At 44.8% G+C, this 72089-nt stretch overlaps 1 protein-coding gene across 1 annotated transcript; it reads left to right on the top strand.

Moving 5' to 3' along the window:
* The first annotated feature begins 13453 nt into the window (after positions 1-13453).
* On the top strand, positions 13454-69701 carry ATF7IP2 (activating transcription factor 7 interacting protein 2). The gene is made up of 10 exons (XM_029058429.2): positions 13454-13628; positions 38665-39533; positions 48428-48552; positions 52274-52408; positions 54104-54202; positions 58243-58348; positions 62556-62617; positions 63096-63156; positions 65518-65624; positions 69160-69701. Exons 2-10 carry the CDS (start codon positions 38675-38677, stop codon positions 69595-69597), a joined length of 1992 nt encoding a protein of 663 aa, XP_028914262.1. The 5' UTR covers positions 13454-13628; positions 38665-38674; the 3' UTR covers positions 69598-69701.
* Positions 69702-72089: the final 2388 nt, after the last annotated feature.

Below are 72089 nucleotides of genomic sequence, written 5' to 3'. Positions count from 1 at the left end.
CAAGATCTTGATCTGCAGAACACTGGCAGACGGCACATGCGATATTTGCCAATCCAGATAAAAATTTCATTTACTAAAATACAAAAAGTTGATATATTCTCCCAGCCCTGAAAATAAGCACTAGCTTAAGTATTCAGGATCTTGAAAGAAATAAAGATGGGTCTAAAGTGAGATGGAAAATCCAAAAGAAATTGAGTATGCCAAATCCTTTACCCATTTAGAGTTATTTTTTTCCCCTCCATGGGATAATATTGATTTGCTTATATCCACCCCAATGCTTAGTACAGTGCCTAGCATGTAGTAAGTGCTAAACAAGTACTATGATTATTATTATCATGGCAGCTGGAAAATGTAAGAAGAATCAGGGTCAAAGCCACCATTTGTTTTAACTGCTACAGGATTCTCTATCTACCTTTCATTTATTCAGTCATATTTATTGAGCAATTACTGGGTATAAAACACTGTCCTCAGCACTTCGGAGAATACATCAGACACATTCCTGGCCCCAACAAGCTCATAGTCCAGAGGGGGAGACAGACAATATAAATAAGCAATAGATATATGGAAATATATACCTATATGCTGTGGAAATGGAAGGGAGGATGAATGAAGGGGCAAGTAAGAGTGGCACAGAAGGAAGAGGGAGAAGGGGAGAAGAGAGGAGGGCTTAGTCAGGGAAGGCATCTTGGAGGAGAGGTGCTTTCATAAGGTTTTGAAATGGGGAAAGAGCGATTATCTGTCTGATATGAGGAGGGAGGGTGTTCCTGTCCAGAGGCAGGATGTATCTGTCTTATTTCCCCACCCTATTTGTCCTCTCTTCTGCATCACCTATGTACTTGGGAGTATAATAATAATGATATTTGTTAAATGCTTACTATGTGCCAAACACTGTTTTAAGTGCTGGGGTAATAATAATAATGTTGGTATTTGTTAAGCGCTTACTATGTGCAGAGCGCTGTTCTAAGCGCTGGGGTAGATACAGGGTAATCAGGTTATCCCACATGAGGCTCACAGTTAATCCCCCTTTTACAGATGAGGTAACTGAGACACAGGGAAGTGAAGTGACTTGCCCACAGTCACACAGCTGACAAGTGGCAGAGCCGGGAGTCGAACCCATGACATCTGACTCCGAAGCCCAGGCTCTTTCCACTGAGCCACGCTGCTTCCCCAACTAGCAGAGCTGGGATTAGAACCCATGTTCCTCTGGCTCCCCAGGCCATGCTCTTGCCAGAAGGCCATGCAGCCTCTCTAGTATACCCACTAAGCACCTATTCTCCCTCCCTTTTGTATCACTTACCCTTAAGCACTTTTGAGTCTCACCCCTACCCCCCACCGCACTTATATGTCCTTGTAATAATAATAGTAGTATTTGTTAAATGCTTACTATGTGGTAAAGACTCCTGAGTGCTGGGGTAGATAGAAGGCAATCAGGTTGGACACAGTGCCTGTCCCACATGGGACTCTCAATCTCCTTTTCGCGATGAGGGAAATGAGGCCCAGTGAAGTGACTTGCCCAAGGTCACACAGACACGTGGCAGAGCCGGGATTAGGACCCAGGCGCTTTTGACTCCCAGGCCCGTGCTCAATCCACTAGGGTATGTTAAAGACTGTGCATGTATTTCCCATCCACCTGTGCATCAAACAAAAACTCCTTTTTTAAAAAAAAAAAAAAAATGTAAACACACTCAGCTTGCCCCCTCCTACCTCACCTTGCTGATCTCTTCTTACAGCCCAGCCTGCACACTCTGCTCCTTTAGCACTAGTTTCCTTACTGTGCCCTGATCTGGTCTATCTTGCCACTGTTGGGTTCCAAAAAAAAAAAAAAAAAGTGTTAAGTCACAGTAACACAGCGCAAGGGGTTTATTATTACAGTAGTAATGCAGATCTATATGGGTGAGAACAGCCAGAGCCTGTTGCCCTGAAAGTGAGCTCAACCTCATCATCAAAAGACAATAGAGATAGAGATGCAGCAAGGCCTAGTGGATAGAACATGAGCCTGGGAATAAGAAGGACATGGATTCTAATGGTGGCTCCACCACCTGTCTGTTCTGTGACCTTGGGCAAGTCACTTAACTTATCTGTGCCACAGCTCTGTCACCTGTAAAATGGGGATTGAGACTGAGCCCTACATGGGATGATGGATTATGAACAACCCAATTTGCTTGTCTTCACCTCAGATAGTAAGTACTTAATTGCCATTATTACACATTAGATTTAATACAAAATGGAGTTGGAAAACAAAGTGAAACAGGGGTGGTTACAGTTGGTTTCCACACCACCAGCCCCTTTCCCACATCCTCTCCCCTAGCCTGGAGCTCCCTCCCCCTCCATATAGGCCAAAAGTCCACTCCCCACAGTTTCAAAGCATAATTAACAATCCCATCTCCACCAACAGGCCTTCCCCCATTAAGTCCTCTTCTCCCTGGTTCCCTCTCCCTTCTTGTCTAGGCCCTCCTATCTCTGACTTTTGGGATTTGATACTTGCCCCACCCTCCACAGTACTTATGTACATATTTTTAAATTATATATCATACTTTACATTATCATTCTTTCCCAATAGACTGTAAGATCCTTGTGGGCAAAGAACATGTCTGTCTGCCATTTCTGTTGGATCATGCTTTCTTAAGAGCTAAGCACAGTACTCTGCACATAGTACTCATACCATTGATGATGATACTCTGCACAATGTCAATTAATGGTATTTGAGTGTCTCCTATGTACAGAGCTTATTTGCAAGGAAGCTGATATTGCCCCAGAAAACTCACACTCAACAGGCAAGATCCTTTGGTGGATCACTTTTGAGCTTAGTAAAGCAATCAATTTTCAGGGTTTCTTTTTTAGCCCCTCTTCTATTCAGAGTGAGTGGTATATACCCTAAATAGGGCTGCTCAGATACTCAGGGAGCCACTAAACTATAATAATAATAATGATATTTAGAAAGCACTTACTACACACCAGGCATTGTACTAAACACTGGGGTGGATACAAGCAAATTAGGTTGGACACAGTCCCTGTTCCAGGTGGAACTCAGGGATTCAATCTCTATTTTACAGATGATGTAACAGGCACAGAGAAGGGAAATGATTTGCCCAAAGTCACACAGCAACCAAGTGGCAGAGCTGGAATTAGAACCCAAGGCCTTTTAACTCCCAGGCCCAAGCTTTAGTCACTAGACCATGCTACTACTCCCAGTCATTTAATAGTGTTTATGATTATTCTCCCTTCTATTTAGACTGTGAACCCCATGTGGGTCAGACACTATATCCAACCTAGTTAACTTGTATCTACTCCAGCATTTCACACAATACTTGACATATATCACAAGTCCCCATTTTGTACCAACCAGGCCCTTGTTAGACCAGGAGAACCTCAGTGACACATAGTAGAAGTAAAACCACACCATCAACCACCAACATTACTGTGGAAAGTTTTTACTTAACCTTACCCACATGCAAGGAAGAAATATATACACACTCCATCACTCCACCAAGGGCCCAATACCAATCTGTGGTCAAAGGAGCCTATTTTGTCAATACTTCTTCTTTCTACTGCCAAGTGCTGCCCTCATGCTATTACAGTGCTTACTTTTTCTCTACAACTCAGCACACATCTACTGATAAAACTCCAAGCCACCGCCTTTTATCTGCCTTAGGCATCACAGCTGGGGCTTTACATCATTGTATGGTCCAGGTCCATTATTGGGTAGAACATGGAAAGTCACACCTCCCTCCATACTCCACCCCCACAGGCTTGCAATCACCTGTCTCAGGTAGGGCCCATCAGTGCCTTTGCAAAGTTTCTCTTCTTTGTTGTTGTTGGAGGATTCACAAACAGTCACTAACATGGCAGCTTGTTGTGGGCTTACCACAACACATACTAAGCAGTTAATACCATAATAATAATAACTAAGTGCTTACTACTGTACTTAGCCCCTGGGAAAGATTATACAAATGGGAATTAGACCCAGATTCTGTCCCTTGAGGAAAAAATAATTAACAGTGGGGAGCAAGCTGACCAATTTTGACTTCATTCAATTTTGATATGTGGTTTTCTGTTAGGCTGTCCCCTGGAACAGTGAAATTCTGGGTGCTATTTTGGAAATGCCCACCAACTATGCCCCAGTCTAGACTGTTTCTTCGAGGTAAGCTCTGACTTGTGCTTTTGATCAGAGCCAACCTGGCGCTGAGTCTGAGTTGCTGAACTCAGTGGCGGGAACTGAGGCAGGAGGAAGCTGGGTGCTGAAAATGAAAATACTAGATTTAAAGTCATCCAGGGCCCTTGGAGCACTGGACCAGAGGCAAACCAGCTGTAAACCAGACTGTCCAGTATAAAACTGGATGACTAGACATCCTATTTTCTGCAAGTCTCTTCACTAAAAAGCAGTGATTCCTTTAGATTATCCACAAACCTAGTAATTATTGCCCTCTCAAATTTGGTAAAAATAATAACTGTGGCATTTGTAAGTGCTTACTATGGGCCATCAATCGGTTGTATTTACTGAGTGCTTATGGTATACAGAGTGCTGTAATTAAGCATTTGAGAGAATACAACAGAGTTGGTAGACATGTTCCCTGTCTACAAGGAATTTACAGTCTAGAAGAGAAGTTTGCAGGCTAACAATGGAGTAGATTAAAAAAAATAAATAGGTCAGAGTTCCTGTCCCACATGGAGCTCATGGTCTAAAGCAGCACAGGCCTGAGAGTCAGAGGGTCAAGCAGCGTAGCTCAGTGGAAAGAGCCTGGACTTCGGAGTCAGAGGTCATGGGTTCGACTCCCGGCTCTGTCACTTGTCAGCTGTGTGACTGTGGGCAAGTCACTTAACTTCTCTGTGCCTCAGTTTCCTCATCTGTAAAATGGGGATTAACTGTGAGCCTCATGTGGGATGACCTGATTTCCCTGTATCTCCCCCAGCGCTTAGAACAGTGCTCTGCACATAGTAAGTGCTTAACAAATACTCATATTATTATTATTAATCCTGGCTCTACCTCTTATCTGCTGCCGTGACCTTAGTCAAGTCATTTCACTTCTCTGGGCTTCAGTTACCTCATCTGTAAAATGAGATTTGAGACTGAGCTCCATGTAGTACAGGGACTATGTTCAACCTGATTTGTTTGTATCGACTCCAATGCTTAGTACAATGCCTGGCACATAGTAAGTGCATAAAAAAAGCTGTTATTATGCTTGTTATTAAAGGGAAGGGGAAATGGGTCATTTAATCTCCAATTTGCAGATGAGGAAAATGAAGCTGCAAGAAATCAAGTGAATTGTAGCCAAGTGGTGAAGCTGCGATTAGAACTCCAGTCTCTTGACCCTGAGCCCAGTTCTCTTCCCACCAGGCAGAAAAGCAGCAGGGCCCAGTAGAAAGATCAAGGGCCTGGGAGTCAGAAAACCTGGGTTCTAATCTCATCTGGGTGTCTGCTGTGTGACCTTAGGCAAATCACTTAGCTTCCCCATGCCTCTTTTCCTCATCTGTAAAATGGGGAGTAAAGCTGTGAGTCCCATGTGGGCCATAGACTGTATCCAACCTGATTATCTTGTAGATACCCCAGTGCCTGGACCATAGTGAAGTGCTTAACAAATACCATTAAAAAAACCCTAAAACTAGACTCTCTTCTCCTGCTACCAGAGTTTGCTCTTTGCCAGCTTGTCTTCTTGCTGTACCTCCCTCTTGCCTCCCCCACTTTCGACAACTAGCTCATGCTGTTCCCCCAGCTTCAAACTCACTTCCTCTCCAAATCCACCTCAACACAGTTCTCCCCATCTTTAAAGCCCACCTGAAAACTCTATTACCAGAATGATGGCAGATGGAGAGCAGGGCATTTTGGGAGACACGTGTCCATGGTGTTGCTGTAGCTCCGAAACGACTCGACGGCATAAGACCAGACAAGAAAAAAACTGATTTACTCCAGGAATCCTTTCCCAATGAACTCACAGCACTTCAGTCTTATCCGAACAGAATTCGCCCCTAGCTCTTTGGTGTTTTAAATCTAACCTCAGCAATGAGTATGTATGTTTTATTTATGTATCTGCTATGTGTTCATTTACCTGTACATTGAATTCTTTGCTCAGCTGTTCCACCCTAATGTGTTTGTACTGCTTCCTTCCTTACACTTGTTCGTTCTCTGGCTTTCGACATCTATAAATAGTTTTAGCCTTCCTCTCCCAATTAAATTGTAAGCTCACTGAGGGCTGGAAAGATGGGCTTTGCTACTATTGTTCTCTTCTGAGTGCTTAGTACAAGGCCTAGCACTAAAGAGGAGCTAAACAACTACCTTTGAGATATATATGGCTCAGTGGAAAGAGCACGGGCTTTGGAGTCAGGGCTCATGAGTTCGAATCCCAGCTCTGCCACTAGTCGGCTGTGTGACTGTGGGCAAGTCACTTAACTTCTCTGTGCCTCAGTTCCCTCATCTGTAAAATGGGGATGAAGACTGTGAGCCCCACGTGGGACAACCTGATTCCCCTATGTCTACCCCAGCGCTTAGAACAGTGCTCGGCACATAGTAAGCGCTTAACAAATACCAACATTATTGTTATTATTATTATATATATACATATATATATACATATATATATATGTATATATATACACACAATTTGTTAAGCGCTTTATAGGTGCCAGGCACAGGGCTAAGCACTGGAGTAGATACAAGCTAATTAAGTTGGACAAAGTCAATGTCTGATATGGGGCTCACAGTCTTAATCCTCATTGTACAGTTGAGGTAAGTGAGGCACAGAGAAGTGAAGTGACTTCCTCAAAGTCACACAGCAGACAAGTGGTGGAGCTGGGATTAGAACTCAGGTTCTCTGACTCACAGGCCCGTGCTCTTTCCACTAGGCAGTTCTGCTAGTGATTGATAGTGGAGTTTCTTTTCCCTCCTCTACCTGATTGAAAAGATTGATTCAATCTCTGCCTAGAAAAAGAAGCTCCAAACTTTCAAATATATTCGTTAGTAATATTTTGATCTGATTGCTTTTTAAATGCACCTGATACCCTAAACAAAAGATCGGTTGTTAGAACAAGATTTGTTGATGTTGCCAGAATCCTAAGGCATCTCTACAGGGAAATATGTATGGTCTCTATGTTCAAACTGAGCAGACCACCAGGGAGATGCAAGCTAGCTAAATTGAGATTTTTATTTTTATCAGAAACTTGGAAATCTATCCATTCTTTTCTTTAGCTTGATTGTGAGAGGGCCCTTGTGGCTGGTTCTCCCTATTAAAATATTTTTGTTGGTCATTTTTTGCCTCAAAGCCCTATGAATTCCCTTGGTTTCAATCCAATAAAGAAAGAAACAATTCCAGTCCTGAGTTTCTTCCACAGCTGACAGCCCTGAGAGCTATATCAGGTCCTGACTGTTTTTCTTGAAAAAAAATGCTTCATGGTTTGTCGAATTTCCCAGTTGAAGCAAGAAAATGGAAACAATTTGTGAACATTTTCAAGGTTGAACATGTACGCAGGATCTTAGAAAAGGGTAGAAAAAAGTAGTATTTGGTGAGTCTAACGAGGTTTTTACATGACCAACTCCCAAAGAAGTCCACACTCACAAAGCTGGCAGTCACTGACTTGTCAATTTCAAAATATAAATTATCCCCCTAAGCAGCGTGACTCAGTGGAAAGAGCATGGGCTTGGGTGTCAGAGGTCATGAGTTCTAATCCCAGCTCCGCCACTTGTCAGCTGTGTGATCTTGGGCAAATCACTTAACTTCTCTGTGCCTCAGTTCCCTCATCTGTAAAATGGGGATGAAGTCTGTGAGCCCTGTGTGGGACAACCTGATTCCCCTGTGTTTACCCCAGAGCTTAGAACAGTGCTTGGCACACAGTAAGTGCTTAATGAATACCAACATTATTATTATTATTGAGCTATTAATGCAAATTTTCAGGGCTTCCAACTAACACCTTAGTCAAAGTGAATTTTTGAGTAAGATATACTTGCTTGGCCTAGTGGAAAATGGGACTGGATGGCAGGATAACAATAATAATAATGATAAGAAGAATAGTATTTGTGTGCTTACTATGTGCCAAGCACTGTACTAAGCACTGAGGGTAATATCAGGTTGAATGCAGTTCCTAGGGGCTCACAGTTTAAGTGGAGGGAGCCCAGGTATTAAATTCCCATTTTCAGATGAGGAAACTAGGTCACAGAGAAGTTAAGCAGCTTGCCCATCATCACACAGCAGGCAAGTGGCAAAACAGAATTAGAACCCAGAATCATTGACTCCTAGGCCCATGTTCTTTCCGTTAAGTAGTCCCATTCTAGTCCTGACTCTAGTCCTTGCCTTCTCTGTAACGTTAGATAAATCACTTAACTTCTATTTCCCTCAGTTCCCTCAATTACAAAATGGGGTTAAAATACCCACCCTCCCTCTTAGACCAGGAGCTGTTTGTGAGGTAGGGACTGTGTACAACTCAGTGATCTTGCATCCACCCCAGTGCTTGGTACACTGTAAAAGCTTAGTGTTATTATTATAGTATTTGTTAAGCATTTACTATGTGCCAGGCATTCTTCTAAGTGCTGGGGTAGATACAAGATATTTGGGTTGGAAGCAGATCCTGTCCCCATTTTACAGATGGGGGAACTGAGGGACAGAGAAGTGAAGTGACTTGCCCAAGGTCACACAGCAGACAAGTGTCAGAGCTGGGATTAAAACCCATGACCTTCTGACTCCCAGGCCCATGCTCCATCCATTAGGCCAAGCTGCTCCTCTAAAAAAACATTATTGGCATTATAATCATTATTATTATATTTGTTATAAGTAGCCTGAATAAAAATTCACTTCATATAGAAAATTTTTTTTTAAACCCACAAAATTGTCTTTTTTCCTCCTCCCTGAAATTTATTTTAATGTTTCTCTCCCCTGCTAGATTGTAAGGTCCTTGAGGGCAAGGATTACATCTATTAACCTTACTGCGCTCCCAAGCATTTTAGTACGGGATGCTGAACACCTTAGGTGCTCAGTAAATACTACTGATTGATTGCTAGCTGTTTCATTATCTGCTCAGGCAGACAACTATTGCCCATTAATCTGCTAAGCCCCATCACACCTGTAAGACCCTAAAAACTCAGTGACTAGGCTGGTGAACTATTTCCAGGTTCTCTTGGAAGTCGATCTGGCAATCCAGTTTTAAAATGGATTTGGAATGGCCTCTTGACTACAGAATATCAAAAGAGCAAACAGTTCATTCAACTGTATTTATTGAGTGCTTAATATGTGCAGAGCACAGTACTAAACGCTTGGAATATACAGTTGAAAAGAGGCCTGAAAGTGAGGGGAGGCATTGATACCCAGCCTCTGCCTTCTAATGCTGCTCTCTGGTTCTGGAGTTCCAGGGATTAGTACAGTGCCTGGCACATAGTAAGCACTTAACCAATAACATAATTATTTCTTCTTATTATTTAAAGAGCTCTCTTTTCACCTTTCATGTCCTTAATTCTCAACCCTCGATAGAAAAAATACACCATTCTGCTCCTTGCTCCCCAGACAAGAAGCAGTGAGACCTAATGGAAAGATCACAGGGAGTCTGAGAACCTGAATTCCAATTCATTCAGTAGTATTTATGGAGTGCTTACTATGTGCAGAGCACTGTACTATCCTAGCTCTGTCACTTGATGATGGTGATAATGATGGTATTTGTTCAGTACTTAGTACGTGTCAAGCACTCTTCTACACTCTGGGGTAGCTACAAGCTAATCAGGCTGGAAACAGTCCATGTCCCACTTGGGGCTCACAGTGTTAATCCTCACTTTACAGATGAGGTAACGGAGGCACAGAGAAGTTAAGTGTCTGCCCAAGGTCACACAGTCAACAAGTGACAGAGTAGGGATTAGAACCCATGTCCTTCTGCAAATTACTTCTTTGTACTTCAGTTTCCTCAACAGTAATTTGAGGATTCAGTACCTGTTCTCTCTCTCTTTATTCATGGTATTGTCTGTCTCCCCTTCTGCACTGTAAGCTTATTATGAGCAGGAAATGTGCCGGCTAATTCTGTGGTATTGCACTCTGAATTTCTTAGTACAGTGCTCTGCACATAGTAAAGCTCTCAATAAATACGATTGATTGATTTCCCACTTAGATGGTGAACCCCAGTTAAGACAGGGACTGTGTCCAACTTGATTATCTTCGATCTACCCCAGCACTTACTACAGTGCTTGGCACACAATAAGTGTTTAAATGCCATTATTGTTTGGGAAGCTTTGCATGTGACTGGACTCTCTGATGAGCTCGGGGACAGCACCCTGAGGCCTCTAGTGATCACCGACTCTAAACTTTTTTTATGTTGTTTTGTATTTATATTTTATCCTTTTGTGCCAGTCACAAAACCTTCCCCATATTTACTTTTACATTATGAGCCCCTAGAGTGCTGTGTCTAAGCTTCGCCTGTGTATATTTTTTCCAGGGCTTAATATAGTGTTTTGGACCCAATAAATGTGTAATGGTACTATTACAACTGCTCATGCGCTGGTCTGGCCAGGAATTGTGAGGCAGTTACTGTTAAGGTAACGAGGAAGGAGGGAATCTGGGAAATAGTGTGGAGGGAAAATTGGCAGGGTTTTAAAGGCAGAAAAATTGGATTAGGTGAAAGAGAGAAGTGAAAGACAATAATAATGACGGTATTTGTTAAGCTCTTACTATGTGCCAAGCACTGTTCTGAGCCCTGGATGAAACCAAAGTTATGGCTTAATAATAATAATGGCATTTATTAAACACTTACTATGTTCCAGGCACCATACTAAGTGCTGGGGTGGATACAAACAAAATTGAGTTGGACACAGTCTCAATCCCCAGTTTACAGATGAGGTAACCGAGGCACAGAGATTGACTCACAGGCCGATACTCTATATTTAGAACAGAAATGATGGAGGAGTTGTTGATTGATGGAAAAGGAAGAGAGGAAGAGGAGGTTTTTGACTGTTGAGTTCAAGATCCTGATGGGTCAGTCAAGGAGGACTGTCCTTGGGGCAGAAAGAAATGTGAGAGTGCAGGGCAGGTGAGAGCCTGGCCCAGGTGAGGTATATTTAGGAGACGGAAAGATGTTAAAGAAAAGGAAAAGAAGGTTTTGTCCGAGAAGTCCTCTTGAAGGAGGTATGCCTTCAATAAGGCTTTGAAGTTGTAGAGGTGTAATTGTTGGTCATGAGAAGGGAGGGTTTCACAGGAGAGAGAGGATGAGGGCAAGGGGTCTGCAGTGAGGTAGACAAGATGAATGCACAGTGAGAAGGTTAGCATTAAAGGAAGGAAGTGTGCTGGGTGAGTTGTAGTAGGAGAGTAGCGAGGTGCTGTAGGAAGGGAAAAGGGGATTGATGAATTTAAAGCCAATGATGGGAAGTTTCTGCTTGATGTGGAGGTGGATGGGCAACCACTTCAGTTTCTTGAGGAGTGGGGAAACAAGGCCTGAATGTTTTGTTTTGATTAAAAAACAAAGAGCAGAGAAATATGCCAACATCACCAAGTTACTGAAATGTTTTTTTCTGTTGTGGTGTTCTAAATTATACTATTACTATATTACTATATTATACTATAGTATTAATATAATACTATATTATTATGGCATTTATTAAGTGCACTGCTCTAAGCACTGCGCTAGGCACAAGGTAATTAGGTTGTCCCCCGTGGGGCTCACAGTCTTAATCCCCATTTTCCAGATGAGGCCACTTGAAGGACAGAGAAGTGACTTTCCGTTCCCCAGCTGACAAGGGGCGGGGTCAGCATTAGAACCCACAACCTCTGCCTCCCGAGCTCTTTCCACAATGTTTCTCAGTGTGCTTGGTACTATGTGGCTCAGTGGAAAGACCCCGGGCTTAAGCATCAGAGGTCATGGGTTAGAATCCCAGCTCTGCCCCTTGTCAGCTGTGTGACTGTGGGCGAGTCACTTAACCTCTCTAGGCCTCAGTGACCTCATCTGTAAATTGGGGATGAAGACTGTGAGCCTCACGTGGGACAATCTGATGACCCTGTATCTACCCCAGCACTTAGAACAGTGCTCTGCACATAGTAAGCACCCCCCCCTTCATCTCCCCTCAGCTAAGCCTCCTTTCCCCTCCTTTCCCTCTGCTTCTCCCCCTCTCCCTTCCCCTCAGCACTGTGCTCATCTGCTCATTTGTATATATTTTTATTACCCTATTTTTTATATTTATGTGTTATATTTAATGTTGATGATGATGATGTTGGTATTTGTTAAGCGCTTACTATGTGCAGAGCACTGTTCTAAGCACTGGGGGGTATACAGTATGATCAGGCTGTCCCACGTGGGGCTCACAGTCTTCATCCCCATTTTACAGATGAGGTCACTGAGGCACAGAGAAGTGAAGTGACTTGCCCACAGTCACACAGGTGACAAGTGGCAGAGCCAGGATTCTAACCCATGACCTCTCATGGGTTCCCAAGCCCGGGCTCTTTCCACTGAGCCATGCTGCTTCTCAAATATATATAAATATATATTTATACATATGTATATATACATATATATACTTTTTTATATTTATGTATATATTTTATTACCCTATTTCTTTTGTTAATGAGATGTACATCCCCATGATTCTATTTATTGCTATTGTTTTTGTCTGTCTCCCCGGATCAGACTGTAAACCCATCAAGGGGCAGGAATCATCTCTATCTGTTGCCGAATTGTCCATTCCAAGAGCTTAGTACAGTGCTCTGCATATAGTAAGCGCTCAATAAATATCATTGAATGTACAGATGAGAAGCAGCGTGGCTCAATGGAAAGAGCATGGGCTTAGGAGTCAGAGATCATGGGTTCGAATCCCAGCTCTGCCACTTGTCACCTGTGCGACTGTGGGCGAGTCACTTAATAATGTTGGTACTTGTTAAGCGCTTACTATGTGCAGAGCACTGTTCTAAGCGCTGGGGTAGATACAGGGTAATCAAGTTGTCCCACGTGAGGCTCACAGTTAATCCCCATTTTCCAGATGAGGGAACTGAGGCCCAGAGAAGTGAAGTGACTTGCCCACAGTCACACAGCTGACAAGTGTCAGAGCTGGGATTCGAACTCATGACCTCTGACTCCCAAGCCCGTGCTCATTCCCCTGAGCCACTTCACTTCTCTGGGCCTCAGTCCCCTCATCTGTAAAATGGGGATGACGCCTGTGAGCCCCACTTGGGGCAACCTGATGACCCCGTATCTCCCGCAGCGCTTAGAGCAGTGCTCTGCACATAGTCAGCGCTTAACAAATACCAACGTTATTATTAATGAAAGACTACACAGAACTGGAGGGGAAGTGCCCGGATGGAGGGGCTTCGAAGGGAGGCCCCGGGCCGCGCGCCCCCGACGACGCCGAGGGCAGCTCGCGCTCCCCGCCTCTTTCACCCGCCCCTCCCCCCTCGGGGAGGGGAGCCCCCCAGACTGGCTTCTGATTGGCTCTGAGGGCCCGCCAGGTGAGTTCCTATTGGCTTAGAGGCCAACGGTCAGCCTCCGGCTCGCGCCTTTCCCCGCCCTCCCCCTCGGGCCCTAAGTGAGCCGCGGCGGCGCTCGGCCTGTCGTCGGAGAGCGGCGGTGGGACGGCGGAGGGCTGGGCGGCCGCCCGCCCGCTTGGCCACTCCCCCACCCGCCCCCCGTTCGTTGTTCTCCCCGGACGGGCCGGTGAGCGCCGGGGTGGACTGCCGGCGGGGACGGTGAGTCCGGTTCTCCTCCGCCCCGTCGGGGCGGGCTCGCAGCGTCGCCGTGCCTCCCTCCTCCCCGTCGGCGAGGGCTGTCGGCGGCGCCCTCGCCGGCCCCCGCGGACAGGGGCGCCCAGTGCCCTCGGGGCGAGCGTTCAGCGTGGTCGGGGAGCCCTCTGGACGGGCTCTTAGCGTCACCCGAGGCCTCTCTCGGCTCCCCGGGAGTGGGCTCCCCCAGCCCCCTCGGGGCAGGTCCTTAACATTACCTAAGGGCTCCCTCAAACCCTTGGGAGTGGGCCCCCCCAGCCCTCTCGGGGCAGGTCCTTAACATCACCTAAGGCCTTCCTCAAACCTCTGGGAGGGGGCCCCCCAGCCCCCTCGGGACAGGCCCTTAGCATCACCAGTGGGCTCCCTCAGCCCACTGGGAGTGGGCTCCCCCCAGCTGTCTCGGGGAGAGGTGTCACCATTGTCAGGGGAGCCCCCCTTCAGTGGCCTTGAGGTGGGCACTTAACGTCACTGGGGGCCTCCCTCGGCCCCCTGGGAGTGGGCCCCCCCAGGCCCCTCGGGGCAGGCCCTTAGCATCACCAGTGAGCTCCCTCGGCCCCCTGGGAGTGGGCTCCCCCAGGCCCCTCGGGGCAGGCCCTTAGAGTCACCAGTGGGCTCCCTTGGCCCCCTGGGAATGGACTCCCCCAGCCCTCTTGGGGCAGCCCCTTTCGCGTCACCAGTGGGCTCCCTCGGCCCCCTGGGAATTAGCTCCCTCAGCCCCTTGGGAGTGGGCCCCCGGCCCCACGGGGCAGCCCCTTTAGCGTCACCAGTGGGCTCCCCCAGCCCTCTGGAAGTGGGCTTCCCCAGCCCCCTCGGGGCAGGTCCTTTAGCGCCACCAGTGGGCTCCCCCCGGCCGCCTGGGAATGGGCTCCCCCAGCCTCCTCGGCGGCCGGCCCTTAGCCTCCTGGGAGTGGGTTTCCCCAGCCTCCTTGGGATAGGCCCTTAGCGTCACCAGTGGGTGCCCTCGGCCCCCTGGGAGTGGGCTCCCCCAGCCCCCTTGGGGCAGTCCCTTAGCGTTACCCGAGGCCTCCCCCAGGGAGTGGGCTCCTCCAACCCTCTTGGGACAGGCCCTTAGCATACCAATGACCTCCTTTGGCCCCCTGGGAGTGGGCTCCCCCCCCATCCCCCTCGGGCAGGCCCTTAGCCTCACCAGCGGCCTCCCTCGGGGCAGGCCCTTAGCGTCACTCGAGGCCTTCCTCAGCCCCCCGGGAGTGGGCTCCCTGAACCCTCTTGGGGCGAGCTGTCAGCATCGTCGGGGGAGCCCCCCCCAAGGGGCCTCGGTGTGGGCCTTTATCACCGGGGGCCTTCCTCAGCCCCCTGGGAGTGGGCTCCCTTCAGCCCCCTCGGGGCGAGCACTCACTGTGGCCTGGAGTTCTCCTTAGCATCACCAGAGTCCTCAACAGGACGGTGGCCTCCCTCAGTATCCTAGGGCGGGCCCTTAGCCTCGCCCGAGGCCGTCCTCAGCTCCCTGGGAGCGGCCTCCACACCTCACTCAGGGAGAGAAGCAGCGTGGCTTATTGGAAAGTATCCGGGCTTGAGAGTCAGAGGTTGTGGGTTCTAATCCCAGCTCCGCTACTTGTCTGCCATGTGACTTGGGGCAAGTCACTTCACTTCTCTGGGTTTCAGTTACCTCATCTGTAAAATGGGGATTAAGACTGTGAGCCTCACTTGGGACCACCTGATAATCAGTGCTTGGCACATAGTAAGCGCTCAATAAATGTCAGTATTATTATTAGCGTCACCAGAAGCCTCCCTCAGTCCCCTGGGAGTGGCCTCCCCTGAGCTCCCTTGGGGCAGGCCCCCTCAGCCCCCTCTGGGTGAGCTCTCAGTGTCGTTTGAGGGGGCCCACTTCAGAGCCAGTGGGGCAGGCCCTTAGTGGGCTCCCTTCAGCTCCCTTGAGGTGGGCCCTTAACATCACCCGAGGCCTTTCTCAGCCCCCCCTGGGCAAACTCTCAGCACCTCTCAGCCCCTTGGGGCAAGCTTCTACACCAATGGATCCTCTCAGCCCCCCCCCCCCCCCACCTCCCGCAGGCTCCTCCAGTATGGGCTCTCAAGGTTGTGGTTCCCCCTCAGCCCTCTCTGAATGGGCTTCCCCCAGCATCTCTGTGGCCTTCATCCATGGGTGGGCTCCCCCTGGCATCGCCGTGCCCCCCAAATCCAAAAGCTCCTGCAAGAGTGTGCCAACAAGGCACCTCCAGCCTGATGGCACTGTGAGAGTGCTACTGTGAGAGATCACCCGCCGAGGGGTCGCCCTCTTGGGTTTCCCAAGTCAGGGGCAATAGTTACTTGTATTGATATATGACCCTTTAAACTGTAAGCTTGTTGTCAGGAATGTCACTGTTTATTGTTGTAATTTTCCCAAGTGCATAGTACAGTGCGCAGCAAACAGTAAGTGTTCAATAAATACAACTGAATGAAAGGGGGGAATCCACCAAATTACAAGTAAGTGCCCAGGGAGGGAGTTGAGAGAATGGCCTGCCCTGCTCAGGCTAACACACTGTCTGAGTTTCTTGGTTTGGAGACAGGTTCCATGAGTGACTAGTCTTTTCCCCAGTGTCTCTTGTAACCTCGTGCCCCATAACGGGGTTCGCTTTGCAGAATGGGATGGTTTGGTCAGGTCAGATCGCGGAGGCGTGGCAACCAGAGAAGTGACTGATTGCCTATCAGCAGGCATCATCTCCCTGAAAGAGAAAATGGGCTTCCGTGGATAATCAGTTACGCTTGGACCTCCCAGGTGAGTGGTAGGGCCACGGGTGTTTTCACTTAGGGAAACTTGAATTGTCTCCACTTCCCCAAACACGCCGCCTGATGGGGAAGTTAGATACTGGATCAGCTGTTCTGGCTCCAGCCACGCCCCTTGATTTTGCTTGGGAGATTGTTCCAGTCACGGAAGACGTCTGTTGTTGTAATATGTCTAGCACTTAGTAGAGATGCTTGCTTTGCCCACAGTGGTCAGTAAATATAGTTGAATGAATGATGTGACATGGAACTTGCTTCAGGGCTGGATAACTACACCGTGGAGTCTGCCTGCCCTGCGCAGTTCTCACAGTATCAAAGACATTTGTTGAACACCTCTTACGTGCAAAGGACTTTGCCGAGTACTGAAGACCCTGGAAGGTCTGAGACTATTCTGCATAAATTCTGCCAGGAGCAAGATGCTTTCAGGGATGGTCCTACCCTGAGCCAGACCCCCGGATTCCCCAGTACAGCAGAACTCTTCAAGGAGTGAGAGGAATCCAAGGTCGAGGTCATCTAACCTAGCGTTTTGGGGACTGAAGGTGACCTGAGGCCGAAGAGGACTGACAAGACCCAATCAAACCCAAACCTCATTGTAGTTTACCTGAAACTGCACCAGAATTGGAAATGTAAAGACTTGAACAGCCATTAGGACGGACTGTGTTTGCTGAGCTGAAAACTGGTGAAGGCAAGGAAATGACAGTATTTGAGGTAGTAATTCTTGGAATACCCTGTACATTTTATGTAGGCAGAAATCTTATGCAAAAGACTATCAAATTTCTAGATCACTTGTTATCAGTATGATTTTTCTGAGGACCACAATCTGTTATGAAATAATTTAGGAGCACCAGATACTTCCTGTATTGTCAATTAATTGTGAAGTCTTGTCTGATATAACGTGATTTTTCTGATGTAACATGACTTTTCAGTCCCTTTAATGGCTATGTTACAAGGACAGATCTGGCAGCCCTAGACTGAAAACCTTCGAAGCTATGCAAACAATACTTAGTGTTTATAAACTTACCCCTTTTTCAGCTTGACAATAAACAGCCTCCTTTATGGCGCTAGCTCGAAGGGGCGGCTCATGGGAATCGCAGGAAAATGGCGAATCAATTTTAAAAGCTGTGTTGGGGGCTGGAGAGGGAAAGTGTAATAAAGAGGATTGTTGCTTCCGATTAAAGTAAGTCAGACATAGCACTATTACTCAACTTAATAATTCTGGGTCAGTTGGGAATCCAAACTTGGTTCAGGAAAGCATTCCTCATTTCAATCATTATTCCTATGAGAAAAGGAGTTCCAGCTCAAGAAGCAGTTTTCAAGAAGTAATTGTCATAAACCTGAGGACTGCCTCTTAATAATTCAAAACACTTACTATAAGCCAAGCACTGGGGTAGATAATAATTAGGGTATTTGTTAAGCACTTATTTTGTGCCAGGCAGTGTACTAAGTGCTGGAATGGAAACAGGCAAATTCGGTTGGATGGAAGATGAGGGCTGGAAGGGTCCTATGTGGGCTGGATTTGTTAGGCGAAGCAGGGTCTGGGGACCCCAGCAGCCGAGTTCAGCCTGGATCTAGTCAGGGCCGGAGGGAGGACTGGGCTTCATTTCTGGGTGAAAATAGTGTTTAAAAAAAAAAGTATAATGCTCCTTTTCACAGCCTCTGCCTCAACGTTAATAATAATTGTGGTATTTGGTAAATGCTTACTGTGTGCCAAGTTCTGTCCTAAGTGCTGGTGTAGATACAAGGTAATCGGGTTGGATGCAATTCTTGCCCCACATGGGGCTCAGGTCTTATTCCCCAATTTTACAGATGAGGTAACTGAGGCACGTAGAAGTGAAGTGACTTGCCCAGGGTCTCACAGACATGTGGCAGAGCTGGGATTAGAACCCACACCCTCTGTCCCCCAGACCCGTGCACTTTCCGTACCAGAAAGTCTGAGTTTTCAGTTGGGCTGACTCCAGTTTGATACTGATAGAGTCCTGGATCCATTGTGTCTGGCATTTTTATTTTAAATGATTGTCTTGTATCTATCCCAATGCTTGGTACAGTGGTTGTTAGTACAGTGCTCTGCACACAGTAAGCGCTCAATAAATACGAATGAATGAATGGTGAAGGTTAAGTGCTTAAATACCATAATAAATGATCCGCCAGTTTCTTCCTTGGCTTCCTAGTGCCTGGTGTGTGCATATCGGTCACTAATACCACATTATGGAATACCCAGATACACTTGAGTTTTTGGATGAATGTTCTCCAAATCCCTAATATTCTCACCAAAATGCCTAGTGAAAATGGGTTATGACAGAACCGAGTCGTCTTGTTTTTATGCCTCGTTTTAGGAGTCCTTTTTCAAGCTGATTTTGATTTAGAAAATATTACTTGTGAGGTTTTTTTTGAAGTATCAAATTACTAAAATGCCTGCAGCAACACTTTATATTATTTATAGAGTCTGGAATACCCGAATAAATGCATTCAAGAAAATGCTAGAGAAAATAAGTGTGTGGCAAAAATTTCTTGGTAACTTTGTATCCAAATCTTATTTTAGGAGTATATAGGGATAAATAACTTTAGAACTTTTATTTCAAGGCACTGATGGTCAAAAGATGTTAGCCATTTAAGCAAAGTGAGGTTTTGTCTTCACAAACAGTCCGTCTTCAGAAGGTAAAACTGATATTTTCCTTCTACTCAAAAGTTTTTGTAGTGAGAAACGTCGTAGTAACTATAAATGCATACTTAGAACAGTGCTTCACACATAGTAAGCAGTTATAAAATACCATCATCATCTTCATCATACTTAATGTCTGTTAGCTAAAGAACCCGGGAGTCAGGAATAGAAGACTGCTTATTTCATCAAGTTGTAAAATGTAATCTTGTGTTGAATGAGTACCTGATATCAGCCAAGGGTAAAAAGGAATTGAGGAATGTTTGGGTTTAAGAGGGGTACCCATCAGCACATTCACAACCAGTTACCAGGCTTGCTCACTTGATTTTGGTAGCATTAAAACAAAAGTGGGGCTATTAAGTCTAGAGCTATGTCTAATAGGGGAGTAGGTGCAAGATGAGGGCACTGAAGACTGTCTCCTTCTTCTATTGCACTCTCCCAAGTGCTGCATATAATAAGCACTCCCAACCTGCTGTATCTCTCTTTTCTCCCTTCTTTTCCTTGTCCCTTGAAGTAATGAATTAATTTACCCAACCTGGTTTTGTATTCTACCTTCTGCACCTCTTCCCCAAACTTCTACAGACCTAATGAACTAATTTACCTCACCTGCTTTGTTTCTTTCTCTATTGCACCACCTTCCCAGTCCTCAGCAGTACTCAGTGAATCAATTTACCCCATCTCTGTTTTGTTGTTTTCACCCTTTTGCACCTCTTCTCTGCTCTGGAACTATCACTGTTTACAGTTACTGACTTCAAAAAGAACCTTTTATTCCTTCAAATGGGGTGAGGAAATTTATATATATAGGTACTGGTATTAAGGGAGCCTCCTGTATTAGGAATAATTAGGTGAAAGTTGTATTTGGGTATGTGGTCACTTGAGAGAGAGGAGAAACTGAGCCATAAACCCACAATATGAACTAAACTCCCAGAATGCATCCAGCAAACATCTCAGGACTTGTGGCCATGTTGGCAAGTAAAGCAAGGAAGAGATGGATCAAGGTGACCCACACGAATGAATTGCTGGGAGAATATTCCAAAGGAAAGAAAGCGAGTCCCATGTGGGGTAGGGATTGTGTCCAATCCGATTAATACAGTGCTTGGCACATAGTAAGCACATGATAAGTGTTGTTATTGGACCTCAGGAATGAACTTCAGCATCTTCTGTGCTTTCTAGAAGGAAAAGGGGCACACTTTGGGGATACTACAAACTTTATATGACAAGTTCTTGAAAAGCCATTTGATCAAAGAATGAATGTATTTCTGTTAATAATAATAAGTATGGTACTTGGTAAGTGCTTATTATATGTCAAGCAGTGTTCTAATGCTGGAGTAGATACAAATTATACAGTCCTTGTCCCACATGGAGTTCACAGTCTGATAGGAGGGAGCAGGATTTAATCCTCATTTTACAGAGAAGTAACTGAGGTGCAGAGAAGTTAAGTGACTTGCTCAAGGGCACACAGCAGACATGCAACAGAGCCAGGTTTAGAAGGCAGGTCCTCTGACTCCCAGGCTTGTGCTCATTCCACTAGACCACGCTGCTGTTACCAAGATTCCTTAAAATGCTAAGCAATAAAAAGCGCATAATAAAAACTAGAAGTCACTTAGTCCCACTGGAAAGCTTCCTTTCTGGCTTTAAGTAATTAGGGTTTTTGCTACTTTTGACCTCTCTAATTCTCATTGTGGAATAGAGGCTGGTAAGACTGGGGGAAAGAATCCCTGCCAGAGATGAGCAATATAGCCCAGGGGCTTAAATGAAACAGTGGGTGTGTCGGGCAACTCTGATGTATTGTGCTCTCCCAAGTGCTTAATATAGTGCTCTGCGCACAGTAAGAGCTCAATAAATACCACTGATGGTGATAGGAAAGTAGATCTTAGTTACCCTAAATGCAACACTTAGAACTGTGCATGACATATAGTAAGTGCTTCACAAATATCATTATTATTATTAGTATTACCACTTGTGTTCCCTGTGAACCTTAGACGATACAACTGAATATATCAGAAAAGAATTTTGAGTCCATAGTGTTTTGAAGTGTTTACTGTGTGCAGAGCATTTTCTAAACACTTGAGTACAATAGAGTTAGAAGCTATGACCTGTTAGAAAACTTCACAGATCCTGCGATGTGTTCAGGCAGGTATATCAGACAAGTTTATTTCTACTAGCACTAGTAGGGTGCAGTGGTTGTCAGACAGAGTTACCCGTGTAAGCCAAGACCAGCTCAACTCCACGCAATACGGAGTTTCTCTTTTACAGCTGGTATAGCACCCGAGCTTCGCACGTAGTCAAAGAGCCCTATAAAAGGTATATTTTCTAAGATAGCAGTAGATTTCTGCTTGGGGAAATTGCTTGGACCTGCTCTGTTCTCATTATAGAGGTCAGGTGGGAAAATATCACTAATAAGCCAGCCAGGGGTCCTGACCTTGCTGAGGGAGGAAAAGCTCCATCCTGTCTCGAAACCTTGACAAGCTGAGCTCCTGATTAGGCAGGAACCTGGACAGGATGAACAAATGGGAAAGTTATAGAGAAGAATGAGAATGTAATGTGATGCAGTGTCATAAGGGGTCATGTGCTACCATGTTGCAGTGGACACAGGCTGAACACTAAATGCAAATCTTTCGTTATGTGAGGTCAGGATCATCCTCAGGATGTCCTCTATCAGGAGACGAGAGTCTTCAGCTTTGCTCTCCATGTGACATCTCATGTTTCATTTCTAAGATGGCAGCCACGAAGCATGCAGAGCTGACCCAGGGATATTGGCCACACCCCATGGCTGATCATGTGGCTAACCTGCACTGCCATCCTATCATGCTGAATGCACATGCTTGCTTTTCTTCCTTCAGCACTCTCCCTTTCTGTCATTCACACTCTGGGCAGCGGCAGGGTGTTTGGAACAGAGCAGAGCCTGGAGGGAGGTTCTTCTAGCCGGTGTGTTTGACTGCCTCAGAGTTTGGCAGGATGGTTAGGTCTCAAACTGAGTTAGATGCGGGAAGAAGGGAAAACAGAGGCAGCAGTCTGTCTCCCTCATGACCCCAGGCTCCCAGCCTTGCTGAGGCCACCTTGGTGACTATGCTGCCCACCTACTGCACTGCCCCCTTTCCTTTACCACCTGTCTCTGCCCACCACCCCCAACCCCACCCCATTAAACACACCAGCTACCAGCAGCTCTGGGGTTTGGGGAAACGGGAGTGGGTCACTGAAGGAAGGGAAGTCAGCAGTCTTATATTAACAAAAAAAAATAAAACCAAGCTAACCTTGGCAAAGATTTTTTTATTTCAGGAGGAAGTGGGAGGGTCACTAAATTTCAGCAGATAAAATTGTTGCACATATGCAACATTGGGGGATTGGAAGTGTGGCAGGGATGCTGAGTGTAATTGGCAACCATCTTTTTAGAGTTTAATTCAGAGGCCATTTTGTTGCTGTTCCAAGAAGCAGCCATCTTGGGAAGGGTGGGGTGGCAGGAAGCACATGACTGCTTCGTGGCGACTGCTCACCTTGCTTATCAATCAGTGGTATTCATGTGCTTATTGTGTATGTGCAGAGTACTGTTCTAAGCACTTGACAAGTTGGAGTTGAGGCTGCCCAGAAAGAAAATGTCAGTAATAAATGGAGTGAAAATATAAATTGGATCAGCTGTAAATTTTGAAGAAAAGTACAAGAACATTTATTTCCCAAAATGCATTAAGGACAAAAAGTGGGCAATTCTCCATACTCAGTCACCACAAGTAGAAATACAGTTATTGGCATGAGAAAACATGACCTTATTGACTGGTAGCCAGATGAAACCCTTCAGAATCCATGTGGATTCTCTTCTCATTTCCTTTAGAGCATTATATGTAATTGTCTAGACACTCATCTAGATTGTTGATTGACCATAATCAGTAGCTGCTGTTTAATAAACCTATTTACGATCATTTTACTCTGGAGTTCTAGTGGAACTTTCGTAGCTTAGTGGAGTTCTTTGGAAGATAGTTTGAAGGGGAAGAGAAGATGGATTAACAAACATGAACGCTTGTGTCCACTGAGGGCTTTGGGGAAGAAAAACTATACAGACTCTGCATTGTGTTTTTAAAGGGTATGTCAGAGAAAAGTTAATTTACTAATAGTGCTTCTTCCAGCACTAGCAGCGAGAGGTGACTGATGGCAGAGATTCCCCTAACTGTCAAGGCCTGCTCAACTTCACGCAATATACAGGGTTTCTATATATGCCCTTGGTACAGCATTCATAATGCTCAGAAGAATACAGTGCAAGAGAATTTCTTGTCCCTCTGGGTGTTTTCTGTTCAGCCCCGACCTGCTTTGTTCTAAGTGATCTGATACTACTGATTAAGCAGGGCCAGGAGTCTTAATTACTTTGCTAATTTTTCTGAAAACCTGGGGAAGGGACAAAGGAAAAGAGGAGATATTGTGATGTGCTTGCCTTGAGTAGCAAGGTACAGCAATACTTGGGTTCTTTGTTATGAGGCAGTAAAGGAATCAAGCACATCCAGAGGTGGTCAGCAGTCCTTGGATCTGAAATAGCTCAGAGTGGAAGGTCAGAGAATGGGCAAATGCAACTTTGGCCATTATGCTTCCACACCTTAAACAATACATTCATTGTTAGGGAAGAGTGAAATCTCCAGATTGAATGATATGTAGTGGGAAGCAGTGATAATGAGCTTAGAAAACAACCTAAAATAGAAATAACCGAAAGATGGCATAGAAGCAAGGAACATGCAAACACGTAATTAATGATATTTTTGTTCACTGTCCTAAGCTGATGTGTTGAGCCCTGCGTAGTCATTTTTGCTATAATGTGCTTTCATTACACAATTTGGATATAATGTAATGGGAGTATTAGGAAACATTCTTTCCACAAAGCAGATCTGTCCTGCATATATTCAATAGTATTTATTGAGCGCTTACTATGTGCAGAGCACTGTACTAAGCGCTTGGGATGAACAAGTCGGCAACAGATAGAGACAGTCCCTGCCGTTTGACGGGCTTACAGTCTAACTGGGGGAGACGGACAGACAACAATGGCACTAAACAGCGTCAAGGGGAAGAACATCTCGTAAAAACAATGGCAACTAAATAGAATCGAGGCGATGTACAATTCATTAAATAAATAGGGTAACGAAAATATATACAGTTGAGCGGACGAGTACAGTGCTGTGGGGATGGGAAGGGAGAGGTGGAGGAGCAGAGGGAAAAGGGGAAAATGAGGCTTTAGCTGCGGAGAGGTAAAGGGGGGATGGCAGAGGGAGTAGAGGGGGAAGAGGAGCTCAGTCTGGGAACGCCTCTTGGAGGAGGTGATTTTTAAGTAGGGTTTTGAAGAGGGAAAGAGAATCAGTTTGGCGGAGGTGAGGAGGGAGGGCGTTCCGGGACCGCAGGAGGACGTGACCCAGGGGTCGACGGCGGGATAGGCGAGACCGAGGGACGGCGAGGAGGTGGGCGGCAGAGGAGCAGAGCGTGCAGGGTGGGCGGTAGAAAGAGAGAAGGGAGGAGAGGTAGGAAGGGGCGAGGTGATGGAGAGCCTCGAAGCCTAGAGTGAGGAGTTTTTGTTTGGAGCGGAGGTCGATAGGCAACCACTGGAGTTGTTTAAGAAGGGCGGTGACATGCCCAGATGGTTTCTGCGGGAAGATGAGCCGGGCGGCGGAGTGAAGAATAGACCGGAGCGGGGCGAGAGAGGAGGAAGGGAGGTCAGAGAGAAGGCTGACACAGTAGTCTAGCCGGGATATAACGAGAGCCCGTAATAGTAAGGTAGCCGTCTGGGTGGAGAGGAAAGGGCGGATCTTGGCGATATTGTAGAAGTGAAACCGGCAGGTCTTGGTAACGGATAGGATGTGTGGGGTGAACGAGAGGGACGAGTCAAGGATGACACCGAGATTGCGGGCCTGCGGGACGGGAAGGATGGTCGTGCCATCCACGGTGATAGAGAAGTCTGGGAGAGGACCGGGTTTGGGAGGGAAGATGAGGAGCTCAGTCTTGCTCATGTTGAGTTTTAGGTGGCGGGCCGACATCCAGGTGGAGACGTCCCGGAGGCGGGAGGAGACGCGAGCCCGAAGGGAGGGGGAGAGGACAGGGGCGGAGATGTAGATCTGCGTGTCATCTGCGTAGAGATGGTAGTCAAAGCCGTGAGAGCGGATGAGTTCACCGAGGGAGTGAGTGTAAATGGAGAACAGAAGAGGGCCAAGAACTGACCCTTGAGGAACTCCAACAGTTAAAGGATGGGAGGGGGAGGAGGCTCCAGCGAAGGAGACCGAGAATGATCGGCCAGAGAGGTAAGAGGAGAACCAGGAGAGGACAGAGTCCGTGAAGCCAAGGTGAGATAAGGTATGGAGGAGGAGGGGATGGTCGACAGTGTCAAAGGCAGCAGAGAGGTCAAGGAGGATCAGGATGGAGTAGGAGCCATTGGATTTGCAAGAAGGAGGTCATGGGTGACCTTAGAGAGAGCAGTCTCGGTAGAGTGGAGGGGACGGAAGCCAGATTGGAGGGGGTCTAGGAGAGAATGGGAGTTAAGGAATTCTAGGCATCGATTGTAGACGACTCGTTCTAGGATTTTGGAAAGGAAGGGTAGTAGGGAGATAGGACGATAACTGGAGGGGGAAGTGGGGTCAAGAGCGGGTTTTTTTAGGATGGGGGAGACGTGGGCATGTTTGAAGGCAGAGGGGAAGGAGCCCTTGGAGATTGAGTGGTTAATCAATATAGCATGGTCAGTGAGTTGACATAGGAAGAAATGGTTGTATGTGTCTTCATGTGACATCAGTCAAGGCTTCCCAAAGCCTGCTGATTCACAGCCCTTCTCTACTGCATTTTGGGTTCCTGTTCTTGCCAGGCTCTCCTAATCACTGGTCATTTGACAGTGAAAGTCCCAAGGACAATTCATCCATCACCTCTAGATATCGCCCGATTATGTTAGGGCTGTTTATTAACTTGTAATTGTTCTAATTGCCGTTACCTCGCTGACCTTACCATGACCCTTGAGCCCCCACCCACCTGTTCATCCCAGTCCTCTCCTCCCACCTCACCTCCTTGCTGCCACCTAACCCCTCTCCACCCCTTGCGCCACCCTCCACCCTACCCCCCCAACCCCATCCCTGTACTCCTGTCCCAGCACCACCCTCTCTCTGCCCCCCCATGCTGACCCCCATCAACTTGCTCCCATCCAAACCCTCTCGACTCCCTGTGCCGTCCCTCCTCACTTCCCCCTCACAGCTGCTGCCAAGTGTGGCCTGTAGAACCCCTGCTCCATCCTGGGGAAGCTCCACTTCATTCTTGATCTGTTCCTGTCCCGGTCACTCCTCCTCCTCCTCACGATCATTGAAACCTGGCTCTCCCTATATGATACTGTCTTCCCGGCTGCTTTCCCCAGTTGCCATGGTCTCCCCTGCTGCTCTCTCCAGAGGGGGCCTCTTCTTTTCCCACTCCCCCAGACTACTGGGAAAGGAGGAGATGTCGACTTTTTTCCTGCACCCCATTGGCACTTTTACACCATCCCTCCTTCCCTTTCTCTTTCCCTTCCTTTGAAGCACAGATCATCCGCCTTTACCACCCCCTCCAGATTCGAGTAGCTATCATCGCCTGCCCCCCAGGTCCCATCTTCAACTTCTTTAACCATTTTGACCCTTTCCTTTTCTACCTTCTCACCTTCTCCATGCCCACTTTGATCCTTGGGGACTTCAATATCCACATAGCTGTTCCTGTTGATCCTTCTGCTGCCCACCTTCTATCACTCCTCAACTCCACCGACCTCCCGATCCACCCCACCTCCCCCATCACCAACTTGAACACATGATCTCACCTTCTCTAACCCCTGCACAGTCTCTACCCTCATCAACTCTGAAATCCATCTATCTGACCACAACCTTCTCCCTTGCTTCCTCTCCCACACTCCTCCTCCCTTTAAATCTGTGCTAATCCCCCACAGAGACCTCCAATCTCTGGACCCCATCCAATTTTCTCAATTCATCTCGCCCCACTTAGCCTCCATACCCACTCTACCCACTCTTGATGACCAAATAGATGTTCTCAACACCACTCTCTCTACTCAACTCACTCTCTTGCCTCCGTCGTTCTTGTGCTCAAGTCGCAGAACACCGCTGGCAGAAATCTAAATATCAGGTTGACTTTATCCACTTCAAGTTTATCCTTGTGTGCTTTAACTCTGCCATCTCCTCTGCCCAGCAAGACTATTTCTCTTCTCTTATTGACACCCATACTCATCAGCCTCTCCAGTTGTTCCAGACATTTAACACCCTTCTCAGGCTCTCTGTCCACCCGCCTCCTCCATCCCATGCTCCCAATGACCTAGCCATCTACTTTATTGAGACAATTAACACCATCAGGTGTGAGCTCCCTAAAATCACCCCTGCCCCTCATCAGTCCCTCCCCTTTCTTGCCCCCTCTTTCGCCTCTCCCATCCATCCCAGCAGTATCTCCAGAGGAGTTCTGCATCTTCTCAAATTCATTCATTCATTCAATTGTATTTATTGAGCGCTTACTGTGGACAGAGCACTGTACTAAGTGCTTGGAAAGTATAATACAGCAATAGAGACAATCCCTGCCCACAAGGGGCTTACAATCTAGAGTGGGGGAGACAGACATCAAAAGAAGTAGAGGCAAATGCCTCCCCCTCCACATGCATAGCGGACCCCATTCCGTTGCCAAAACTCTCGCCTCCTCCCTCCTTTCCTCCCTGACATCTATCTTCAACTGTTAATTTTCCACTGACTTCTTCCACACTGCCTTCAAGCGTGCACATCTCCCCATCCTAAAAAAACTTTCCCTTGACCCCATGGCTCCTCCCATTTGTCCCCCCATCTCCCTCCTACCATTCCTTTCCAAGCATAGTGTGTCATCTATACCCACTGTCTCAAATTCCTCTCCTCCAGTTCTCTCCTGAACCCCCTCCAATCTGGTTTCCATCCCCTTCACTCCACAAATCCATCTTCTCAAAGGTCACCAGTGATCCTCTTGCCAAATTCAACAGTCTGTCCTCCCTCCTAATCCTCTTTGACCTCTCAGCTGCCTTTAACACTGTGGACCACTCCCTTCTAGAAACGTTATCCAACATTGGCCTCACTAACTCTCATCTCCTGATTATCCTTTGATCTCTCTGGCTGTTCCTTCTCAGTCTCCTTCATGGGTTCCTGCTCTGTCTCCCTCCCTAAATGTTGGGGGTGTCTCAAGGTTCAGTTCTGGGTCCCCTTCTAACTCTCCGTTTACACTTATTCCCTTGGAGAACTCATTTGGTCCCATGGCTTCAAGTACCGTCTCTATGCAGATGATACCCAAATCTGCATCTCCTTCCCTGATCTCTCTCCCTCTCTCCAGGCTCACATCTCCTCCTGCCTTCAAGACATCTCTATTTGGATGTCCTCCTGTCACCTCAAACTTAGCATGTCCAAAATAGAGCTCCTTATCCCACCCAAACCCTGTCCTCTCCCTGACTTTCCCAACACTGTAGACAGCATCATCATCCTTCCCATCTCACAAGCCCATAAGCCTTGGTGTCATCCTTGACTCCTCTCTCATTCAACCCACAGATTCAGTCCATCTCCAAATCCTGTCAGTCCCAACTTCACAACATCATTAAAGTCCTCCCTTTCCTCTCCATCCAAGCTGCTACCATGCTAATACAATCACTCATCCTATCCTGCCCAGATTATTGCTTCAGCCTCCTTGCTGATCTTCCAGCCTCCTGCCTTTCCCCACTCCAGTCCCTATTTCACTCTGCTGCCCGGATCATATTTCTACAGAAACATTCAGGACATGGCACCCTCCCCCCTTAGTACCCGCAAAATCTCCAGTGGTTGCTAGTCCACTTCTGTATCAAACAAAAACTCCTCACCTTTGCCTTTTAAACACTCCATCACCTTGCCCCCGCCTACCTCACCTCACTTCTCTCCTTCTACAACCCAGCCTGCACACTTCGCTCCTCTAGTGCTAACCTTTTCACTGTGCCTCCAACTGGCCTGTCTTGCTGCCGACCCCTGGCCCTCGTCCTGCCTCTAGTCTGGAATGCCCTTCCTCCTCAAATCCGACAGACAATTACTCTCTCCCCCCGCCTCCAAAAGCCTTACTGAAGGCACATTTCCTCCAAGATGACTTCTCAGACGAAGCCCCACTTCTGACATGCTCTCTTTGCTCTTCTCCCCCATCCCAGCCCCATAGCACTTATGTATATATCTGTAATTTAATTCGAGTTGATGTCTGTCTCTCCTCCACTCCCCACGTCCCCTTACCAAACTGTGAGCTCACTGTGGGCAGGGAATGTCACTGTTTATTATTGTATCAAACTTTCCCAGGCAGTTAGTACAGTGCTGTGCACACAGTGTTCTTGTCTGTCCGTCTCCCCCGATTAGACTGTAAGCCTGTCAAACAGCAGGGACTGTCTCTATCTGTTGCCGACTTGTTCATCCCAAGCGCTTAGTACAGTGCTCTGCACATAGTAAGCGCTCAATAAATACTATTGAATGAATGAATGAATGAATGAACAGTGTTCTGCTTTAATAAATACGATTGAGTGAAAACTTTAACAATGGCAAGCGGTGTCAAGTTTTCTGGTGGTGGGAGAGCAAGTAATAAGAAAAGCAACTAATTTGGAATGAAAGCTCAATATGGTAGAAGTATTAATGTAACGGAATAATTCACTTAATGCTTTTAAAAAGAGCAAATAAGTAAACATATGTTATATAAAATGTCGTGGAGGACATTTGCTACCCATATACTTCTGACCCATCAATTCCCATTGAATCAATGGTTACTATACATCAATTTTCTTAGAATGAGGTTCTTCAAAAATCCAATCGAGATGTTTCAACACTTGATTAAAGAGGTGTACCCTAAGAAATGTCTAATATATTTCCTGAAAATATGGCTGAGCTAAAAATGGTCACATTGGTAGTTTTTTGTGTGTTTCACCATATCCTCATCCCAGAGCACTTAAGTACTTATCCATAATTAATTTATATTAGTGTTTGTTTCCCCCTCTAGGCTGTAAGCTCCTTTGTGGGCAGGGACTGTGTCTACCAACTCTCTTGTAATGTGCTTAGTAACAGTGCTCTGCGCACAGTAAGTGCTTAGTAAATGCCATTGATCAATTTCCCAAAGCTTAATACAATCCTTTTGGACAGAGATCATATCTACCAACTCTTCCACATTGTACTTACCCAAGCGCTTAGTTCAGGCCTCTGCATAAAGTAGGAGCTCAATAGATAGAATTGATTGATTGCACTTATTATTACTACTAGGACAAGATTGCCTAGGAGCATCAGCTGCCAGTTATTTGTTCAAACACTTTCCTGCTTCAACTAGGCATACAAGAAAACTCAAACCATAGACCTGTTGCGATTAGGACTTCAGCCTATTTCCTCATCAAATGAGGCTCAGCTGTTTAATAGCATAAATATCATTGGCCTTGGTTGCTACCTCATGAAAAAAACTCTATAAGCAGTTGGTTTTTTTAAAAAAAGCTACTGTATATTAGTTAACGTCTGTTTTTAACTTAGAGGTAGCTTGGCCTTTGCAAATGTGCCTTAGCTGTTTTGAAACAGACTGATTTCCTCCCCAAAATATCTGAAGAGCACTTAACAGCTTAACCTTTGGCAATAATATATTTCTGTTTGCCCTCCATGGTCTTTTTGCTGCAGAAAACTGATAGGCATCTCAAATACATCAGCTAATTTCAGCAAGAATCTAAGGCTCGAAGAAAAATAAATGTTCTATGTTCTACTTAAAGCATGGTTAGGGACTAAAAATAGAATGTCTCAGTTGAGAGAGTAGTTCCAAATCCTGACTGATATAGGCCACCTAAATCGTGACACTGAAGGAATGATAGCAGTGGATAAAATTAGTAAGACAATATCATTGTCAAAGTGATTTTACTGAAAAGTGATCAGTTAGTGAAATACTATTCACTCTGAGAGGGAAGAAGAATAGTCACCTGAATGTATAAAGCTAGATTGGAAAAAGTTCTGGAGGACATCATCTGACTTTTGCATTATTATTATTTCTTTTTAACCAGGGGTCCAGGACTGTTACTTATCAGTGATCAGTTACTTTGGAAAGCCTTTAGGGAAAAACTTTAAAAAATAATCTTTTTCAATTCCTTTATCTCTGAAAACTCTTGGCTTTTGGTCACTTGGTTTCCTAGTCTCTTGCCAGGAAGGAATTTCTCAACTTCAGGGACTAGTGGTGCTCACAAGTGGCTTTCTGGCCCTCATTCATAGGGCTGAAAGGTCACCTGCTCCACCTAAATTTACCACTGTCAATTTTTTAAATTAAAGCAGAGTCAGTAATGTTTAGAATTCAAAGGAATACACCTGGAGTTTTGATTTTATTTTTTTCTCCTTTCAACCTGAGCCATGGTTACTTTTTGCAAATCAGTGTTCTGCATTGCGGAAAAAATTGTAAAGAATGCATTTTATTGGTACCGTAAAAGGGATTGTTTCCAAATATCTTCACACCTGCTTGGAACAACCTCACTTATTGGATCTCCATACCTCACCTATTTGATCTCCCAGACCCTTGTCCTAGTTCTGTCCTCACAGGTCAGATGTCAGTTGGCCCCTTTCAGTTCTTCATTCAGAAAATAACCTCAGCTTCTAAGAAAGCAAGGCTGCTTCCCATCGCCAAACTCACGCAGAGCCGCTACTTCTGTCTCTGCTAACATTGTGGTTCTGGTTGCAAGTTGCTGTCTCAGCTGCCACTGACTTGATCCACAAATAAAATCAGTAGTTGTGCACCAGGTAGTAGAGGAGGAGTTAGTTGGTTGGTGTTGGAGCATTCAACACTTAGCAGCAAGTGAGGCTAAATGCAACTGCATTAGAGAGCTGCCATGGAGTTGGGAGTGAGAAGAGAGAGGGAGGGCCAGGAGCAGATTGAAATTGGCTTTGGACCAGGGGTATTGGGATGATGGGATCCTTGGAGGGAACAAAGTCTGGGTGGCTGAGCCTAAAACATGCTGATCAGAAGGAGGGCATGTGGCCACATTTGGCCTACTGATGGATTCTATCCAGCCCACCGCTTTGCCCAGCAAAAGTCAAAATATATATAATATTGCACATAGTTATCCTTCTTCTTCAAGAATATGCAGACAGTGAAAGATTGACCTATGAGTGTGTGTCCAACTGCAGAGACCCTTGTGAGACTCACAGCTCTGACCACACTGCGGTCGATCTATCAACTGAATATTTGAGTGTCTACTAGTGCAGACCACTAATCCAAGTTCTTGAGAGAATGTGTCAGGAGACCCAATCCCTCCCCTTAAAAGGGCTAACAATCTAGTGAGGGAGACAAGCACTAGAATAAATTGCAGAATAAATAAATGCTGTAAAGGGGATAGGTGGGGGGAATAGTAAAGTACTTAGGTAACCGCAGAAGTCCACAGGCAGATATAGGGAGATAAGAGAACAGTTGGGAAAGGAGGAGCAGATGTGCTTTTTTCAGAAGGGTAGAAAAGTACCCTTTGAAGATGGGTCAAGTGGTGATATCAGTGGGAGTGATGGTAAGAACATGGAGTCGATAGCAAGAGAGCCAAGAGCATGGAACAGTGAGTAGGTTGGCATTAGAAGGGCCAAGTGTGCAGGTTGTTTTAGTGGGAGAAGACAAGGATAAGTAGGAGGGGAAAGAGCCGATTGTCTAAAAGCCAGTGGTCTAGAGTTTCTGCTTGAGGCAGAGAGGGAAATGGCAACCATTGGACGTTTTTGAGGAGTGGTTAGAGGTGAGCAAAACAAAGTTTTAGGATAATGATTTGGGCAGAGTGCTTAGTACAGTGCTAAGCGCTTACTACAGAGCTGTGCACACAGTAAGCCCTAAATAAATATGACTGAAAGAAAATATGGACTGTATGGGAAAGAATGGCAGGAAAGGCAGTGAGGAAGCTGATGTGGTGGTGAAGTTGGGATGTTAAAAGTGTTTGTACCTGTTTGCTGGCCTTTTTGATGAAGAGGAAGTGTTCAATTCTGGACAACAGCATTTACTGGCTGCCTGAATATGTGAGTTGAAATTGAGAGGCGTCAAGAAACGTGCCATAGCCTAGTGGAAAGAGTATGGGGCTGAGGGTTGGAGGACCTGCATTCTAATCCTTGCTCCACCATTTATCTGCTGTGTGATTTTAGGCAAGTCAACTTTTCTGTGCTTCAGGTCGACTGTAAAATGGGGATTAAGACTGTGTGGACTGTGTCCAACCCTATTATCTTGAATCTATCCAAGTGCTTAGTATAGTGCCTGGCACATAGTAAGTACTTGTCAAATACCATTAAAAAAAATGCTGTCGTGGAGGGCTTTTGAGAAGGGGAGGATGGTGTGAGTAGTGGTAGGAAAGTCATGGGAAGGAGAGGATTTTGGAGGGAAGATGAAGTTCAATTTTGTACATATTGAGTTTATATGTCTATAAGACATCAAGGAGAGCAGGAGGGAATGTGAGATTACAAAGGAGAGAGGTTGGAGCTAATGAGGGAGATTTGGGAGACATCCATATGGAAATGGTAGTTGATGCTATGGGGAGCAGGTGTAGATTGAGAGTAGATGGGGATCCAGAATTGCGCCTTTGGTGTTGGGCAACAAAGCAAGAAATTACCAGAGAGGCAGAATAATCTCCAGAGCATTAAGAAGTAAACCAGTAAAGGGCAGTATCAGAGAAACCAAGCTTAAATCATGTTTCATGTGGAATGGTGTCCAAAATGCCCTGCTGATAGGTCAAGGAGGATTAGGATGGAATAGAGTCTTGGTTTTGGCAAGGAGGAGTTGTCTGCCAGTGTGCTTAGCACAGTACTCTGCACACCGTAAGTGCTCAATAAATACGATTGACTGACTGGCTGCTGACCACGGAGAGAGCAGTTTGGAGTGGACAGGGTGAAAGTTTGATTATAGAGGATCGAAGAGGGAGTTGGAGGAGAGGAAGTGGAGTCAGTGAGTGTAAATAGCCCATTCAGGGAGTTGGGACTGAATGCCAGGAGAGATGGAGCTTTAGCTGGATGGCATAATGGGGTCAAGAGGGTTGTTTGAGGGTAGGAGATATATGGGCTTGTTTTAAAACAGAGGGAAAGGAGCCATTGGAGCATGAGTGGTTGAAGATGGCTGTCAGGGAAAGAAGAGTGGGCACAAGTGTTTTAATAAAGTGCAAAAGGATGGGGTTAGTGATTTCCAAGGCAAGCACATCTCTCAAGAGATAGCTGGGAAGGATAAGAGAGTGTGGTGTAGGAGGGAACTGGGGAGATGAGGATGATGGGAGGGGAGGCAGCGGCGGGGAATTCACACCTGATAATTTCAGTAGGAGAAGGTGGGGCACTGTGTTAAGCAGTGGAGGTTAAAAGGCATAGTTGTTGTAGGTGTGGCCATGGGAGTCAGTAAGGGAGGAAAAGCAGTGTTGCTGGACAGCGGAGAGAGAAGAGTCATAACAGGTGAGCATGCGTTTGAGGTGGATGAGGTCATCCTGGTGCCTGAGGTTTTATCCCAAGAGCCCTCTGGCGTACGGGCAACAAGAGCAGAGGAAGCAAACTGTGGAGGTAATGCAAGGCTGGCTTTTTAAAAGAATTTAAGCATTTACTTTGTGTCAAGCGCTTTTCTAAGCGCTGAGAATGAACGGCCAGAGAGATAAGAGAACCAGGAGAAGACAATGTCACTAAAACCAAAAGTTGGATAATGTTTCCCAGAGAAGAGGGTGGTAGTGTTGAAGGCACTGAGAGGTTGAGGAGGATTAGAGTGGAGTAGAGGCTGTTGGATTTGGCAAGAAGGAGATTTCCAATGATCTTCTGTTGAGAGGCAGTTTTGTTGGAGTGAAAGGTATGGAAGCTGGATTGGAGGGGGCCAAGGAGAGAATTGAAGTGAAAGCAATGGGTATAGATGACTTGCTTGAGGAATGGTAAGAGAGAGATGCGGTAGCAACTGGAGGAAGGCTTGATGTCAAAGGAAGGTTTTTTTTAAGGTAGGGGAGACTTGAGCAGGCTTGAAAGCAGTGGGGAAGTAGCCATTAGAGAGTGAATAGTTGAAGATTGGCAGTTCAGGAGGGAAGAAAGGAGGGGGCAAGGATTTTTGATAAAGTGTGAAGGATTGTGGTAGGAGGTGCAGGTGCAGGGGGTGGATTTTGTAAGGAAGCGGGAGAGCTCCTTTTGAGATACTGCTGGGAAAGATGGGAGAGCTGAAGAAAGGGGTAGGAGGAGAAAGGTACTGGAGAGAAGCAGGAGAGGTTTTTAGGGAGATCATGCCTGCTGCTTTCAATGTATGTGGCCAGGTCATTAGGGACAAGAGATGGGGCCGGGGGGGGGGGGGGGACGGACAGGGGTTTGGGGGAGTTAAGCAACTGGGCATGGGAGCCAAGGATGGAGAAATAATATTGCCAGGCAGAGTTAAGGCAGGCAAGGATGAGTTTAAGGTGGACAGAGTTGGCCTGGTACCTGGACCTCCGCCAGCAGCACTCTGCGACTTGGGCACAGGAGCTAAGGAAGTGGTCTTGGGTTAGTGGTACGAGATCAGCGAAGGGCTAGGGGAGCGAGTGAGTCAATTTCAGTAGAGAGGGTGGTGGTTCTGTCAACTTAGTTCATCCAGGGAAGGTATGTCGACTTGCATAAAATCACACAGCAACCTCTGATCTTTTGACCCCATCCAATTTCCTCAAGTTATGTCCCATTTAGTGTCCATACCCAAGCTGTGGACATTAAATGGGACATAATGACTTGAGGAAATTGGATGGGGTCAAAAGATCAGAGGTTCCTGGGGCGGGGAGAACAGGATAGATTTTTGGGGAGGGAGACAGGTGAGAAGGTTATGGTGGATTTCAGAAATGGTCACTCCCAAATCACAAGGGTTAAATTGATCATTAGAGCATAGTGACATAGACATGGTAGTTGATGCTATGGGGAGTAGGTGTAGACCAGAACCATCTCTTGGCATCAGGAAACTGCACCCTGGCCCAAGAGATGTGCCCACCAGCCAGGGGTAATGGCCCTTAGCCTCAATGCTAACCCACCAAAGCTTTCAGAACAACACCTGCCACCCACACTGTATATAAGCAGGGACTGTGGCAACCAACTCTGTTGAATTGAACTCTCCCAAACGTTTAATACAGAACTCTGCACAGAGTAAACTCTCAGAAAGTACAGTCCGTCAGTAGAAAAGCCCTAAGTTTCAACTACTCAATGCAATCCTCCTCATCGCCACTGCTGGGTTCCCCAGTCTTCAAAGGGAAAACGAACCTCTTGCACTGTCTGGTGACTTTCCCTCCTATAGTTCCCTGGGACACCTCTGCCTGTGTAGCCCTCAGACTCCCAGCTGGAGATTTAGCATACTCCTGCTGACCCAAAGACCAGACATGGCAGCCCTGGGACTCAGCCTTCGTGAATGTATGCTTTTGCTGTTCTGCATTCCCGTAGTCTGTACCTTTCATAACTACTGTGGTTTGTAAGGGTATCCGTATGCAATGATTGTAATATTCTTTTGAATAACAATAATAATAGTGTGTTAAGTGCTTACTGTGTGCTAGGCACTCTGCTAAATGCTGGAGTGGATATAATAATAATAATGATGGTATTTGTTAAGCACCTACTTTGTGCCAAGCACTGTTCTAAGTGCTGGGATAGATACAAGGTAATCAGGTTATCCCACATGGGGTTCACAGTTTTAATCCCCATTTTACAGATGAGGTAATTGAGGCACAAAGAAGTTGTGAGTTGCCCAAAGTCACACAGCTGACAAGCAGCAGAACCGGAATCAGAACCCACGACCTCTGACTCCTAAGCCCGTGCTCTTTCCACTAAGCCACGCTGCTTCTCCAAGCAAATCAAGTTGGACCCAGTCCCTGTGGGGCTCACAGTTTCAATCCCCATTTGATAGATGAGGGACCTAAGGCACAGAGAAATGAGGTGACTTGCCCAGGGTCACACAGCAGACAAGTGGCGGAGCCGGGATTAGAACCCATGATCTTCTGACTCTCAGGCCTGTGCTCTATCCACTACTCCATGCTGCTTGAGTAGAAGTAGAGTTTGTTCCTGGCTAATAATAATGTTGATATTTGTTAAGCGCTTACTATGTGCAGAGCACTGTTCTAAGCGCTGGGGTAGATAGAGGATAATTAGGTTGTCCCATGTGAGGCTCACAGTTAATCCCCACTTTACAGATGAGGTCAGTGAGGCACAGAGAGGTGAAGTGACTTGCCCACAGTCACACAGCTGACAAGTGGCAGATCCGGGATTTGAACCCATGACCCCTGACTCCCAAGCCTGGGCTCTTTCCACTGAGCCACACTAGAAAACCAGAGTTTGTCTTGCCCTTGTGTGTGCTCGCTAGCCAGTTGCACCCCCAGATCCACTCGGCAGCTTCTCCTGGGTAAAACCAACTCTTGCCCGGACAGGTTCTAATCCCAGCTCTGCCATGTGTCTGCTGCATGACTTTGGGCAAGTCACTTAATGTCTCCGTGCCTCACGTAAAATAATGTGGCCATTTACTCTGAGCCCCATTTGGTGTAAGGACTGTGTCCAGTCTGACTAGCTTGTATCTACCCCAGTGCTTAGAAGAGTGCTTGACACAAAAAAAATTATTAACAAATACCATCATTATTCTTGCTTAGGCAGCTACGAGACTTATCAGGACCTGACATGGGCTATACCCCCGTTCCCCAGGTGAATGTTGTAGTAGTAAGAGTATTTATTAAGTATTTAGTGTGTGGAGCTCATTGTGGGCAGGAATTGCCTGTAAAACTGGTATTGTACTCTCCCAAGCGCTTAGTACAGTGCCCTGCACACGGTAAGCACTCAACAAATATGATTTACTGACTGGTGGGTGTTCTAAGCACTGGGACAAAATCCACAGTTGGGAATTAGGCACCCCCCCCCCCCCATTATAAGAATATAAGGGAGGGATGTTGGTGAAAGACCCAAAAGGAAACAGAAAACAGAGCACTAAGACTTGGACAGATACACAAAATAAGAACAGAAAATCAGGAGGGTCCTGCGGCTAGAGGAGCAGAATTTCAGAATCCGTGCAGCTCAGATTCCAACCGTCATAACTGCAGCTTCAACTACCGCTCCAGCAAGCAGCCGCGGTAGTCTTTCTGTAGTTTTGTGGATGCTGAACCCTTTTTACTGTCTAGCCAAAGATATAAAGCAGGTGGGATTGGAGGCTTCTTTTGGAGAAGAAAGGGTGCGGGAGGAAGGGTAGCTTGCCATCAGGGGGACGCCAAGGGCCCTGGGCATCTCGGTAGGAAGGCTGCGGGTTTCCGGTGGATGTGTTCGGCTGTCTGGTGAAGAGAGAGGCCGCAGGGCAAATTTATGGCAGCTTAAATCCTTGCGACCCAGCATACCCAGGGCACGTGGGGAGCAGGGACCCTGGGAGTCGTGGTGGGAAGGTGGCACAGTCACCAAATTGATGTCTTGATGACCGCTCTATCTGTAAATTTACTAAAATTGATACTGTGGATCTAGACGAAGTTATCTGTTCATCACTGTTCAACAGTTGGCAGAGAGGTTTGTTTCTCATAAATATTTCATAGTAAAGGTGACTAAATTTGAATAAAACTCTTACAACTGCCATTTTTATTATAAGGAAATTAAGGTTTTCAACCATGGGGCAAATTAAAACTTTCAATCGTGGGGCAAATATTTAACACGAGTTTTTAAATTTATTTTATTTTAGGATCCCAAAGATGGAAAGTCCAAGTACCACCGTCAAGAAGGTTTTAAAAGCCAAAAAGACAATGCCTCCACGTTGCCGGAAACAAGCAAAGTTACTAAAATCGCTTTCCTCTGCACCGGAAGTTCCTAAACAAGGTGATGTGCAAAGTAATAAAAAGCCATTAGAGTCTGAGGGCCAAAGCAGCCACCCTAAAAATGTGGACATTGAAAGTTCAGGATCCGACTGCAAGGTCACTTCAGCACTCCCTAAAAGAGATGAACTGCTCTCTCCATCCTGCGAGGCAACAACAGAAGCACTTGATAATGACTCGGTGGCAGAAAAGAGAGTCTTGAATGAACAGTTTCTGGGCCAGCTCAACAGGTCAGATGAAGCACAAGAACCTTGTGGCAAGCTCTCCACAAGAGATGCAGATGAGACACCATGCACCCCATTACCAAATCTTGAATGTGAAGCTCTTAAAAAAAAGCCATCTAAGAAAACTGAAGCGGCTCCAAGTCCGGGGTCAAAAGAGGGCTCGGTTGGTGTGCCGGATAATTTAGGCAAAGTGAGAGAATGCCCTCCGGTCAGCCAGTCGGAGACTACTTGTAGCAAGAGACGGGATGAAAAAGAGAATAATGGGGTGATTCCCCAGGAAGAGAATATGACCCCAGTTGCAGAAGCCTATGCTGTAAGATCAAGCGAAGCCACGTTAAACACAAATCCAGGTCCACAAGAGGTGACAGACAAGAAGCCTGCTAGGTTAGTGAGTCCAGTTAGATCCAGTGAATCCAGTGGTGCTGTGAAGACAGAAGAGGCCGGTAGAAGTGATGTCGATAGTTCAGAATGTGCAAGTGTAGTCTCACTGCAGAAGTCAGCAGCTTATGCTCACAGTAAGTTCTCTTGACCACTTTTTAATACTTAGGGGAAATGGCATGTAATAAGTTTTCACTTTTTTTAATGATAGAGAAGTAATTGAGTAAGTTCTCCCTCATGATGAAAGAGATAAATAAGGATCCTAATCACAAGCCTAGCTCTACAAGTTGCCTTAAGGGGCGGAGGTTTGAAACACAAAAGAATAAACTCATGGAATCTATTAGATCTTTTCTGTATGCTAAACTCTGGGAATAGATGCAAGGGACTCACAATCTATCTTATCCCCATTTTACAAATGAGGAACTAAGGCCCAGAGAGGTGAAGTGATTTGCCCAAAGTCATACAAGCAGATGTGGCTTAGTGGAAAGAGCCCGGGCTGGGAGTCAGAAGGGCCTGCGTTCTAATCCCGGCTCTGCCATTTGTGTGCTATGTGACCTTGGGCAAGTCACTTAACTTCTCTATGCCTCAGTTACCTCATCTTTAAAATGGAGATTAAGACTGTGAGCCCCACATGGGACAACCTGATTACCTTGTACCTATCCAGGCGCTTAGAACAGTGCTTGACACATAGTAAGTGCTAAACACTATTATTATTATTATCATTAAGAATAGAGGAAGATAGTGCCCTAAACAGTCATTAACTAGTTACAGTATGCCCAGGCTCTCTCAGAATTGCCCTTGAAAGCTTGTTTCAAGCAGGTGACAGGATTACATGGCAACCGTCTCATTAGTAGTTCGTTAACACTGCGTGGGGGAACCAATTGCAACTATCTAAAATTCATTGTTTAATGGAAGCTGACTTCAAGCACTTGCAATCCAGCTGAGTTACTGCCAAGTGCCAAAGAAAGGGTCAGACAATGCAGACAGTCCCAAACAACCTTTGGAAGGCTTTATCATCTTTTACTACCTTTCTGAATTTCACTTGGTGTTCCAGAGATGATGTACTGTTTCAGATATTTTTGAGCCAGAGATCTTATACTGTTTCAGATGTTTTTGAACCACTTTCCTTTTAACCTCTTTATTTGCTATTAAAACACCACTGTTTTTTGATATGAAGGTTTCCATTCACTCAGTCGTATTTGAGTGTTTACTGTGCGCAGAGCACTGTACTAGGTGCTTGGAAAGTACAAATTCAGCAACAGAGACAATCCCTACCCAACAACGGGCTTCCAGTCTAGAAGGTGGAGACAGACAAAACAAAGCAAGTAGACAGGCATCAATAGCACCAAAATAAATAGAATTATAGATATATACACATCATGAATAAAATAGAGTAACAGATATGTACAAATATACACAAGTGCGGGGCAGGGAAGGGGGTAGAGCAGAGGGAGGAAATAGGGTCGATGGGGCGGGGAGGAGGAGTAGAGGAAAAGGGGGGCTCAGTCTGGGAAGGCCTCCTGGAGGAGGTGAGCTCTCAATAGGGCTTTGAAGAGGGGAAGAGAGCTAGTTTGGTGGATGTGAGGAGGGAGGCCAGCGGTAGGACGGGGGCCAGGGGTCGATGGTGGGACAGATGAGAGCGAGACACAGTGAGAAGGTTAATGGCAGAGTGGAGTGCGCGGGCTGGGCTGTAGAAGGAGAGAAGGGAGGTGAGGTAGGAGGGGGCAAGGTGAAGGAGAGCTTTGAAGCCAGTAGTGAGGAGTTTTTGCTTCATGCAAAGGTTGATAGGCAACCACTGGAGGTTTTTGAGGAGGGGAGTGACATGCCCAGAGCGTTTCTGTAGAAAGATAATCCGGGCAGCAGAGTGAAGTAGACTGAAGCAGGGAGAGACAGGAGGATGGGAGATCAGAAAAGAGGCTAATGCAGTAATCCCGTCAGGATATAATGAGAGATTGTACCAACAAGGTAGCAGTTTGGATGGAGAGGAAAGGGTGGATCTTGGCGATGTTGTGGAGGTGAAACCGGCAGGTTTTGGTAACAGATTGGATGTGTGGAATAAATGAAGGAGCGGAGTCAAGGTTGACACCAAGGTTGCGAGCTTGTGAGATGGGAAGGTTGGTAGTGCTGTCCACAGTGACAGGGAAATCAGGGAGAGGACAGGGTTTGGGAGGGAAGATAAGGAGCTCAATCTTGGACATGTTGAGTTTTAGGTGGTGGGCATACATCCAGTTGGAGATGTCATGAAGGCAGGAGAAGATATGAGCCTGAGGGAGGTAGAGAGAACAGGGGAGGAGATGTAGATTTGGGTGTCATCTGCGTAGAGATGATAGTTGAAGCCAAGGGAGAGCACCAAGGGAGTGAGTATAGATGGAAAAAAGAAGGGGACCAAGAACTGACCCTAGAGGAACCCCTAGAGTTAAGGGGAGGAGGAGCACACGAAGGAAACCGGGAATGAATGGCCAGAGAGATGAGGAGAACTGGGAGAGGACGGAATCTGTGAAGCCAAGGTTGGATAATGTGTGGAGAAGGGGTTGGTCAGCAGTGTCAAAGGCAGCTGAGAGGTCGAGGAGGATTAAGATAGAGTAGGAGCCATTGGATTTGGCAAGAAGGAGGTCATGGGTGACCTTTGAGAGGGCAGTTTTGGTGGAGTGGAGGGGACGGAAGCCAGATTGGAGCGGGTCCAGGAGAGAGTTGGAGTTGAGAAATTTGAGGCGAGTGTAGACGACTCACTCTAGGAGTTTGGAAAGGAAGGGAAGGAGGGACCCTTCCAAGAACGTAACTACCTGTAGTCGTGCCCTATAGACAAATGTTCTCCAGGGCAGTACAAATTTTACTGTGTTTTTGTTTTTATTTTTTGCTTTTTACTTCTTCATCCTATATCATTCATTGGATTTCTTCACCCCCAGGAGTACAGATTAGTCATGATTGTTACCTATGATTTTTAGATTATAAATCTCCCAGTTGGAGGGACCAAAGTTTTCAGGATGTTGTTTAAACACTACAGGCTTACAGAGGCACAGACTCTCCTGTCCTAAGAGATGCTTACACCTTCTACTGTTAACACCTTGGCCTGAATGTGTTGCATAGTTGCTATGTTTCTGTTATCACTTTTTTATATTACTTGAGTGCTTTTTATGTGCCAAGCACTGTACTAAGTCCTGGAGTAGATACAAACTAATCAGGTTGGACTCAGTCCCTGTTCCACGTGGGACTCACAGTATTAATCCCCATTTTACAGATGAGGTAACGGAGGCATAGAGAAGTCTAGTGACTTGCCCAGGGTCATACAGCAGACCATTGGCAGAGCCAGGATTAGAACTCCAGGTCCTTCTGACTCCCAGGCCCGTGCTGTTTCCAACAGGCCACGCTGCTTTTCATTAATGTCACCACTGCTTTCACTGCCAGAACAACCTTGGAAGAGGTGGGGGATGGAAGTTGGCTGTTTACCAAATCACCTAAAGTAAAATAAAGAAACTACATTTTAGACCATCCCAAAATAGATGGTCTAAGAATTAGTTTTTTTCTTGTTAAATAATAAGAAATGTGTTGTCATGCAGTTGGATTCCACCCCCTCAACAAATGGTTGGAGCCCTTTCTTCTCCCACCTGCTATTCTCACCCAGTCCTAATGGCCATGACATGCCTCTCGCCTCCCCCACAACCTGCTCTTCCTATCATAGCTTCCATTCCTTGCCTCCTTGCTTTCTGGAGCCACTGTTACTGTTTGCTTTCTTTTCCACTTCCACCGTCCTTTTCCACTTTCTTTCTGCCACTCCCTTTCTGATGTACAATGTATGTGTTTTCCCCAGCTGTGGGTGGCCTTCAGAGCTCTGAGTGGACCTAAGAGAGGCATTCCTTAGTTTTGCTCTATAATATTTTAATCCACCAATAGTAGAGAAATTGCAGATGAGTTTGCAGTCATAGAAGGTGTGGAAGCGCCTCCTAAAGCACCAAGAAAGAAGCTAGAAAGGAAGAGAAACAAGTTGCCCAAGTAGAGGTAGGCAGGAGAGATGGGATAGAGAGTAGTAAAAAAAAATATTATGGTATCTATGAGGACTTACTATGTGCGTTGGCCTGTTCACAAGATAGGTCTGAAAGTAGTCCTTGACCCATGTGGGATTCCCAATCTATGGAAGAGGGAGAGCAGGTGTTTAATCCCCTTTTTACAGATGGGTTCACTGAAGCACTGAGGCCCGTGATCACACAGCGAGCAAGTGGGTGGACCTGAGATTAGAATCCACTTTACCTGACTCCCAGTTACGTGCTCTTTCCACCAGGCCATGCCGCTTCAAATGTTGGAGTTGAGAGAAGTGGGAAGCCACAGGGTGACGGCACCCATCAGGGTAAAGGAGAGACTGCAGGAGGAGGAGGAGAAGAGAAACTGTCATATTTTCTTCTCATCCCATTGATTTTAGAGTCATTAGCCTTGTATGAGTTTGTTTTCGTAACTCACACTTTGTGATGGATTGAAACTATTTTTTAAACACTTGTCACACTGTGGGGAAAGCCAGACATTTCTGTACCCCCTGAGAGATCATGGTAAACTGGGAACTGCAGAATGGAGCAGAAAGATGGCTGCCATCCGTAATTCCTTTGGGAATGTCTGCAGACCTCTGAGCTCCTAATGTTTTATTAGCTAAAATCCAGAATCATTACAGGATCCAGTCACAGTGCTCATTCTTACCTCACTGTGGTCACTATCTCCTTAAGCCCTGGACTGTGGGAGAGGCAAAGATTCATTTCCCCAGAGAACTCCAAACTCGAGTGGCTTGCCTAGTAAAAGGAAAGAGACACTCCAGGGCTGAGAAAGTCCAGGGCCTGACCTGGGAATGCCTTGGAGACCGGAGGTCTCAGTTCTCAGATAGAGGGGCTTGTGGCATTAGTCTAGACCTTCCTAAGAATCCTGAGAATGTGTCAAGGGCCAAAATGTCATTTCCTTCTAGGTATACCGAAGCTAGGATTTGCTTAGACCTTTGCTGATCTGACCCAAGCCCCTACAGCTCAGCGACCCTAGGCGATAACAAACACGGGATGGAAGTAAGACACCAAAGAACACAAGCAAATCTAAACAGTGTAGCGTGCCTTCTTCGCCAGGCAAACTTAATTATGTCCCATTTAATCTTAAACTTTAGAAAATGTCCATGAGATTCTGTAACTCCCCTGCCTAGATACAGGGACAGAAAGTCTGCTACTTTTTATAACAGCTCTGAGCATCCAACTTAGAATACAAGAATTTTAAGTGGAATCTGATTTGCCAGTCTGTTCATCTTCAATGTTTGCACTCAGTCATATGTATTGAGCACTTAACTATGTGAAAAGTGTTTGGGAGAATGCAATATAACAGAGTTGGTATATACTCTCTCTTTCTCCTCACTCCCCCCCAAATTAAAAGAAAACAAAAAACTTGGTCTTTTTCACTTGATAGGTTTGGCCATAGAACTCACTGCTTCTTTTGGCAGAATGGTCCTCTTTCACAAGCCTTTCCTTGATGAGTGTTTTGGAATAGGAATAATATGAATCTCTGTTTAACTTTTTGAGAAGAGGTTGAGGAATGGAGACCACAGAGTTGAAAAATTAAAGGTGACTCATTTGAAGCGTAAACTCAGCTTTAGGAGAAAATAACTACTTGGTTTTCTGTAAATTATTCTTTTTCTAAATAATCTTACTTAATGTAAAATAAAACTTTCCTCATTCCCTCTTGCCTGTTTGTCAGTAAGGATTCTCCCTGTTAGTCGGAAGATGTTTTGACAGCAAATAGTTTTATTATAACTTTTTTTGTGCAGAATTTCATGTCAGTAAGGGATAAGCATAAAGGTATGCCCAAACCGTTGCATATGATCCCCCTGCCTCGTTATGGAGCTGATCTTATATGACTCATTAACTCCATACTTGCCCCTGGGATTTGAATTTAGCGACTGGTTGCACATCAGCCCGAAAGGACTAAAAAGTTGGGGGTGGTACTACAGACAGGGTTATTTTATCCAGGGAGATTGAGTGGGCTCCACGGCAGTGAGGATGCAGTTGTCAGCTGCCATCAATCAGACCAGAGGGGACTTGGCAGTTTTACACCTTCCCCTCAGTTTATCAAATAATTGGACTTTGGGGACCGCCCTGAAGCTCACTAAGGGTGGCATTGGATTGGAAGCCAGTGGCGACAGTTTGGGCAGGGGAGGGGGCAGGGTGGGTGTCAGTGGCAGGATGCTGAAATGGAATATGCTGACCGGGAAGGTGTGACATCAGGATTCTTGGGATGAGCACGGAGCGAGGCCTAAGCGATAGTGAGGCCCTACAGATATTGGGCCGCATTTGCATGGGCAGTCCTGCCTAATAGTAGATTGGAATTTGCCACTAGTTCCCTAGACTGTAACCTGGTTGTGGGGCAGGGGATATGTCTGCTGTATTGTACTCTCCCAAGCGCTTAATACAGTGCTCTGCACACCGTAAATGCTCAGTACATATGATTGACTTGTGGATTTGAGCCAAAAATGAGTGATATGTCAGTCATCTCTCAAAAATGTACCTATCTCATGTAGACATGGCCAATTTGTAGTCCTACCCCTCTGACCCCTGCATCAACCCCCCAGGAAAGAAGATTTCTATAAAATTTACAGACAAAGCATTTTTTTAGGTGCCACGTTGGGAGGTTTCAAGATAGGCTTTTAGTAAATTTTGCACTGTCCTTCAATTCAGTAAACTAGGCCTTCAGTAGGTAAAGATTGCCAGTGACCATATAGTGAGTATCCTTAAGATGACTCATCTTTCAGTTTTGCAATTTGAATCGTCAGAGAGCAAGCTGACTATGTATTTGAGAGCTGAAACTTTTTAAAATTTTTACATATACTTTTTGGTTCTGTGTGTTTCTTGGGTATCCAAAGCCTCAAGCAAAAAAGTGGGAATCTTGAGTGATGCGATCTGAAGAAATGAAGGCATAAGTCACTGATCTTGATGTTCCCACTGTCATCTGTGGCTTCTTTGGAACTACAGACCAACTTCTGCTACTAATAGTAGTGGTGTTTACTAAGCACTGTATGCAGAACACTGTACTAAGCGCTGGAAAGAATAAACAGGTGGGAGTTAGACATGGTCTCTGCCCCTTGGCAGGGGGCTCTCAATCTACTGTTAGATTTCCCTACCAAGTAGAGACCTGAGATCTGGTGTTAAATTATGCTTCTGTTTCTCCAGAAATGTTTTAAAACTCACTAGATTCAGGGCATTTTTAGAGACAGTAATCCAGGAACTGCTTAGTGTTGATGATTTTGCTCTGAAAGTGAACTCGGGAGAATACATGCCACTAACTATTTATTACTTTGCAGCAGTAGCATATTAGGACTTTTAAATGAATAACAAGAGGTTTAGAAAGTGTAGGCTGTATCAGAATCTGGAATCTTAGAGTTCCAGATCCAACCCCCATTACATTGAAATAGTACCAAAGGGAATTTTTTATTATTAAGGTATTTGTTAAGCGCTTACTATGTACCGAGCACCGGTCTAAGCACTGAATCCCCTAAATAATAGTCTTTGGTGAGGAGCAGCATGCTATGGCGAGACCCTGGGGCTGAGCAGTTACCCCAGACTTAGAACCGCGTACCTACAAAGCTTCTAATAAAAGCAGAAAAAGAAGCCTGTGAAGGAACCTGGGATGCTCAGTCAGTCATTTGTATTTATTGAGCGCTTATTATGTGCAGAGCACCGTAATAAGCACTTGGGGGAGTACAGGGTGACAATAAACAGCCATGTTCCCTGCCCACAACGATCTTACTGTCCAGAGGGCAGATCCAACAGTGAGTATGGTCACCAAGCTACAAAGACTTGAGTTTTTTTTGGATGAAAAACTGCGGATGAGCTAGCCATCATACAGTCAGAGTTCTAGTTGGGGGGCCAGGAGAGAGTGGCAAGTGTCTTTTGTGGACAGCGTCCTGCATTAGGCACTGGGGAAGAATGCACCAAAGGATAAGTAAGACTTAGCTGCTGACCCTCTTAATGGAGGCTCTGGGAAGTTGGCAGCGGGCACATGAAGAAAAATTGAATGCATGAAGACTCCAGAGTCTGCAGTATTAACATTATCTTGAATTCCTTCCTCCCTTTCACCTCCCATATTCAGTCTGCTGCTAAATCCATCCATTTTCTCCTCTGCACATTTCCAGGATCAGTCCCTTCATCACCATCCAAACAGCCACCAGGCTGGCCCAAGCACTTGCACTTAATAAATACCATTCATTGAAGGAGCCATTTTCAGCCTCTTCTGCACTCAGGGCAACCCAGTCTCAGTGGCCACTGCCAGAACCTTCCCAATGTTCTGAAATTTGGGGAAGCATTTCCACCCGCCTCTAGCCACCCCCCAAAAAATCAGAACATACTCTGGTGCTGTGGGATGATGGGAGCAACCCATATTCCGATTCGATGAGGGCTTCCAGGGATATATTTGGGCCATAGCCCTGCCCCGCTGCTACTTCTGACCCTTCCTGTGGCTCTTCAAACCTCCATCCCCGTATTTCTCCTGCACTCTCAAACCTACACTGTGTGGATGTGACCCATTGGATTCTCCTTTCTGAATTGCTGAAAGCAGAAAATTGGGTAGTTAGGTGAACAATGATTTTGTTGGGACCATTTGATTATCAACAGAGAAGTTTGCAGTATGACATCTACAGTTTGCCAATTCCTCGGCTGCCGTGTCAGGTGTTTCTCAGACACTTCAACTCTGTCCTCAGCTCATTTTTAATATGAAACAATTTCAGAAACTTAAAATCTTGGAGATGTGCAAATGCACACACAGAAAGGTACTCTAATGGCTCTTTGCCATATTTAGATAAACACACATCAGTGGTCAAAGGTATCAACTTCGATTTTATCATTCTATGTAGTCTTCAGTGTTTTCTTTTCGTGAGCAACTCCGTAAAGCTTGTCAGTGGTCTGAGTGAATTGTAGATTAATGTTCTGATTTGTGCAAATAGTAATGAATTTGTCATACCACTAGAATTACTTGTCTTCTGTGACAGCAGAAAATAATAATTTTTCCTCTCCCTCTTCCCAAGGCAGTACTGCAAAGAAGAGAGTGCTTTCAGGAAACAGAGAAAATAATATTAAGCGTGCAAAACCATCAGAGGAAGTGGAAGAGAACAAGCCCGGAGTTCTAGAAAGAGGAAGAGTCTTGGAACAGGTATGTTCGTGTGGACAAGCTTGGCACTTGAAGCATGGGGAATGTTCTGTCTCACAGTGGGTTATTACTGGGCACAGCAGTTTGAGCAGGAGAGTCAGCCTCAGTGCAAAGTCAAGTTACTACTGAAAAGCTAACTTTTTTTGGTGGCATTTGTTATGTGCTTACTGTATGCCAGGCACTGAACTAGGCACTGGAGTAAATACAGGCTAATCAGGTTGGACACAGTCCATGTTCCACATGGGGCTCACCGTCTTAATCCCCATTTTATGGATGAGGTAATTGAAGCACAGGGATGTGAAGTGGTGGATCGGAATTAGAACCGCGGTCATTCTGACGCCCAGGCCCGTGCTGTATCCACTAGACCACCCTGAGCAAACCCTGCCTGTGGAAGGACAAGTCTTCACCATTGGTGTCTGAGCAGTGTTCGCTCAAATGGCAAGGACCCACAGAAGATGCAATAACTGGATTGCCATGGACAAAGTGTATAAACGTCACACTCTCTGCAATGCTCACACCTATGTCTGCAGTCTTCTCTGCAGTGTCATCTTCGAAAAGGACAGCTCTATACGTTGTATATTCTCCAAATGTAGGAAATGGCATAGCATGAGGGAAACTGACAGCTTCAAAATATCAAATAACAAATTAATTATCCTGTGAAAATTGAAGGTTTGAAATTGGCCGTTACAAAATATCGATTCCGGTATGGTAGTGGGAGCAAGGTTTTTCTAGGAAAGATGGAAAACTATTAATCAGTTGGTTTCATAAGTTATTTCTTACTCTTTTCATAGCTGAGGCTTTTGTCACTGAATTATCGAGTTCATTCCTTCAATCATATTAATTGAGGGCTTACTGTGTGTGCAGAGCACTGTACTAAGTGCTTGGGAGAATGCAAAAATAAACACATTCCCTAATCACAGCGAGCTTACAGTCTAGAGGGGGGAGTTGCATTCTCTGTGCAGACTGCAAAGAGACATGCAGAGGTTTTCCTTTGAGGACATAATTAGAATGTTTCTACTCCCTGCGTTGAGACTGTAAGACCCCATGAGAAGGATGTATGGCGGCATTAGAAGCAGTCAGTCTGTGAATAGTATTTGAGCGATTACTTTGTCTAGACCGCTGTTCTAAGCAAGTGGAAGAGTAGAATGTACTTAATAGACATGATCCCTACCTCAAGAAGCTTACAACCTAGCAGATTCTTGAGGGCATTGAGTGTTCACTCGCAGTTCTTCTCTAAATATTCGCTACCATTCCCTCTCCTGAGTTTCTTAATAAGGCAAAGAGAAAATGTTGTTAAGGAGTTGGCAGCAGCAAAGGTCACTGCTTCCTGAAGGAAAAGTGCAGAAACCCGCTTCCAGGAAGCTAAAGAGAAAGCACAAGGAAGTTCTCTCTCTCCCCTTTGCCCCCACCAAGGAGTTCTGAGAAAGCCCTGTGTCCCCTCAGGAACTTGGCAACAAATATTTTTGGAGGTAGAGTTCTAATTTAGATTCACTGAGATACTTCCTCTTAAATGCAAATATTCTCTCAATATGATTGATTTTGTACTCAAGTGTATTTTGTTTTGTCTACCTTGGTGTCAGAAGTCCTTCCCTTAGGAAGGCTCTGAGGCTGGGGAGATTAGCAGAGGGAAAAATCGTAGTTTTTACAATAGCTCACAGATAAGAGAGGTTTCCACCAAAAGCAGTCTCCAGGATTGGTCAGTTGGTATTTGAGCGCCTGTTCTGGACAAAAGCGCTGTACTGACTGCTTGGGAGAGTACAATTGAGTAGGTATTCAGGAACCCTGGTTTGAAGGAATTCTATCCCACAAGGCTGAGCCAAGTGAGATTGCCCTTCCCTTTCATTGTGGAGCTGAGAGGTGGGGAATGCTTTCTCTTAGTCTTTCAGTTAAAACAGCATGGGAAGAACCCGTGAGTTTAGCAGATGAGGGATTGGGGTTCTGACTCAAATCCACCTGGGATGTCTTAATAAGCCCAGTTCGAAGCCCAGGGAAAGACGTCCTCTCCCTAGAGGTGGTTTGCGGAGGCCTTTTTTAAGCATATGTATTTCCAACTTGATCTATGATACGATATTCCCTTCCAAGTAAGTGTTATTTGGGTTAATGCTCTCCAAACCTATTTCTAGCTTTAAGGATTAGTCTCAATTTTGTCTGTGACCTGGTAAAATTTTTTCCAATCACTGATATTTGTTTTATTCACTCACCTTAACCTATTAGCCTTCCAAACAGGATTTCTCCAGATAACTCCCTTATTTCATATCTGAAATTAGGGGCTTTTTTATACAAGTAATAGCACAAACACCGCCCCCCCCCCCATGTATTACTGTTTACTTGTCGGCACTTTCTTAAACTTAGAATGGAAAAGATCATTTATGGGGCGAGGCGACCCCTGTATTTTGCAAACTATTCTCAGCAGAGAAGTGTTTATTGGGCTCTCATGTGGTATGGCAGTTACCATGTGTCTCTAGTCAAATCACGTTCTATAGGTCCAAGCAGTGTAAATTTTAGCTCAAAGTTGACCTACACTTGGCTCCATCTAGTGTTGTAATCCATTCCCTTTTATTAATAATAATAATTTCTTGTACAGTATTGAGGTGAAGCCTATTGGTTTTTTTCCTTAGTATACAATTTCATTGTATTCTTATGGTATTTGTTAAATACTATGTTCAAGAAAAAGTACCGACTGCTAGGATAGTTAGAAGCTAATCAGGTTGGACACAGTCCATGTCCCACATGGGGCTTACAGTCTAAATCCCCATTTTTACAGATGAGGAAACAGGTTCAGATTAGTTGTGACTTGTTTAAGGTGACACAGTGGATGAGTGGCAGAGGTGGGATTAGAACCCAGGTCCTTCTGACTCCCAGGTACAAGCTCTTTCTACTAGCCTGCATTGCTTCATTGCTATTCCTATTGAAACTGTGATTAAGTCAAGCCATGTTCTTTGAAAATACTGTACATGTTAGAAGAAAAATCAATGAATTTTCATATATATAATGTGTATATGTATAATATATGAGGAGGGTATATGTCACATCTTGAGGGATAGTGTGTTTAGATATTGAAATTGACTATTCTAAGTGGAGCGTAGTACAAATGATTTCAGGATATGCTAACTATTTAAAAAAAAATATGGTGGAGTAGTTTCCTTTGAAATGATTAAGTTACCGTTCCTGGGCAACTGGGCTGGGAAGTCATAAGGACCTGGGTTCTAATCCTGGCTCTGCCACTTGTCTGTTATGTGGTCTTGGGCAAGTCACTTAATTTCTCTGTGCCTCAGTTATTCATTCATTCATTCAATAGTATTTATTGAGCACTTACTATGTGCAGAGCACTGTACTAAGCGCTTGGGATGAACAAGTCGGCAACAGATAGAGACAGTCCCTGCCGTTTGATGGGCTTACAGTCTAATCGGGGGAGACGGACAGACAAGAACAATGGCAATAAATAGAGTCAAGGGGAAGAACATCTCGTAAAAACAATGGCAAGTTATCTCATCTGTAAAATAGGGATTAGGACTGTGAGCCCCATGTGGGACATGATAAACTTGTACCTAATCTAGCACTTAGTATAGTGTCTGGCACATAGTAAGTGCTTAACAAATACCATTTTAGGGGGAAAAAAAAACCCCAAACTGGATTTTGCAGTAACCCCAGAAGAGGAAACTTTTTTGAGCAGAGACTATTCTAGAAATTGATGTCTTAACATTTTTTATTTTGTTTTTTCTAGATCAAAAACTTGATCCAAAAGGAGGTCTGTATTGTTAACCATGAAATATTTGATCATAAACTGAAAGAATTAAGTGAACGAGTTGGAAAAACACAGTGCAGGAGTAAACATGAGGCCATCGCTGTTGAACTCCTTGTAAGTTTACTTTTTTATTGTGTCTAATAAACCGTGTACTTTGACTTCTGAAGTTTGTAATTTTAGTAATGATCCCCGTGGTCTCAATGTACAGTCAGGTTGTGTTCTTTGAAAATATCCGTTTATTGTAAACAGCTTTAAGTGGGGTAAGTTATTTATTATTATTATTATTACTATGGTAGTTAAGTGCTTACTATGTGCCAAGCACTGTTCTGAGCACTGGGGTAGATATAGGGTAATCAGGGTGTCCCACGTAGGCTCACGGTTTTAATCTCTATTAAATCCAGATGAGGATTTAATAGAGATTAAATTTAATCTCTTTAAAAATGTTTGGTCTCTTTAAATTAAATCTCTTTAAATTAATTAAAGAGATTAAATTTAATTTCTTTAATCTAAAATTTTAATTAATAGAGATTAAATTTAAATTTAATCTGGATCTAATTTCCAGATGAGGTAACATGGAGAAGTTAAGTGATTTGCCCAAGATCACACAACAGACAAGTGGCGGGGCCGGGATTAGAACCCATGTCCTCTGAATCCCAAACCCATGCTCTTTCCACTCTTTCCACGCTGCTTCTCTGTCTCTGTATTTCCTAGAACTTACATGCATTTAGGTTCTGTCCAGGAATGAGCCTTGACATGACATCTGAGCCATAGAAGTAAAAATTACACTGTAAATCGCTTCCCCCGGCCCTTCCCTTTGCCAGGAAGGAAATGGGGAAGGGGTGACCAGACTGCGTAGGCAGCCATGCCCACAACAGCAGCTGGCACACCCGTCCTGCTCGGGCTGATCCCATCCCCTTCTTGTGGCTGCTGTTGTCCCTAGGGTTAGTTTTCAAAAGGGAAAGGGGAGGAACTCGAGTTTGGGATGCAGAAAGGTGGCAGAAAAATTGCTGGGCATGGTTTATGGATGCTAGTGCAAGTCAACAAATAACGGAAAGCTTACTCCACTTGCTGCTTGGTGTCTCTGACTGTTGTAGGCTGGGGACACCCCCCGCCCCCCAGTTTTGATCAGAGTGTTGTATTTATTTTAAATTTTCTTTGAGGTCATGATGCAGTGTAATGCAGCTATTTGAAGGATAACACACTTGAACACAAAACGCGGCTGCTGTGTGTTTCAGAGCGGTACAGTGGTGTTGGTCCAGTGCAGAGAATGTGTGTCACATTTCCTGTGACACATCCCCCCCACATCCCCTGCTCTTTCCCCTTCCCCTCCCCTCAGCATTGTGCTCATTTGTATATATTATTACCGTATTTATTTTGTTAATAAGGTGTATATCTCCTTGATTCTATTTATCTTGATGATGTTGTCTTGTTTTTGTTTTGTTCTGTTTTGCTTTGCTGTCTGTCTCTCCCATTTAGACTGTGAGTCTGTCATTGGGCAGGGATAGTCTCTTTCTGTTAGCAGATTATACATTCCAAGCGCTTAGTACAGTGCTGTGCACCTAGTAAGCACTCAATAAATACTATTGAATGAATGAATTGCCTCCACTGCCCTTGCACCAAACCCAGCACAATATGGCAAAAATTGAGGAACTTAATGTTATTTGCTGCTCTGACTTGCATAAAAGGACCTGATAAAAGTCTTGTAAATTGTCTCTCCCACCCCCACCCATAGCAAGCAAGCAAGAAAGCCTCTTGAGCTTGGTTTAATGTTTATTCTTCGCCCTGTAATTTGCTTTATTTTGTTGTTAGTCAAAAATATCAAGGCTTGATAGACGTATGAAAGATGCATTAGCTGCCCAGAAGGCTATGTTAGAAGCAAGCAAACTACCTCAAGATACATCTCCCAAGGTATTGTATAAAAATGTATTTGGTTTTGCCATAGCGATCCTTCTACAAATAAATGATTTTTATGTCTTGGCTTAGGCATAAAAATTAATGTGTTTCCTACAAGTGAAAGAAATCAGGCCAGATCTAAAAGGAAAGAAGGCAGTAAAGATAAAAGGATTTAGTAGTTGAAGCCTTGTTTTTTTGCTTTGTTGTTGTTTTCACTTCTTGAGACTTTGTGTCTCAAAGTCGGATGGAGGGAAAGTTGGGAATTTGGAGGCTGTTTAATTACAGGGATTTTTATGTTCCCTTAGCCTTATACCAACCATCTTGGGAAATGAGATCTGGTTTTTCTTTTCTATGTGAATGACCTATGCATTCATATAACAGTGATGGTATTTAAGTGTTTACTGTGTGCCAGGCATTGTACTAAGCATTGGGGTGGATACAAGCAAATCAGGTTGGACCTTTTCCTGTCCCACACGGGGCTCCCAGTCTTAAACCCCATTTTACAGATGAGGTAACTGAGGCTCAGAGAAGTGAAGTGACTTGCCTCAGGTCACTTGGCAGACAAGAGGCAGAGTCCGGATTAGAACCCAGATGCTTCTGACCCCCAGGCCCGTGTTCTATACACTAAGCTCCGTTCCTTCAAGGCCTATCCAGACCTAGCACTTTTTTTGTTCCCTTAGCTTCAGAATTGAGGGTGGATGGGATTTGGAGTTGAGAGAAGTATTGGTAGCTGTGATGTAGACTAAGAATGGGTGTATATGGGTGTATTTTGGAGGAAGTAGATGGTCTTTTGTCTAAAAAGAGGAAGAAGAAATAGACTTTGAGTTTCTTCTTGGCCAGCAAAGGACCCTGAAACAGAATCCAGAGCTCTCAGAAAGACCTGCTTGACGCACGGGTCATGCTCAGGGAAGGCCGCCCCAGCTATACTGGGGAGGAGCCCAGAAAGCCATAAAGAGCTGGGGGTCATCAGAGAAGCAGAGTGGCTCAGTGGAAAGAGCCAGGGCATGGGAGTCAGAGGGCATGGGTTCGAATGCCGGCTCTGCCACTTGGCAGCTGTGTGACTGTGGGCAAGTCACTTCTCTGTGCCTCAGTTACCTCATCTGTTAAATGGGGATTAACTGTGGGCCTTACGTGGGACAACCTGATGACCCTGTATCTACCCCAGCACTTAGAACAGTGCTCTGCACGTAGTAAGTGCTTAACAAATACCAACATTATTATTATTATTAGAGGGGAGACAGACATTAATGTACACAAATTACCATTATGTACCTAAGTGCTGTCGGGCTGAGGGGGTGGTGAATATCAAATGCCTAACGGGTACATAGCCAAGTGCATAGGCACCGGCAACGCCGCAAAGTGGCCAAGGGGCCCCTTCCCTCAGTCGTATTTGAGTGCTTACTTAGTACAGAGCACTGTACTAAGCACGTCGAAGAGGACAGTATAACAATAAACGGACACATTGCCCACAGTGAACTTACAGTCTAGAGGAGAAAACAGACATTAATAGAAATGAATTATGACTATGTACGTAAGTGTTGTGGGACTGGGATGGGGGATGAATAGAGGGAGCAAATCAGGTCGACTCAAAAGGGAGTGGGAGAAGAGGAAAGGAGGGCTTAGTCAGTAAAGGCCTCTCAGAGGAGATGTCCCTTGAGAAAGTCTTTAAAGGGGGAGAGTACCTCAGTACCCCCCTCCTGGAGAAAGCCCTAGGACTCTCTGCCCTGAGTGGAGCTACAAGATGTGAATGTCAGGCAGCTGAGTCCTGGTGTTGATATCGGAGAAAGGACCTGGCTCCTGGAATTGGCAGAGTTGGGCTCTCCTCCTGGTTGCCTGGAATCAGCTCAACAGGAACAAACACGTCCACACGTGCACTTCAGCGATGACTGCATCCTTGCCTGACCTGCGGGAACCTGACCAGCTCCGAACCACGAGAGACTGCGACTGCTGCAGCACTAACCATTAGCCCTCTAATAATAATGATGATGACGATGGTATTTTTTCAAGTGCTTACTGTGTGGCAAGCACCGTTCTAAGCGCCGAGGTGGATACAAGCAAATCAGGTTAAACATAGTCCCTGTCCCACATGGGGCTCCGAGACTTAATCCCCATTTTCCTGATCAGGAAACCGAGGCACAGAAAAGTGAAGTGACTTGCCTGAGGTCACAGAGCAGACAAGTGGCAGAGGTGGGATTGGAACTGAGGTTCTTCTGACTCCCAAGCCCGGACTCCGTCCACTTGGCCACACTGCTTCCCTAAGCAATTCTTGGTCCTGAAGTCTCAGGATCAAGAACCATCCGTCGTTCGAGCCGGGAGACCCCATCACTGTCACCGCCACCATCGCCGCCATTGTCGTCATTTTCGCCACCCACCACCGTCCTTGGCTGCTCGCTTTCATCAGGACCTAATCTCCAGAAGCAAGGCCCAGACCAGCTGCTTTGCGTGAAGGTGCAAAATGCCAGGGGGCTTGGGCTCATTGGAATACTGAGCTTGGCCAAGAGCAGGCCGTGGGCAAGAGGACAGAGCTTGCTGCTTATCTGGGGATGTTGTTGTGTCCGGGAAGCCTGTAACCTCCTAAAGCCTGGGTCCTGACGGGACTGGACAGAAAATGAACTTCAGGATGCTCACCTACGATAATGACCCTCTCGATCAGAGCACTGGGGATTGTCGCTATCGTGGAGGCCGTCACGAGGCTAGAACTACAGGCAATTTAGAGAGCTGGCTTGAAAGCCTTGGACCAACGACATCATCTGGATCTTTCTTCAAGACTACATCTTAAGCTCGTGACTTTCTATGAGATTTTTGTATGACTTCCATTCAAATGGTCATTTCAAAACTAATTTTTAAACTTTTTTTTTTGGCAATTTATCTTTCCATATCCTCCAAGTGGGATTTCCTCTCCTTCCTGGAGAAGCAGCGGGCTTAGTGGAAAGACCACAGTCTTGGGAATCAGAGGCCATGGGTTCTAATTCCACCTCTGCCCCTTGTCTGTTGTGTGACCTTGGGCAAGCCAGTTAACTTCTCTGCTTCAGTTACCTCATCTGTGAAATAGGGATTAAGACTGTGAGCCCCACGTGGGACAACCTGATTACCTTGTATATACCCCAGTGCTTAGAACAGTGATTGGCATATAGTAAAATTACTAATATTATTCCCTCATTTTACCCACAGTAGTGGGAGGCTACTTAAAGCCCTCGAAACTACCAGGCATGGAAGGGCACAAACCAAGATATGATGATCACATGTACGCCAATTTACAACGGCACACCTAGGGTGTTTCTCTGGGGACACTCCCAGTCTTCCCCACCCTTGCCCTGTTCCAGAATATTCCCTCTCCAGACCCATGTGAACACAAAAGCCCCATCAGAGCAGGAGCAGAATGAGGCTAAGCAATGAAAATAAAAATCCTGGGCCCAAGGGCACACCGAGTGTCGTATCTTTATCAGACAGGACAGATAAACTTAAAATCAAGCTTCCCAGCATGCCCAGTCTGTCTAAGATTAACAAGTACTGAACAGTAGGGCAAAAGGAAGATCTTGTAATGAGAAGGTAATTAGGGAACAGCCTATTTTTTATTTTTTTTTTGGCAGGGTGTGGTGGTGGGTTAGAGTATGGGTGTTGGTCATTTCCAAATATTCACTTTGGTTGTATGAACTGCATGATCATTGATGTTTGGAGATGTGGATATTTTAGAAATCGAATAGACTGGATCTCTGTGTCCCAACTCCATCCCTGTACCCTTTCTGGGGATGGGGAGTAGTTTCTGGACATCACTGGAATCTCAGAATATGACTAGGCCCTTCCCTTCCCTCTTATTGTGTCCCCCTCCGCCTTCCTTTGGGCCAGCAATTATAGCAGATGAATGAAAATTTAACATGGGGTGGTTAAAAGTTATTTCTGACTTTTTATGAACTGGAAAATAATAGTGATTGTAATTAAGGGCATGATTCCAATTCAATATCAGTTAATGTTCCTGGTTTGAAGAGTGCTTTTTGACACTGGGTGACACTTTTATTTATTTATTCATTTTTTTTCTCCTTTCTCCCCGCCTTTAGGCTGCAACTTCTGAGTCTGTAATTCTAAATAAGCAAGACTCTCGAAAATACAGAAAATGGGAAAGAGAACAGTGTTTGAACCAGGGGCCATCTAAACATTTGAAAGGTACTAATGTAGCATACTCTCAGAATAATCCAACTTCTTATTGTGGTTCACTAGTTTTTGAAAAGGTAGGTATTGCTTACCTATATAGGCATTACATATAAACTCTCCATTCAACTTTTTTTGTGTTCAAACAAAAAGTTAAAACTAATATTTGAAACTTGCCTAATACTTGAACAGTGGAATATAATTTGGCCTGAATTCTTGATGCAATTTTGGGCACCTTGTTTTCTGGATGCTAGAAGCCCAATTATGTTTTCTTCAGGTGAGGCTTCAGTATGCACAGTTGGCACATGGCTTCAGAATTGGCATGCGGTCCTCCCATATGTAGCGAAACAGCAGTCTGTTGGGATGGCAGAATAAGTAGTGATCACTGTTTCACGTAACTGGCTAGCTAAAAGGAGGCCTGATACCAACTAATCTATGAGAGTAATCATTTGATAAGAAAAAAATATCACACATGTCCCAGCAACACAAGCAACATAAACTATACATTTTCCAAAGGACAACCTTTTCGGTGATAAGAGCATATCAAGTCATGTAGCTAAAAATCACAAATACTTATCTCTGAAGTGATAGCTCACACATTCTATGGGCAAAATCTCACAGATATTACAGTAATGGCAGATCAATCAGCTTCTCCAGGTAAAATCTCATCAATGTTATGGTAATATTTTAAGACACATAGTAAAACTCTTATCACTGTAGTAACAAGCCAGAAGATTGGCTAAAGCTGACCACTGTAGTTCAGATGAAACTCCTCCTTCCCCCTTTCCTCTCTCCCTTCTCCTTTCTTTCCTTTCTGCCCCCTCCCCTTCCTTTTCCTTCTCTCTCTCTATTTCTCTCTCCCCCTCCCTCCACTGCGTTGTCTGGAATTCAGTCAAGCTGAATGAGCTGATATAGTGCCGGATCTTGAGCGGTACCCCTCACTCACGGGCTGGCAGTTGACCCGTTGTAGCTGTCACGACTTAAGGAATGCCTTAATGCAAGAGACTTTTTCGCTAACGTGGAGTGGTAGATTGAGGAGCTTATATTAGATTTCTGTCTTGGTGGTGTTCCTATAGAGTTTTCGTGGCTTCTTGCCATGCAGCTGAATTGGGTAGGTATAGGTTTGGGTGATTATATAGGTGGCAGGTGGAGAAATATCCAGTTGTTGCATAGCAGTCTCACAAAACATTCTTAATGTGTATTCTTTAAGTTGTTTTAGTATGAATGCTGATGTTTTCATATCTATGGAAAGTAGCAGTTTGGGAATTCCATGAATATCAAATACAACAGATATATGAGCTAACTGTAATATTTTACCAGGTTGGAAAACTTAGAATGATAACTTCAGGAAAGACAGATTTTTTTCCCCTCTAGAAATGATTATTTCAGAATGATTTCCAGGTACTCAGTTGCCACCTAAGTAAAAGGTAATGTTGCTTTCCACCAACTCACTCCATTTTGCTTTCCTGCTAGCTTCACCTTCTACTCCCCAACTTGCTCCCTGCATTCCTCCCAAACTCCCCTACTGTTGATGTCTTTCTCCCCCCCAGATCTAGACTGTAAGCCGTTGTGGGCAGGGATTGTATCTCTTTATTGCTGAATGCTTAGTACAGTGCTCTGCACACAGTAAGCTCTCAGTAAATATGATGGAGTGAATGAATGAGCTATAGCATGTATGTATCCTCTACAGTTGCGCGTTGAATAATGTGTTTATTACTAGAAATGTGCACTTTTTTATGTCTGCCTCCCTTTGTGGAGATGAGACCTTAATGTTGATGATTCCACAGACTGTACCCACCCCAAAATATTTGTTCAATAGAGCACTGGATTGGATTGGAAGCTTCTCTTTTAGACTGTAAATTCCTTAAGGAAAGGGATTTATGGACAGAGAATGTGTCTGCTAATTCTGCTGTATTGTTCTCTCCCAAGCACTTAGTGTGCTGTGCTCTGTGTTTAGTAAGCACTCAATAATTATGATTGATCCTCAATTATATTCTCCCAAGTGCTTAGTACAGTGCATTGCACACTGTATGTGCTCCATCAATACTGTCGATTAATTTGACTGGTACAGATTTGGATCATAAAGATTCCTAAATATATTTGTGCAATGCATATTTGGCCATAAGCATATTATTACCACACTGACCAGGAACTGTCTGCTGCTTGGATTTTTCATGATAAACAGGAGATGGTAAGTCTCTCTCTCTCTTTCTCTCTCTCTCTCTCTCTCACACACACATCCACACAAACACATCCTTCCCCTCCCTCCCCCCTCCTGCCAAAACCTTGGGTTCTACCTATTTAGAGAATTAAAATCCTGAAAAGCAGTAGGTGGAGCTCAGTTTTGGTTTGAGCTCTATGTTATGCAGCTTTGCAGGTAATTACGAAGTCTTAACTTCAGTAAACTTTTTAGCCCTCTTCCCAGACAATTCATGGTTAATGAAATTAGCATTCTGTATTCCAAACATAAATGCCAAAACAAGATTGACTTAAAGTTGAGTCATTTTCCATTAAAGTAATTGATTTAAAAGAATTTTCTTGCCTTTTAATGGGAAATAATGAAAGATCATGCCTACTTTCTGATGAACCTGATTTGAATTTTGTGTTTTTTTGTGCTTGCTTTTCACTTCAATTTTCTAATAATATTAATTGTGGCATTTAAGTGATTATTGTGCTGTATAGAATATAATCAAATCAGATACAGTCTCTATCCTATAAGGGGTTCACCGTCTAAACTAGAGGGGAAAACAGTTATTTAATCCCCATTTTAAAGGTGAGGAAACCGAAACACAGGGGCTAAGTGACTTGCCCAAGGTCACCCAGCAGACAAGTGGAGGAGCTCCATCCAATGCTTTCTTTCCTTTGGGATTCTTCATGTTCATTTTTTTTTTTTTTTTGCTTCTGTTTTTATCTGCTTTGTTTCACCTTCACAAAATGCTTATCACTAATCTTATGTGGCTTAAATTTCCATAACGTTTCTAAATGAAAAGGGTATTTTTCTTGTTTCCATCTCACACTTTGTAGTTTGCAAGTCTTCTAAATAAAATCACAAGGAGCCTATGCCAAAAGTAGACCTGAGTTCTGTCAGCTACTAAACAATTTTCCTGCCTGAGATCTGTTGATTTTTTTTTTATGAGGAAGGTGCTCCCTCTACCATCAGTGAAATAAAATCAAGTTGCATAATAATATTAAACAGTCACACTGGAAGACATATGAGGAAACAAACTAATTTATAAGATGTACTTAATTATAATGACTGTGGTTCTTGTTAAGCACTTACTATGTGCCGTCCACTGTTCAAAGCACTGGGAGAGTTACAAGTTAATCAGGTTGGACACAGTTCCTGTCCCACATAGGACTCAAACTCTTAATCCCCGTTTTGCAGATGAGGTAACAGGCGCAGAGAAGTTCAGTGACCTGCTCAAGGTTACACAGCTGACAAGTGGCTTAACAAATACCATTATTGGGATTATTATTATTCAATGCGCGGGTGACTGTTCTGTGGAAGCACACACCCAAGCAGGCATGTGAATAATTATGAACCATTTATGGAATCAGCAAAAGTCTCTGTGGGCTAACGAAGCTTAAAGATGGCAGCGGGTGTGCTCAGTCTGCATGTCATGAAATCTCATTAACGAAGATATTTACTGGCGATACATCGATGAACAGGCTCACTGAACACTGCTAATTAGGCCTAGAGATTTCGATTATGGGTATATGGATATATACATTCAAGCCCTGTATTCGAGGGATGAATTTCCCAATAACATATCCTCTATCTTTAACTTGGAATGACATGATAGGCAGGTGATAGGTGTGAAGGAAACTTAATTTAATGACCCCACTCCCTGAGAATTATCCCCAAGGCAGAGGAGCACGATGGATAGGAAATACCTGTCAACAGGCAGGTAAGGCTATAGATGAGCAAAACTGAAGGAGATGATTGTCTATACTTGTGCTTCTAGAAGTCCCATGATTAATTTACAATATACTTTCACCAGGAAGGTAGGGAGGATTGGGTGGACATGAAGAAATAGGATCGATTTGGTTCCTGATGCTGGACTTTCCAATAGTAAAATGTGGAGATGTTACTCAGCTTTTTAATCCTCATTTTGAAAGATTTTCATCAGCCAGTTAAGACCTGGTAAAGGCCATGGAGCTAAAGCATAAATGGTGATTTTCTGTTTAATCAAATAATTTGTATTTAATTGGTTCCTTTTAGATACTCAAAAAAACGAGCCTATAAAAATAAGCACTTTACCTGGAGCTAAAATAAAAGTTAAGGTGAGTAGCAAATGTTCCTTAAATAGATAATCAAGTGAAGCCTATTATTGTGAGAGGTTTAGAAGTATTGTGAATAGCTAGGCTTTGGATGGCCTTGTCCATTGTGTCTTGAGAAAAGCAATCTAACTCTACTGTGTTGCTTGGTGTTTTAATGACGTAATTGTCCTGTTGCCCAAACATGTCCCCAAATAGTGGGAGATTTCTCAGCAATCCTAACCTTCTAAGTGAACACAGCTCTGTTATCTCTTTATGTTTGTCGTCTTATCACTGTCTTACTTACAAGTTTCTTTTTTTGGTGTGGAATGAAGTACGTTCACATAAAAGTGAATGCACATAATTGCACATCAAAGTGTTAGAATGAAGAACTTTAGTTTCTAAATAGTAAATTAAGCCTAAGCATTTCTTGAAGATTGAAAGCTGTGCCACGGTTGAAGAAACGATTTTTTAAAACCAGATTTCCCTCCCTCCCTCTCATTAGGCAAGAGAAAAAGAAAATAAGCCCAAACCTCTAGCTAAGGAAAAGTCCAGTTGCAAAACAGGTAAGTTTTCTTTTGTTTAGAATGGAGGATGTGGGAAATGGAGTCAAAGTGAATTAACCTTTTGGTGGTGTTTTAAATGTGGAGCACGATGGAGGAATATTTATTACTGTCTCTGAAGGAATCAGGCCAAGAGGCGTGGTACAAGAAGGGTCAGGAGACTGGCCTGCTGGAGCTTCCCAGAGGGTGAATTTGTGCCGTCGTGGCTTTATTCGACCCCTGTGGAATGGATTAGACTGTAAGCCCGTCAATGGGCAGGGATTGTCTCATCTGTTGCCGCATTGTACATTCCAAGTGCTTAGTACAGTGCTCTGCACATAGTAAGTGCTCAATAAATACTATTGAATGGATAAGGGGAAACCAGTGGTAGCTGAAAGGAGAAGACACCTGAATCTGAGCATGCCCAGGAGAGGGCAGTGGTGACAAGGGACACACATGCAAAGACGGCTTGGTTTACAGTCTCGCCGCTCCCACTTGACGGTGATTCAGAGTGGTTCACAGACCATCCCCACTTTTTGACTCCTGGAAGGAACCAAGTTAAAATTACAAAATCCTCCAGCTGCACTGCATAAGAGTGCAGCTGAAGCGAGAAACCCGACCTAGGTCGATGAGCTATACCACCTGCTTCAGTTAGGTGCTGCGGTATTTTGAATTGCCCGATAAAGAATGAGCAAAATCTTATTCAAATGGTAAACCAGAGAGCTTGTGTGAGGGTGATATTTATGCCTCATTTGATGCCTCATCGGGAACTTGGTTTGATGAAACCTACGAAAGTGTCTGCTTACGTTTATCCGGCCTAAAATATGTTCCATCACTTATCACCAAATTTAAAGTGTCTCTGCAGGAAGGTTGGCTCAAGGAGGCAATACCACCCCAGGAAGCTGGAAATGGCACTCTGTCATCTGAATCAGAGCTAATCCCGGGCTGGTTGTCAAGAGACCGACCTGGTTTCCAGTCGTGTTTCTCCCCTGGATGTGCTGTGTGTGACCTTGACAAGTCACAGAACCTTTCCAGTTTCCCCCATATGTAAAGCGAGGAGGGTAACGTGATGCTCGACCTGGCAGGAATTCAGGAGAGGAGAAATGAATATGTGGGAATGAGCATTGAAAATCAGGCCTCATGCAATTAATTTGCAAGGTGAATTAGAATGTTGGAAGAGCAACTAGTGTATTGTGGCGGGTTGGGATCCAGTCACACATAATTTTTAAAGATCTAGAAATAGGGTATTAGCTTTATCCTGGCCAGATTCCAGTTCGAGAAAAGGAATCCTACATCTGTAGATTAGCGGTCAGCCGTTCGGAGATGTTCCGTGTCTTGCTTGTACAGCGGCTGCTATTGTGGATGTCTGAGCTGGGAGTGAAACAGAGGTCCTGTGTTTACATGCTCTGCGTCTTGATGTTTTTTTTGTGAAGGAGACCAAGTTTTGTCATAACACATTTTCATTACCTGATGCGGACATAGCAATATAGGGACCAGGGAGCGTTCTTCCCACGGCACTGGTTTGTTTTGCTGCGACAAAGTCCATAAGCTGGTGCAAGTAGGTTTGGCATAGGGAAAAAAAAAATGTGGTGAGTGTATATGTGGGAACAGCCAAGGTGTAACAGGTAAGGAGCTGCTAAACGTCTGTGCCTCTGCCTTAGGTATGATGTACTCGTCTATATAGTGCCCTTATGTTTCTTTGTGTTTTTGCAACTTTAAGTATTTAATACCATAAAAATAACAATGAGTTGGCAAGGGTGAAAATCATTCTGCTAGTGATGATCGTACCAGTAACATAAAATTCTACCAAAAATTGTTGCTTGTGTTGTTATCTCTGAGCCACCTAACCCATTACTTTCTATTTCGTCGATTAATTGCTAAGGTGCAGTATTCTCACTACATGACATTGTTAGAACCTGTCCCAGAAAACATGTCTTAGACAGGGGAAAATTTCAATTAGTAACTTTATTATTATTATCAACATTATTGCTTAAGTGCTTACTGCGCTCCAAGCACTGAGATAGATATGTTATGTCCGACACAATCCCTGTCCTACATGGGGCTTGTAGTCCAAATAGGAGGGAGAACAAACATTGAATCCCCATTTTACAGATGAAGCAACTGAGGCATAGAGAAATTAAGCTGCTCGCCCAGGGTCGCACAGCCGGCACGCTCTTCCTCTGTGTTCCATCATAGAAACATTTAAAATATTAAGGATAGGAATATTTTCCTTCATTTCACTACATCTTAGAATTTTGATGTATATGTATCTTCCACCAAAACCCACAAATGTTGGAACCATTTCCAATATAATGAGCAAGGCAACTTGAAGCAGATTATTTTAGTAGGCTTGATTATGCTTCTTAAACCATGTGTTGTTTACAGGAAATACAGTAAAAATCCAGGAATCCACTGTGACCTCCAACTTCAATTCAAAGCAGACAAACTTCACCTCAATCACTTCCAAACAAATGGCACAGAATTCAGGACAGGTACTTATTTAAACATTTTCTAAAAATGGTAGAAAATGAAAGTAATCACCATTTTCTGAAATTTTAACAGGACTCCAAAAAGCACTTCATTGAGGAAAATGTGACAAAAAAGAAAATGTCACAATAAGAGCCTTTACTTTTTTGCAAGATGAAAGAAATGACTTTGCAGTATCTGAAATATCTTATGTGAACGAGAGTAGTAAAGGAGACTAAGGGAAAGCAGCAAACTATTGGCCGAGACAGTTAAAAGCAGCATGTCTTAGTGGAAAGTGCATGGGCTTGGGAATCAGAGGACATGGGTTCTGATCCCAACTCTGCCACTTGTCTGCTGTGTGACCTGGGGCAATCCAATTAACTTCTCTGTGCCTCAGTTACCTCATCTGTAAAATGGGGATTAAGACTGTGAGCCCCATGTGGGACACCCTGATTACCTTGTATCTACCCCAGCGCTTAGAACAGTGCTTGGCATGTAGTAAGCGCTTAACAAGTACCATAATTATTATCATTAATATTATTAAAAGGGATTTATTTAATAGTATTTATTGAGTGCTTATTATGTGCAGAGCACTGTAATAAGCGCTTGGAATGTACAATTTGGCAACAGATAGAGGCAATCCCTGCCCAATAACGGGCTTACTAAAAGAAATGTCATCAGAGTAGCCAAGGGCAATTCTGAGGTGCTGAGGACATTTTGGATTTTGATGCCCAGAAGGAATATTTCCAGAGGAGTTTATTCAGGTCATCTGTACAGCTGTGAAACCAGGGGATAGGCTGGAGACAGGAAGAAGGCTGGTGAAGTAATCCAGGTGGGAAATGACAAGAGTGTGAACCATGGTGGAGGCCACAAGCATGGCTGGTCCGAGATACAGTCTGGAGGGAATACCAGCCAGATTGAGAAAGAAGCTGAATATGGATCATGAAAAAGCAGAGAGGAGCTACAGGTGATGGCACCAGTTGGTGAACTTCTGGGGCAGAGAGGATAGTGATGGTGTTGACCAAGGTGGGGAAAGTTAGGAGAACGGGGTAGGTTTGGGAGGGAAGTTGAGGAATTGCGTTTTGGTCAAATTGAGCTTCAGGTGCTGAAGGGTCATTCAGGTGGAGGTGTGCTGGAGGCAAGAGGAAATGTGAAATTTCAGGAAAGAGGTTGGGGCTGGTCAGAGAGGTGGTGGTGTTACCTGCTTAGACATGACAGTTGAAGCCATGTCGACAGATGAGCTCCCAGAGAATGAGTTTGAGGCAACCTGAAATCTTGTAAAAGCCTAGCATATCTCTTGGGGGTTTGTGGAGAATTGGGGAAAAAAAAGGACTCCTGAGATTTGATTATGCTCTGGTTTATAACCAGAATATGGAAATGTTTCAGAAGAGTAAGTTGTGAATCTGTAAAATTCTGTAAGATGAAGGTGAAATTTGTATATAATCTTAAATCTACGATGACCAATAATTCACAGAACCAATATGTAATGGTTACAGACTATTATTACTCACCAATGGTTCTCTAAACTAAACTCCTTATGAGCAGGGAAAGTCTGCCAACTTTATTGCATTATATTCCCCCAAAAGCTTAAAACAATCAGTCGTATTTATTGAGAGCTTACTGTGTGCAGAACACTGTACTAAGCACTTGGGAGAGTACAGTATAACAGAGTCCGTAGTCATGCTCCCTGCCCCCGATGAGCTTATAGTCTGGGTTTGGGGCCCGGACATTAATATAAATTAAATTACACATATGCACATAAGTGCTGTGGGGCTGAGGGGGTGAATAAGGAGTGCAAATCCTAGTGTGAGGGTGAAGTGGGAAAAGATGAATGAGGGCTTAGGAAAGGACTCTTGGTAAAGGTGTGTTTTTAATAAGGCTTTGAAAGGAGGGAGAGTGAAAGTCTGTTGGGTATGAAGAGGGAGGGAGCTGCAGGTTGGAGGCAATGGGTCTGTGGTGAGATGGGCAAGATCGAGGTAAAGAGAGTAGCTTGGCATTTAGAAGACCGAAGTGGATGCCCTGGGGCGTAGTCGGAAATCGGGGAGGTAAGATAGGTGGGCTTGGTGATTTAGTGCTTTTAAAATTTATGATGAGGAGTTTCTGTTCGGTGCAGAGGAGGATGGGCCACCATTGGAGGTTCTTGAAGAGTGAGAAAACGTGGACGGAACGATTTTGTAGAAAAAATGATCTGGACAGCAAAGTGAAGTATGGACTAGAGTGGCGAGAGACAGAGGACAGGGAGGTCAGCAAGGAGGCTGATGCAGAAATCAGCTTGGATTAATGTAATAGGTTGGATTTTTGTGATGCAAAAGTTGAACTGACAGAATTGTGTGAATTGTATTTGAATGATGCAGGTGAGTTGAGAGTAACGCCAAGAGTGGGCTTGTAGACAGGGAGATTGGTCATGCTGTCTACAGGGATTGAAAAGTAAGGGGGACAGGGTCTGTTTGTTAATTTAGCAAATCAAGGGAACTGCAATTGTGAGGCCAGTGGGACAGATGATAGACAATCTGCTAGCTAGGAGCCCCCAGGGCATCCTCCCCCCTCGGTGCTCCAAAAACCTTCTCCTTGATCAGAGCTCAAGCTCCCTGAACCTCAACTTGGAAAGCCCAGGTCCCACCCCAGAGTCATCACACCTTCCCCCGCCTACCCCGCTTAACATTTTTTGAGAAGGGTCCAAACACAGCTGTTTAAAGTTTGAGGCAAGCTAGAGCAGTCTTCCACCCCAGGGTGCTCTTTCACTGGGCTTCCCAAGGCCCTTTCCTTAACGTCCCAAGCATCCCAACCCCAGCCTCTAAAGCTGGAGAGTTTCACAAACAGTCGGGGTTTATTGCCAGAAGCCTCTGCAGCAATGCTGGGATTAAGGGGAGAGGGAAGGTGGGAAAATGAGGGGAGTAAGAGTTTGGAGCAGGTTTTTGGGGGCTTTTTTGTTTTGTTTTTCTTTATGGTATTTAAGCACTTACTATGTGCCAGGCAACGTTCTAAGTGCCGAGGGGCCATTACAAGCTAATCTGGTTAGACACAGTCCATGTCCCACATGGGGCTCACAGTCTTAATCCCCGTTTTACCAATGAAGTAACTGAGGCCCAGAGAAGTGAAGTGACTTTCCTGGAGACACACAGCAGACGGGGCAGAGTCGAGATCAGAACCAGATCCTTCTGACTCCCAGGCCTGGGATCTATCCACTAGGCCACATTTCTCGTTTTCAGGTTGGATTTTTAAGGCCTGAGTTAAAAGCATCGGTGAGCTGGGGGCTTCCACACCCCCAGGAGGTTGTGGGGTCAAGGAGGGGAACTGCAGGGAGCCAGATGGATGGTGGGGTAACACCCTGGGCCTGAGCAGATAAATACCCAGCCCTGGGGTCAAGCCCGTGCAGATTACAGGGCAACAGCCACATACGTGTCTGCTAATTCTGTTGTATCGGACCCTCCTAAGCGCTTAGTACAGTGCTGTGCACAAATTGTTCGATAAATACCAATGACTGAGTCTGTAGCTATTTAGTTTGCCTGGGTCGGTTTTGCAACCCTGTGTGAGTAACTTTTTGCCTTCTGTATTTTTTAGCCTGTGGATCAATACGCACATCTTCCACCACTACCTGAGCCACCATCACATTTCAAGCTAGAGAGCAGAGTGATGGGCACTTTCCCACCTCAGAAGCCTGAACTAAAACTAAAACGAGTGTATAAGCCACAAGGCGTTGCCCTGTCGTGGAACATTTGTAAGATCGATCCCAAGTGTGCTCCCGTGGAAAGTTATCACCTCTTCATTTGCCAGGAAAACACCGCTGGCAATTGCCCATCCGTTTGGAGGAAAATAGGAGAAATTAAAGCCCTACCTCTCCCCATGGCCTGCACTTTATCTCACTTTTCCTTTTCTGGCACCTGCTATTTTGCTGTCCAGTCCAAGGACATCTATGGGCGTTACGGCCCATTTTGCGATATAAAGTCCATCCCTGGATCTTCTGAAGAACCCAATGGTACCTCCCCAGGTCCTCTGTAACCGGATGCCAAAATGTTGTTCTGCTTCCATGTTTGAAAGATGTTTGTTTTTAATGTGTAATAAATGTAGAGCCAAAGAAGGTTGTATCCAGTCTAACTGGCCAACAGTGGATTCGTAGCCTTTTTTTAAGCGGCACTGCCTCCCTCTGGGCCTTTTGAAAAACTGGGCTCGGGTCTGAGCGACACCATCATTTTCGGGTTTAAAATCAAATGTTGCACTCTCCCCTGACGTTCTCCTTGGGCACACATGGCTCCAGTGTCTGGATAGGATGTGTTCTATCTGCAGAATCTGCTCGTGTTAGACATCCGTTAATACAAAGAATTGAGCATTCATTAATTTTAGAGCCACAGCTTTTGCTTCTGGACTTCAGCTTTCAGAATTGTGTGAATGGAAGATTGGGCTAATCGGAAAATATCTTGAGTGAATTAGTCTACCCTGGCACTTGTTTATGGTTCAAGGTTCCTTAGAAGCATGGTGTTTTTTGCCGAGAGTTCTGTTTTCTTTCCATTCTTTGGCATTTTATAATTACAGTGGGAAGAGTGGGCATGATTTCCTAAATCAGTTTGTATAGTTCAGTTTAATAAAGTTTGGCTAAATTTGGTACAGTAGTGCTGTGGTCACAAAACTTAAAAACTACTTTGCATTTTTTTTTAAATGAAATTTAAATGCTTACTATGTGCCAGACATTATACTAAGTGCATTGGTAGATTCAAGCTAATCAGGTTGAACACAGTCATATCCCACATGGGGTTGAGAGCCCATTTTACTGGTGAGGTAACTGAGGCACAGAGAAGGCAAGTGACTTTTCCAAGGTCACATAGCAGACAGGTGGCAGAAGGGGTCTTGCCCCAGGGTCTTCCGTCTCCCAGGCCTGTGCTTTATCCACTAGGCCACTGTGCTTCTTGTGATTTTTTTTTACCGCATTACATTTTCGGGAACAGACACTAAAGTTAGTTGACTGGTCTTGTGATCAAAAATTAGGATCTAGAACCTTCCCTTTCAATTAGCTTAATGTTCTTAACTTTGTATCTCTTGGAAAGATTGACAGTGGGGAGGACCCAGTGTCGGAGAACTCTAACAGGGAAACTGTCGGCCAAAAGGTTGTAGTTGCTAATTAACCCCTCCCTCTACCTCTCCAGGAATATTTTACATTGTTAATCAAAGTAATTGCCTGTGCCAAATTATCTTGTCGTTAAAGATCCCTGTTTCCCAAAGGTTGGCTTTGTTCTGAAATCAGGAACCGGAAATGTACTTCAGTGTAGGTAGAGCAAGCCGTAACTGAGCCTGGTCTTAGGGTAAGGCTCTGCAGCCCATTTCATAAACCACACCTGAACCTGCTTTGAAGCAATCTGTTCATCTGCTACATTATTACCGAATTGTACCATACTCTCCCAAGTGCTTAGTACAGTGATCTGCACACAGTAAACGCTCAGTAAATAGAATTGAGCTGCCCTAGGAGAAGAACTGGGGGCCTTCTTTCTCTTCCACCTCTTCCTTTCATCCTCCTCAATTTGATGGCCAGTTGAGACATTTTCACAATCCTCATCTCTCGATCCAAAATGCTGCGTGAGATGAATTAATGTGCTTATTCTGTGCAGAGCACTTTAATAAGCGCTTGAGAGAGTGCAATAGAGTTGGTAGACACAACCCCTGGTCACAATGAGTTTACAGTCTAGAGGGAAAGACAGACATTAACATAGATAAATGATGGATAAGTGTGGGGGGGGTGAATGCCAAGTGTCCAAAGGATACATATCCAAATGCAGGGGATGAACATAGCTGTCCCTTGTGTTGGTATAGGTGACTGCTAATGCAGAGATTCTCTCTGCATGCCAATGTCGTTGAGGTGATGCTAGCCAAGTGAACCTAATATAGTAGGGCACCTTTCCTGGTCCATCACCATTGCATACAAACATTGTGCCCCTAAATTAAGCTCCTTTAAACACCAAAGGTGATGTGAGATGGAAAAGTTTGTATTTCCTAATAGTTTAGGGCCCTCCAAGCATTGAATTTATCCTTCTCTATTCCACACGGGGGAATCAGCATAGCTTAGTGGAAAGAGCTCAGGCCTGGGATCCAGAGGATCTGAGTTCCAATCCCTGCCCCCCCCACTTGTTGTGTGACCTTTAGCAAGTCACTTAACTTCTCAGTGCTTCATTTTCCACATCTCTGAGGATTCAATACTACTTCCTCCTTTTTAGACTCAGCCCCAAATGGAACAGAGACTGTGTCCAATGTAATTATCTTGTATTTATCTGTATTGCATTTATGCTTACTGTGCTTGGCACAGTGTTTAACAAATACCATAATTATTCAGGTACATTCACTAAATGTAGTCTGTATTCAGGCAGCCCTCAGATTTTCAATGCAATGGGTTCCTGGGAAGCTATTTCTTAAGTCAGAACTAATTTCCCAAGAAGAATAATGTGATCTGAAGATTAGTTCCTGAACTATCATCAGATTTGCTGCTTTTATCATAGTGACCCAGAATT

The sequence above is a fragment of the Ornithorhynchus anatinus genome, chromosome 2 (assembly GCF_004115215.2).
Source record: "Ornithorhynchus anatinus isolate Pmale09 chromosome 2, mOrnAna1.pri.v4, whole genome shotgun sequence".
Taxonomy (NCBI): Eukaryota; Metazoa; Chordata; class Mammalia; order Monotremata; family Ornithorhynchidae; genus Ornithorhynchus; species Ornithorhynchus anatinus.
Note: the sequence above shows the minus strand (reverse complement) of the source record. Positions and strands in the feature narration are given on the sequence as shown.

Bases quoted from the DNA above. Each gene is read 5' to 3' on its own strand.
- ATF7IP2 (XM_029058429.2), top strand. From the start codon at position 38,675: ATGGAAAGTCCAAGTACCACCGTCAAGAAGGTTTTAAAAGCCAAAAAG. The intron at 48,553-52,273 runs GTATGTTCGTGT...TGTTTTTTCTAG, and splicing joins GAGGAAGAGTCTTGGAACAG to ATCAAAAACTTGATCCAAAA. The intron at 65,625-69,159 runs GTACTTATTTAA...TGTATTTTTTAG, and splicing joins TGGCACAGAATTCAGGACAG to CCTGTGGATCAATACGCACA.